We start from the raw sequence: 72,089 nt of genomic DNA, 5'->3' as shown, positions 1-72,089 counted from the left end.
AAATTTTTCCCTGAAGAATCGCTATCAGGAAAAGGATAGGAGATATCAGACTTGACGATTTCCAGTTTAGTAATATTCCCCTTAAGACTATCTACCTCGGTTTGAATTCGACTAATTCTTTGATCAACCGACTCTATTTTAGTTTCTATTGATAGGTCGGATATTACAACATTCAATCTACTTATTTCAGCCTGCTGCTGTTCAACCTTTTGTTCGATGTCACCAAATCTTTTGTTTGTACCCTCAAACCTTACATCTATTTCGTTTAGTTTCTCATTTGTTTCGTCTCTGAGCTGCTCGGTAGACTGTTGGGCCTGGTATCTAACCTGCTCCAATTCAGTAGACGTTTGCTCTTTCAATTTACTAATCGAAGAGGCAAAGTCTAAACAAATCTGGTCAAATTTATTGTTTAATACCTCGAATCGAGCGTCGGTCTCTCGTTTCGAGGTATCAAACTTCTCATTTATCTCACGCCTTAAGTTTTCACTATTCTGATCTATTTTCTGATTTATCTCACGCCTTAAGTTTTCACTATTCTAATTTATCTCACGCCTCATTTCTGTATTATTTTGTTCCATGTTAGAAAATTTTTCATGCATCATTTCCATCATCTGGCGAATTAATGCAGACGTGTCAGACCCTCCAGATGACATTCCTTCCTTCGGGTTTGCCGTCTGATCCCGAGAATCACTGTGATTTTCATTTTTTTCCTCATCGTCGAGGTCAGATATCTCCGCTGGAGATATTTGGCCTCGGTCCTTTTCACACTCCTCACAGTATTTTTCTATTTCGCCGGTTTGCACCTTTTCTGCATTTTCAGCAGTGTCATCTAAATTGGAACAAGCAAAGTGGATCCATTTTTGTCCACAACCGGTGCATCTAATTAATCTTCGCGGGGCGCGAGATCTTTTCTCTCTTTCATCTAATGTGCATTGAGTGCACGTGACTTCACACTCGCCCTGTGACACCACAACCTTTTTTGTTGCCATAGCTTTGAGACACTTTACACTTTACAAAAGACAGGATATATATCAAAATACACATATACTATAAAATACTTATTCACTATCCAGACAAGTATTATTCATGACTTAAAGGACTCCCATTCTCTTTCCTTCCTTGAAACCCTTCTAGCGTTTAATTCTAATTTTAGAAAAAATTTTGACACTCCTTCTCTTTTTCCCCCTTAGAAAAGGAAACAAAAATGACAAAGTAGCCAACGACTCTACTTATTTCATTTGACTATAAAATTTCTCTTATTAATTTCAATGTTATAATCAATTCAACATGCCTTCAACCTCACTCTTTGACATTCTTAAAAAAAATTTCAAATCTATCGGTCGCCATTTAAACTGAGATCCGTTGCCATGGAAACAAACGTTGCCATGACAAACATTCTTGTCGCGGTTCACCAATTCAAACTAATTGGCATGATAACTGGTATTATTCAATAAGCATTTTCAGATCCGTTACCACAGTAAACATGGTTACCATGGCAACAATCTTGTCACGTGTCGCCATTCTAAAACTGAAAAAAGGGGGGGCCGTTGCCATAGAAACTACCGTTTCCATAACAACGAATCCTGTCACTGCTTGTCAGTCTAAAACTGTTTGAAGAAAAGAATAAGTCGTAAGTGGGAACCCTTCACCCCTGGTGGGGAGGTTCATGAAGCTATCAGCTTATGTCTAATTACGTTCGAATATATTAGCCGTTTCTTAATTTTGAACATACTAGATTCGATCGAAACGAGAAAACTTTTTATCGGACTTCTAAAGAGAATGAAATAAAATAACTAAATACATGACCGTGTTTATTACATCTAGGATTCCCAGTCACGACCCCCTTTTCAGTTTTATTAAAAAAAAAAATAGAAGAAGAAGATGAAGAAAGGAAAAGGAAAATAGAAGAGGAAAGAGGTAAAGTAAGAAGGTAATAAAGAGGAAACTGTTACTGAATATTTTGAAAAAATATGGTAAAGAAAGTGAATAATTATCGAATTCCAATAGCTATCGGGTTAATATTTGGTATTAAGGTGATCAAGGGTAGACACATGTTAACCCATACATCCCCGATCTAGATCCATTTAACCCTAACTACCAAATTATCCCGATCTAGATCTGAGATAGACGAGAAAGTTTAAGTTTACAGTTCATTCAATATTTCCAGAAGTTCTAGACTAATATCCAATATTTGAAAAATAAAAGACGAAGTTGATGGCATGTTAGAGTCGACCACAAAAAAAAAAAAAAAAATCAGAGTATCACATATGTGTCGAAGATTTTGACTTTCACAGTTCTCTCATGATGATCATTCGTTCAGGCTACTTCAGTCCTTTTTACTTCCTTCATAGAGCCAACTTAAGTTAGTATTAACATTCAATGAGTTCAATTGATAACTACCATTAATTATAATAAATCACACATATATGTCAAAATAATGGATGCACTTAATACTAAACCTACATTTCACTCACACACACATTCATACAGGACAATGTATACTTCGGGTTGTATTTAGTTAAATTAAACTAACCTAACTACATTACTATATACATTTATTACATTTCAATAAAAGAAAAATTAGTTGGACATAACAGGGAAAAACTTAATACATGGAAAGAATGTTTCATTAACATGCATAGAAATTCGCTAATTTTATCAAGACCAAATAACACATTTCTCTTCCTATATATATATTAAAAGTTGAATTACATAAAAAAGAGAATTTGACAAAAGAAAAAAAAAATGAAAGACAAAAATAAAAAAATTCAAAGATCAATACATTTAGGATTCAATGTAATGAATATATATATATCGTTGCGGAAAAGAAAGAAAAAAAAACAAAAATATATATATAATTGGTTAATCATTCTTAAAAAAAAATACTTTAATAGCATTTTATTAGGTCTCTGTCCCAAGAGGAGACATTTCGACGATTTTATGAGTCTCTGTTCTCACATTGATAATAGCTCCTTTTTCCAACTCTCTTTTGCACTGTGGTTTGTGTCCATGAGAGTGTTTAATTGTTTTTGTTTTAGCTATAGACAAATAGTCGCTTCATATCACATATATATGTATATTTCTCATTTCGTCACTCGACGCACTCAATATAAAATTTCAAAGTTTATCAAGGTTAAAAAAATTTATTAAATCCAGTCACAGACATTGAGAACATATTTCCATATTCCGGTATTCACATTAAATTATCAACCAAATTTCACTTCATTAAATTTAAGACCAGTAATTTTCTTTATAGTATAGATCTTGTAGTCAGAAGATTCTAGTCACTGAATAGTTAAATTTCCGATCGTAGGGGAAGGATTTGTTTCAGAGTCTACTGATAGAAGATTCGTTGGTGGGGCACACTGTTTCGTAGGTTATTAATTTCACTTTGATCTTGCGAATAAATTTGGATGAGGATTAGGGTTATTTTACTTATCTTACGACCTGCTACTCGTTTTACTTACATGCGGTATTTAACATTATATTCAACTTTAATAGTTACAGACATCAATAACCACTCAACAAAATGTAATTTATTACAATATACGCGGTAACGCTATATATCACAAATAGTTGGTAAAGGTCGGGTGTCAAAAACCTATGGCAACCTAAACAAAACCAGGGTAAATACCGAGCCCATTACATACATACTCGTATATATATATATTCATATTATTCAATACAATAAATTTCACTTTAATATCCATCGTAGTATTTTGTCGACGTTTAAATTCTACATAACCGTTCATATTCGACAAATATTCATATTTTATAAATATTTATATTTTATTGGCTCAAAGACAAAACAAAAACCCTGACTATCAAAAATTCACCTTTTTTCCCTCATAAGGTTGCAACATTGTAATTTATATGTATAAACCCGATAATCAATAATCATTTTCAGTTTACTAAAGATCCGCATATATATATATAAAAAATAGTTGGTGTTATTTAGTGACATAAGAGGTGGAAATGTAACAAATTGAGCAGGCACGTAACTTTTAAAACTATGTAAGCACATATATAGATGTATATAAAAAAAAATCAATGTTATTGGAAACTAGTGGGCCCAGACTACTAATACATACACACTATATGACCAATCAATAGAAATAAAAACCAGAAATCAATAATCAATTGATATAAGTTGTATGATCAATGAATAACAAAGGTTTCTAGGAATCTGAAAGCATAGTGTACCTTCTCGTCAATTTCTCCCGTAGTGGATTAAATATCGCGAAAATGGTCCCGAGATGTGCTGCAATACCTCCACGAATTGCATCCCTCGATGTCTCAGTTAGTACATACGATCGAAATAGGTGATATGAAATATTGTACGTTTTCATGAGTGTCAGAAACCGGGGGGGAAGGTTGAAAAATTTGAAAAAAAAAAAAATCTCGAAGTAAGGAAGACAGAGAGAGATAGAGAAGAGGGAAGACGAAGAAATAGTGGCGCCAAAGACTTAAGTGGGAAATAACTAACGCTACAAAGACAGAAAATCGAATTTCGCTCTCAACAAAATCCATAGCCAAAATATTCTTAACATGCCAAAAGGGTGGTCTACTCAAATACGTAGACTCAAGGAACGCCCTGCTGCCAAGGATGCAAGTTCTGTGTCCATCAGATCCCAATCCCACAAGTATTTGGTTGTAAGATTGAAATCCGATCCCCGTATCCGGCCCAAACCAGCAGGTTCCCGGAAATCGTCCGGAAGTTTAGGGTAGGCGTTAATTTAGAATTTCAAAAAAAAAAAAAAAAAAATCATCCGACCTCTTGGAAACTAGAAGATTCCAGAATAGTAATGAAATTAGAGTAATAGCTAAGATATCCCTAATGAGAATTTGCCAAAATAAAAAAAAAATTAAATAAACTGAATTTTGGATCGGTGATTTCAATAACCAAAACATCACCGATGGCTACCCTACGCAGACACGCCACGGTCTGGGATGTCGTTAATTTCCCTCATCTAATTAAACTAAGAAAAGAAATGAAAATACTTAAAGGGACTAGGGGTCGACGTCCGGGTACGCTATAACATAAATATTAATTTAGTAGCAGTTAGTTTAATCGGATAGTCCGAACTGAGTTATATGAACACTGCACAATAAATAAATAAGGTAAGCAACAAAAAAAATCTCGGAGAGGCTATGAATGCTAAAGGTACAAATGACCGAAACCTGTACTTTTCGATGATCACAGGATATAGCAGTTGGTTTTCTTAATTATCATTTCTGTCATCCTTTAGAAGTAATTCCCACATGATGCTACTCTATCTATTGAAAGGCTTAAGATCTGGGGCTGTTGTTAGGAGGTACATAAATGCAAAGTAACACACAATTCCCAACTATAATTTACTATCCAAGTAGCAAACTCGGTTGGATGAATGCACTGGTGTGGAAGTCAAAACGCGAGAGATTTTTTTTTTTTCTTCGTAAACATATTCATATTTTCACTATATAGAATTCACTAGGCCTATCCATTTAAATATAGGGGTCGTCATCTCGTTCATATTATATATCATATTATTAACATATCATTACATTCATTCATTATCTACTAATTTTCGAGCGAAGTAATATTTTATAAACACCCTATTTCGTACATTTTACACGCAGGCCATACACATATTTACATTACGCAGTAATAAATATATATATATATAACTATCACAATCTATCACGCTCAAACCACCACACGATCACATTCATCGAACCACGTACTCTTTATTTCGAAGCACCCAAATTGTATTTACCTTGCAGGTTTAAAAAAAATCATACATGTATTTACGGAAAGTTAAATTGTCAATGATTAATCTATTTCTGATTTGTTGATAAAACTGAAGCAACAATGGAATTTTCTACAGCCACGGGAAAAGAGAATTTAATACTACATTTTTAAACGAACAGTAACAGCATATGGGCTTTACTTCTATTAAGAAAATAGGTGTTCTTTATTTCAGCGGATTATTCATTAACTACTGGACCTAGCAAGCTGAAATTTTCAGTACAGTAAGATCTCATGCTATTTTATACGAAGGTATACTCATCCGACCCGAAATCCATGTCCAATGAAAGTAATTTTTGAATAAATGACTAAAATCCAACAACCTAGATCACTAAGTTATGCGATGTCGTATTGTCAACAAACAATTGAGTACCGAAACCGGACGCTGTGGCGCTGTAGTGGAGGCATAATTTACCGTGTACTGAAATCTATACTTGTACTCATTAATCAGAAATTTAATATTTACTCTGGTTTATTTCTGTTAGGAAAATGGTACTAAATTAACACATATTTATACACTGTCCTAACCGAAAATTCACACACTCACACAAAACTACTAACTACATACACCACTGCTAATACTATACATAAAAACAACTAACTAAACCAAACATGCACCATTTAGTTACATGCATGTTGACAAAATAAATACTCCCTTCTGATATATACCGTCGGCTCTATTTAATTTAGAGGGGGCAAAATGAGAAAGATAACCACTAGGTCCAATTGACCTGACCAATTGTTTACATAATGACTACCAAAAGTTGATGCCCGGGGGGCACCTTAACGAGGTTTATGGAGGGACCCTTCCCCTGAAAGGGGAAAAGGCCCTAAAACGAACAATAACTAACCCATTCCCCCGCTAGAACCGGTTCAATTCAGAAAAGGGGATAGGAGCCCTTTTGAACTAACTTAAGCTGCCATTATGATTATTTACAGTACTATCAAACCTACTACATACATGCAATTACGAAATAAATAATAAATCACATTTACTTAATACACGATCAACATGCACTAATCAGGTCGTAATTTCCCTAATCCCTAATTGAATTTGAAAAGATAAAAAAAAAATCACTTTCCTATATTGTCTATCCTATCTGGGCAGCAAACATGGCTTCCTGCAAACCGAAATCCTGAATCAGATATTTTCCCCTGGTTTTGCAGTTCTTTCAACAAAAATATGGGTTTCCTGGCTCCTGATTGATCACACGACGTTTACGATGACATTTAGTCTAAATTTTACCTGTTTTACACTCGAAATCCACGTCTTTACCAGCCAGTATAGCGTAGTTGATTTCCACGGCTGTGCTCGTAGAGTCGTTCTTGATTATTCTGATAACATTGCGCCGAAAAAGCCAGAGGTAGGAGAATTCCTCCAATCAGAACGAAAACTTTAGCCGCGGAAATTACAAAGCAAATAGAAATTTGGCAAATCCAGATATAACCGGATCTGAAAGTGACTATGGACTAGTGAGAGGGGGTGAGGGAAAGATTAGGTACCTGGCCAAAATCTACATTGGTCTGAAATTAAGGAAATTTATATCCAATAACGGAACTATGTTTCGGTATGACGTCAGAATGGTAAACCTTGTAACTATTCAAGTTATATATCCGGAAATGGGATTTACACTTAATCAAAATATAAATAAATATATTATACAGTGGGAATATGGTTACTAACGAAACCTTTGGGTTCATTATATTTAATTCGAAGTAGAGAGAGTAAATAAATTGTGTAACTAAACCGAAATTGAATTAAAAAAAAAAAATTACTAGGTACAGGGTGCGTAAAAAAAATTGCCATTACTTTCAACTGTAATGGTATATTACAAGATGTCTTATAGTGCTGTAACTGTCAACGACTAGGGCATTCACAATCTATTTTTCATTCATAACCTAGATGCCTGAAGTGCCCGAAGGCTCATCACACCAGAGACTGTCCGAAGAAAACTCAAGATCAACCAGCTTTCTTTGTCAATTGCTCGGGGATCATCCTGCAAATTACAGTGCATGTCCAGTGTTTTTTCAAGAAAAGCGAAGACTTCAGAACATCAAGACATCTCAGACCAAACAGACCCCAGTTCTTGAACAAGAAGTTACCTCAAAACCAACAACTTTATCATCCTTCATTGCTGCTTGCTTTACGACTACAGAAAAGACATCACGATCAACCTCAGATGACACTTCATCTTCAAGCCTTGGCACTACTATTAAAGTAGTTTATACCTCTTCAAAGAAACGAATATGGACAAAATATTGGAGAAGATCAAAAGCGGACTCACAAAATGCAAACAAGCAAACCAGTTACCAAATTAACTACAGTTATAGTAGCTATAGTGGACATAAATTGATAACGGATGTGATTAAACTACCCAGAGGTCACCTCAAGATAACGCTTACTTCACTAATCATAACATGACTCTAGATCTCTCAAGTTCACGTATCCTCAACCACAACAAGGGCTTACTACATGGCACGCCACCCTGACAGAAGATAGACAACCGCCAGTCACTTTCTGCCTACGGAAAAGAAGAACCAGGAAGTACGAAATTTACATACTTAACCGAAGCTGCGACAGTTGAGTTCGCCACAGAACTCACATGTCACGGTCAGCACAGCTACTTCCCATTGAAGATACAATAGTGGCTTTATTTCAGCTGTGCACCATGTGAATATCTCTTGGAATCTCTACGTGTTTTGTGTGAGCACGTCCTAATTAACTACGCAGCTATTTATTTTTATTTTATTTATTGAACAAATTCCCAGATACAGCATAACTTTGCCATTTTACACAGGGACATGCTAACAAAAGAAAGAAAAAAACAAGACAACAATAACAACAACATAGAGAAAAAGAGTGTAAAAGTAAAACTATTCCGTCAAAGCTCGTTTAATTGCTCTTTCAAACACTGGGTAGCTCGAAAAAATGTCCACATCAGTTGTTACTTGATTATAACAGTTTGGTATTCTATAAAAAAGAGACCTCTGTATAACAGCCAACCTAGGACGGGCAAGATGGAATAGGTGGGTATTCCGGGTGATGCGGGAAGGTACACGTAAGGATAGTTCCTGAAGTAATATTTCCGATCTTAAGTTTCCATTAACTATTTTATGTAGATACTTCAGGTCAAAGGTAATTCAGCGTACTTCAGGAGTCTGAATATTAAGATGTCGCAAGAGTTCCTTCTTAGATAATAATCGCAGTGCAGGAACACGAAAACGGACTATAGCAATGAAGAAATTGAGAACAGAATCAAGTCTGGAGAGATGTGTAGGTGCTGCCATGGCCCATATGGGAGAGCAGTATTCGATCTTGGGCGCTATTAAAGTCTTATAAAAAGTTGCTAATGAAGAAACAGTGCGTAGTTCGGTGAATCGATAAAGAAGTCCCAACATGCGCATTGAATTCTTTAGTATTGAGGAGATGTGGTCAGAGAAGGTGAGTTTTGAATCAAAGATGACATCAAGATCGTTATGACTAGCAGAATGTGTGATAGGGGAATCGTTGATATGGTATGTGGAGGGAACAGGAGACTTTTTCAAAGTAATAGTAATAATGTCACATTTCTTACTGTTGAGTTTCAAGTGCCACATTTCACACCAGCCTGTAAGGTAACTTATGTCTTCCTGTAGAGCAATTGTGTCATGGAGACATGATATTTCTCTGTATAACTTACAATCGTCAGCAAAAAGCAGAAGGCCACTAGGTTGAGCTGATAAGTGCGTGTGGAGATCATCCATATACAGTACAAACAGCAAAGGCCCAAGTACACTCCCCTGAGGCACCCCTGAAATCACGGGTTGGGGGTTGGAAGTCGCCCCTGAAAGAACAACTCTCTGTTTACGCTCCTTCAAGTAGCTTGTGATTAGAGAGAGAAATTTGCCATGTACATTAAATCTATTGGAGAGCTTATGAAGAAGATGAATGTAACTGACAGAATCAAAGGCCTTCGAGAGATCAAAGTAGATAACATCTAATTGAGTATTGTTATTCATATATGTGACTGCACAGGAAAGAAGAGTACTTAAGTTTGAGAGACTTGAGCTTTTCGGTAGAAAGCCGTGCTGAGAACTATGGATGTAAGGTGAGGTGAATTCAAGTAGCCTGTCTTTGATTATTTTTTCGCAGATAATAGATATTATAGACAGAAGAGATATTGGCCTATAGGAGGATACATGATCTTTAAGTCCTGATTTATATATTGGGGTCACGTGAGCTAGTTTCCAACTGGTGGGATAATACCCGTCCTTGAAGCATCTGTTGAATAAGATAGATAGAGGAACCGCAATAACTGAAGCAGTTTTGTTGAGAAAGAGAGGACTAATTTTATCAGGTCCAAGTGATCTATGTGGAGATAACGATAGCAAGAGAGCCAGAACTTCGCCCGGGGTGGTAGAGAGAATGGATAAGGTGTCCGAACAGATGGGGTGGAGATGGGTTTTAGAGGGAAGAGAAGTAAATGTTTTGCAGAATTTTCTTAGCACCTTGGAATATGTGTGAGGAAAATAGGATTTTGAAAATCTATACTATGGTTATTATTTCTATATATACTTATATATTTGACATCAACAGCTGCTTACTAGCCTTGGAGACATGAAGTTCAAGCCTCATTCGGCGTATCTCAGTTTCTCAAGGATCAGCGCATGTAATTTCAGATCACAACTCATGATGTACGTTGTAACTTTATCTACAATTACAATATGTTTTCGTGTAATCTAAGAATGTCATCTTTTTAAAAAGCCATATACTTAGAAACAGACAACACTGTGTATTGGAACTAGTGTTGCCTATGAGACAACAGTTCAGGAATTTCTCGTCTCGAAAAGTTGCCTCTGAAAGCGTAGTCTCGTCTTGAAAAGTATATCTATTTCAACTAGTCACAAAAATTCAGTCTCGTCTCGTCTCATACACACTAATTTAAATTCACTTCTTTTTTTTCAATTCTGTACATTCCATTAGGGGTACTAAGATTTTAGAGTTTGCTACAATGTGAGACACGAGATTTAAGTAAAAGGTAGCAATAAAGTGTTTGTTTCGCTCTTCATAAATTTGGACAAATACTTGCTTCCCTCTTTCTTCATCGCGTGGAGAGTGAGATAGAGAGAGAATGGAGCATGTATATGTATCTCGTTGAGTATTGTCATAAAAAACGAAATGAAACTTTATTATTATTATTATTATTATTATTATTATTATTATTATTATTATTATTATTATTATTATTTAAAAAAAGACGTAAGCAATATAAAATCAACTAGCATGTAGCACCTCGGAGATAGGTTGATTTCTGGAGAAAAGAAGTCATAAAATAGATATGTTTCAAAAGAGACTCTTGAGTTACTTGCAACGCAAGGGTCACTCTAAGCTAAAAGTTCAAAATTCAATGATTCCGCAATATCACAAGACTTTGTAGAGCTGGTTTCAGAGTTCCATGACATTTTCTGTGTTGGTGGAAAACTGATTTTAATCTACAGGGTGGTCTGAAAATGAGTAAACACCTTAATACGTGGTAAACACTGCAAGATATAACCAAAGTAACAATGTAGGTGGGAATAGAGATGACGTAGAATGTTGGAAGACATCACAATGACGTCTGCCATCTTGAAGTCCGCATCTTCAATTTTACGCAAGGGCCTTAAGGGGTAGTCCACATATTACGTGAAGCGGCAAAGAGAGGGGAGGAGATTCGACCTTGCGTTTCGAAGTGTGACAAGGGTGAAGGAGGGGGTTCACATCTTTCCTTACGTAAAACCTTTTTGTTGTTGTTGTTGTTGTAATCTTTATTTTTATTCTTCGATTTATATGCAATCATTTAAACAAATAATTTCATTGTTTTTTCTTTTTATATAAACTAGCACAATACCTGATCTTCGCACAGAGGCACGGGAAGAATACGTTTCATTTTGTACTCAAAGGGCACCAAAACTGTCACCAATCAACTTAGGGACCCCAAAAACTATAAATTCGACACTAATATGAGTCATTTTCAATTATTTTTATATGTCAACATCCCCCTTAGGAGCACTAATGGTGGCTGAATTTAGATTTAAACGGCATCGGAAGTGTTACTGTTCATCTCAGCGACCCCGAAAACTAGGGATTCGACACTAATATCGGTCGTCTTGGATATTTTTTTATAAATCTCCCCAATTTGCGCCTTCAAAGTGAAATGACAAAAACAGTTCCAGGTCCGAACCTCATCTAAGCTGACAATTTGATCTAGATCGGTCGGGTGGTTCAAGAGTTATTAAGTTACAAACATAGTCACTTTCATTTTTTATATATAGATGAATAAATATTTTTGAATCATACAGAAGGGAATCGAAGAGGCACTAGACACCAGCATGACTAGTGACGAACCCTGCGTGTATTACAATACAATAAAACTCTGTTTTGTGGTTATAGCAGCATTGCATTTACACCACATTCTTTTCTGGACTTAGTTGTTAGTGATTGAAACCACCACTTGAAAATGCTCTTGCGTTCCTACTCCTACCGCTATTTCTGACAATGTTATTTAAAACTTTTGATTTAAACCATTACCCACTCTGTTCTTCTAAGGAGTTTCGCATGTGAAACAGAAGGAACTCTTTTCCGAGACGGAACGATCCACAATTTGCAGGGCAAAATAAGATTAAAAAAAAAAAAAAAAAAAAACCTAATTCGTCAGATATTCAGCTCGTACTGACTTTTTTTTTTTTATTACTTTAATTTTTGGATTTGAATATTCCTGAAGAAATCGAGTTTATAGGACAAGGATTTGAAAAAGGGTAAACTGAAAGTCCAAAAATGCTCGAAAACTTGTTCACAAACGAGATATCCCTGCTCCTTCACGTGTGCAGCCACTTCGAATCTGAGGTCGACGAGGAAGAAAACTTTGCATCGTCGACACAGGAAATTCAAATGTACGAAGCATTCTGGATCCATGAAAAAGGGTCGATGTCAGTTCTTTAGATTCTGCTTCACCTGCATCTTCCGGCAGTATTTCCTCCTTGGCATCATCGGTGACCTAAAAGGATGAGTGCGATCCTTGGTGATCGGGAAAACGACAATATCCAGTCTAGAAGAATTGTGGTTAATTAAACACCCTTATGGGGTTAAAATATTAATTTGGTTCTATCATTTTCTGACACTGATATGTTGGCGAAAAATAGGGTGGCCAGAAGGCAATGATTAAAAAGCCGGACACTTTGACTAAGAAAGCCGGACATTGTGAATTTGTAAACCTATCCCACACATATGATAATTCAATTCATTAATTGTGTTTAGGCATCTTTGGCTCAAGTAACCTGGGAAAGCTACATTTACATGTTAAAACTCTTACTTCGTTCATATTTCTCTACTTCTAAAGCGGGTTTCAATAGAACTTTCTTTGGCAAGAATTCTTTAAATATGTCACTGCAAGTTCTATTCTCACTTTGAAACAAAGGAAGTTCGAACTCATTGTGGAGATATTATGTCGGTTACATTCTTTTATCAAGGCAGCATTCATTAATGAAATTACCCGTTCGCAGTGAGCATTACTAATTTGTATGGAAATAATAAATGAACCGACTTTCCTCAAATTCTCAAAACCTTTTTCGCTTGGTGTTTTCGCACGTTCGAAAAGTTTTAAATACTCTTCTTTAATAGTTGTATAGCTTTTATACACATCTGAGGCTGCTACTTCTTGAAACACCTTGAATTGTTCATCTATGTCAATGGATTTAATATTCCACGCCTCAACAGAACTAACAAAATCTTCAAAAGAACCGTCGGGATTTCCAAGCGAAAGCAACCAGAGTCTCTTATGTAAACTTGTTTCACTGAAATCATCATACTTTCGTTTCTCTACCAAATTTTGGAACTCCAAACTTTTCTTACTTTACAACTTAAAAGATGTACTGGTAATAATTTGCAAATTCTGAAATGTCTGAGACTGAAGCCATCGAACAATGGAAAGTTAAACATTTATAATGAGACAGCGGAAAAGCAGTAGAGATGGGTGTCCGGCTCGACTACTAAGCCGGGCACGGGACAGAACCTTCAAAAGCCGGACTGTCCGACCAAAAGCAGGACATCTGGCCACCCTAGCGAAAATCCATTACAAATCATACATTCAGAATACAAGCAGTTTGCAATAAAAAGTTCTACCATTAAAAATGGATTTTTATTCTAATAACCCCTAAAATAAGCAAAATTGGTAAAAACCAAAAACAAAAATAAAAAAGTGTTACGTAACAAAGGGGGGAGGGGTTCGGCCTTGCGTTACGAAGTAACAGTGAAGAGGGAGGGGGTAAAAATTGGTCAACAATAGCGTTACGTAATATGTGGACGGCCCCTAAATGCAATTCATAGCATGTGATATATCATTTTAATAAATTTTTGTAGAAATTTAATAGCACTGTTATTTTTGCTCTAGCGCTAACCATTACGACCTTGTGTGTTTCTTTGTTGTGTTCTTAACAAAGAAGTTGGTCATACGACTAATACCACGCACTGTCACAGGACATGTTCAATGTGGTCTGCGTTTCGCTCGATTGTCAGATGCATTCTGAGTTCCCAGTCACACAAAACCTTGCGCACACTGTTGGCTGTAATGTTGGAAAATGCGTCCACATATCGTTCCTTGAGATGTTGAACATCAATAATTTTCATCTCATACACAACACACTTTCTATGACCCTGCAGGTATGGTCCAGTGGTGTTAGGTCAGGGCGGCGAAGGGGCTATACCACAACACCTCGCTGACCATATTACGCATTAGGAAACTGCTGATCGAGGCACTGATGAACACAGTTGCCGTAGCGGGCTGGCGCGCTATCATGCTGGAAAATCTTAGGGAATGACTCATCCTTCGACACCAGTGATGAGACTTTAATTACGTGACATGCTGGTGTGCCAGAAGTGTTGACATTTGAAACAACGTAGAGAACTGGGAATATAGGGCGGACCTTAAGTCGATAATAACCAGCCTTTACTTAGTCCGGAAGTGTAGGCCAACTGAAAGGAAGAATTAGTGTCTAAGTAACAATAAGTTCAACTGACTCCTAACTTTTGAGCTAATTCTACGACATATTGGGCAGCCAGCTCCGATTTAATCTCCTCTTCGGTGGCATTTAGGACATCCCAATATGATAATTACACCGCGAGAGACCTTCAGTAGACGATGGGGTTCTACCGACACTTTAATTGGTCCAATGATAGTCAATGTAAGTATTAGCTTCTCCGCTTCTTATCGACCGTTCCCATCAATAAAGTGCCATTCCATAATTTCTTGATATCTTTAACCAGTCCGGAGTTATAAGCAATAACTTTATTAATGAGGAAAGTGGACAAATCTTTAATATTACTCCACTACCAGCATCTTTAGCCTTAATTACCAGATATCAGATTACAGGCATCACGGTATCTGTTATTTTCATACTATCCTGAACTTGAGAATTTGTCTCGTTCTCATTTGGTTTGGACTGTTTGAGAGAGGGTAAGCCCGGATCCGAGTTTATAGTTTTTGTACCCATAAGAATTTGGTACTAAATATACATTTATAAATAGAAAACGTGTGTGAAGGCCACAACTTCACACCGGGGCGTTCGCAAGAACTTACATTACTACCCTGGGTATCCCATAAACACGCTCTCACCGTAGGATCAGCGTGGAACCGACGCGGTCAAGGGGACTGGGAGTGCACGAAAACCATTCTCGTCGACAGAAATGCACGATCCCGGAAGAAGAATTGGAACTAGAAGAAACAACCTGTCGAACCAAAAACATGGACTTCACCAGCCCACAAGAGAACAAAATGTGCGGATCTTATCTTTTTGTGTGTTCATTATTTGTTAATTTTTTAATGTTTTAATGTTGTTTTTTTTTTTTTTTTTTTTTTTTTTTGCATTTTTTATATTTTCAAAAACTTGAACACCGGATAATACAAATACTGGACGCACACAACATAAAGCCGGAATGGATGGAAGTCCATCCCAGATGGATGAAGACGTCCAAGGACCATCCACTTCCCAAGATTCTTATTAACCACCTGCGAGTCCGGTAGCGGTATTCGCGGCTGAGAGGACATACAAGAGCACAGGCAAAAGAAGGAGAACTTCACACCAGACGCTGTCGACTATGTCTTTTGCTTGCAACTGTGTCAATTGCTTTGTTGATTCTTCCTTTCAGGTGGTTTAGGCTTCAGATTATCGATTTTAACGCAGTACACAATGTCTTTGACAGTGGCGTATTTAGGATTTTTTTTCGGGATGGGCTATGTACAACACGTGCATAAGCACTCATATTTTTCCTTTTGGGTGCCGACAAATTTCAATGAAGTTGTGCATATAACAAACTTATTTCGGAAGGGCTTGAGCCCTCTAGCCACCTCCCTAAATACGCCACTGGTCTTTGATAAAACTCCCAAGGGAAAAAGCTGTGAGATCGGGGCTTCTTGGGAATCGATCTCTTTGACGTACAATTCATTGATCTCCAAAGCAAGCACCCAAATACCGTGATACAATAAAAGAAAATGGGAAGGTGACCCACCATGTTGGAAGATAATTTTTAAGTAGATATTTCCATGGTCTCGATTTGTGAGAAAACGAATAGCCCGAATGGGGCATACTGACATGCATAGAAATATACTGACATGCAGACGCACTTCAGTCCTTTATATATATATATGATATATATATATACATCACAACATAGTGGATTCTGGTAATACTGTATTTGATTTTTCACTTAATAAAGTATTTTATTTGAGTTGCAAAACAAAATGGTGTACAACTCAACCACCACTGCTAAGTGCAACCTATCACTCCTGCACAGTGTCTCCATGAAATCCCACTATTCTTTCTCAAATACCCTGTATCTTATCCCTTTGTGAATAAGTCAGCTAAAAAAGTTTTTCTGTCTTTTTATTCTTTATTATTTGTACTGGAGGGATCTCTTACAGTAAACCTAAGTTCTTTGGAAAACTATATTCTTCTGTCTGATGATTCTGTTTTGCCTTCTCTCTGTATCTCTTTTCTTTTCAGAAATGAACAGTAATTTCGACAATGCTCGCTCATACTTCCTTTTTACCGGTACTTACATTGTCACTTTTTAAAAGATCTTCTTTTCGATTTTTCCGGGTGTAACCCTAGGATTTCTAGGATTCTCTCAGTTGGCTACCCTGGTTTAATCTTTTCCGGAACACAGCAGCATGCTCTGAACCCTGTGGCTGACCCGGTCAGTAGGGGGGCGGTTTCTAGGAGCGGAAAGGTTGGCGCCAAGAGGGCAAAGGTCAAGCGGTTCTACTCATCATTCACCTTCACCAAGACCAAAGAAGCCTCCCCGTAGCCAGAGAGAAAACCCGACTGAGCCGCGATGGAAGTGTCTGGTGTGAAGTGAACGATCACAACGAAAGAAAAGCAAATGGCCCGTCACTTTGCTTAGGATTTGTTCTTGTGTTTTGCTTTTGAACCGCGCCAAGCCCTAATCATGTCGTTCACTTGTTAGTTGCAACTGTGAGTGTGATAACTGGCTTTTATTTTTTCTTCCCAGATATGGGAAGAGAGATGAAAAGACAACAAAATAGTCATGATATTTCTCGTTCGTTGCATAAGGAGATTTCTGTTGTTTATTTTGTTCATTTGAATTTTTCGTTTCTTGACTTTGTCCCTAAACGAGACCATATTTATTTGCTTGTACTTAGGACGTCTTCCTAGAGTGGCATACTTTACGAGACTATTCTGTGTTATTGTTTATTTATTTACAATGTATCAAACACAGTTGGAAGAGGTTTTCTTTCTTTCTTTCTTTCTTTTATTCTTTTTTTTAAAGGAAGTATCATCAACGAAAGGTGGGAGAAGTATCATGATGATCTTTAGATATATGAGTTGTTCGGGGCGAACAGATCGGTAAGCGCCACTTCCGGTGCAATTGAGTTATTAGATGGAATGCGTTGGGATTGAACCATGGAACAGTATGTATGCAATTTAATTACGGGTATATACCTGCAGATGGCAGAAAAACTTATTTGGTATATCATTGCATTGAATTGTGTGGGAATGTTGAATCTTCTTTTCCAGTTTATTCCAAAGTTAGAAAATACGACATAAACCATTATGTTCCCCCGAGTCGCTCATATGTATATCAACCGTATCAATTTACTGCCAAAGAAATGAAGCTATAGCTCCGGCTGCAGTCAATATCATCATCGTCATCATAGGTGCTCTGCCACTATTGGCAGTTACTCGCAGCAAACCAAGAAGCTCCATGCATCATGTTCTTCAGTTAACCTCTTTGTTTATCTCTCCATCAAGTATAGCCTATTTTGACCTTCCCTTCTGTTTTTCTGTCATCGCACTTTCTAGCACGTCACCCACAATACAGTTCCTCCTCAGTCAATGCGCTAACCAGTTTCTCTTCCTATTTTTAATTACATCTATCTTTATTCTTTCTGCCCTACTATTCCTAGTAATTCGTCACTCGTTTAGTCATTTTCTATTCCACCCACTTTTTGAAACCTTACAGTCTTTTTTTCATCACATAATGTGCATCTTTTTTAACCATTAAGTACAATACTCCATCCACAATGAACATTTTATGAGTATTTTTCTTAACTCTTCATTCAGGAACTCCAGAAAACAGATTTTTCTTTCTCCTAAATGCTACTTCCTATTCTTCTTTTTATTTCACGTTTGCACATCATATAATCATATAGCGGGAAGATGATTTTTACTTTTTTCTCTTTGTAATTCACTACTCTGTCAAGTAGCATAGGGTCTTCAACTCTACTGGAGTGACCGAGAATGTTCCCGAAGAAATACATTATATCCCAAACGTGGTTTTAAAAATGCTCGAAATGACAAAACATTGTATCATTATAAATAACATTATATAACCCTTTGTGCACTCAGTAATTTATGAGACATTTCAATATAACAATACAATTATATTTCAGTGAAACTAAAAGGGTGACATTAGAACTACTTATGACCTAACTTCAAATTTCTTTTGTTTAGCGCCAGAAACACGACGCAAAGACGCCAAACGTTTCACAAAAAATACCAGCAATTTACAATGGTCGTAAAATAAAAAGTGTACAATCTAACAATTATGATACGTCATAAAATGATCAAAGTGATAAACAACAAAGTAATAAGTATATGATAGGGCTATAGAACGTGGAAAATAATAGTCACAACTGAAAGAGAAAACATCGAAATCGGGAAAGAAGTTCGTACAGTGCAAGAGGAGTAAATGCCCAGTGGATAGGTGTAAACATTGGGAAAAAGGAGTCAAATGTATACTATACACCAGTGTAGTGGAAAAGGCGTAAATGTGGAAAATGTTGATATGTGTAAACATGAAATCTTTGAGTTTACGTCCCACGCTTATGCCGGTGAGGCTTAAGAAGGCGGTGATAATGAGAAATGAGTGAAATGGTGGAATGAAGAAAGTGGGAGGAAACGGGAAAACGCCGATAAAACCCACAAGCTAGAGTTGTCAACTGGCCAGTTTTTCACCGGCCTGGCCGGATATGTTGCTGTTATTTTGCTTGAAGCCGGTAATCGGTACAAACTTCTTACCAGCCCCTTTATGGCCGGGTTTTTCAAATTTGTATCTAGTTCGAAGTATAGATTTAAAAAGTAACTTTCATTCTGTAAATCTAAAACTGTCATCTTTCACCATCTATCAACGCTTAATATATTTTGTTCATCTGTTCAGATAGTTATAAAAAGATGGACTGTATCAGGAAAAAAATTGAAATCTATTTGTAAGGAATTTTATACATTTAATAAGAGTGAAAAAGGACTCCTTTAAGCAATTTCCTGTAGTTGAAGCATAAGTTTAAAGAATAAATTTCATCTTCCACATCTAAAATTGTCACGTAAAGATAAATATACTTTTGTTCATCTGTTTAGATAATTTTAAAGAAGTGACACTTGTTGGTAAATACTATAAAATGATCAATACCGATTTCCGTTTAATAGATATCACAATGCATCTATTATGTTTATTAGTGAAAGTACTAAGGACATGCAGAATGCAAGTGGTAATGCACTTTTGTTCACGATAGTACATTTCCTTCCCATGCATGGGTCCGAACAGAGATACTTCACACTTAGACCTATATCATTCAAAATTTTGAGGGGGTACCGGTTTTTTATTTTCCAGAGTTGGCAACCTTACCACGAGCACGGTGTTTATCCACCACAAAGTCCACACGGCGTGAGCTAGGATCGAAACATAACCCCAAACACCGGAGGTGAACGCTGTACCACTGAGCTACCGCGTCCCCCTTCATATGTGTAAGTAAGCGAATAAAGTGTGTGTGTGTGTACTGTAAATATATGGAAAGAGTTCCACTTCATAACCTTTCTCATCCACTCAGGACTAGGCAGAAGCTCTTCACATGAAGGCTGCCACTGACGAACACCTCCATTTGAACTCGTTCAGCATACATGCTCTTATGACGCTCTGTGGATGTCCCATGTTCCCTTTGTCTTTACGCAAGTTCACGGTGTGTCTGAATTCCCACAACCAGGTAGTATGTTGGATATACCCACACCAACAACTGACGTTCGCCTTATCTCCACTCGCATTCAACTCTCGGTTTGAGGTCCAATTGAACACAGACCTCCACGAAAAGGGACAGAACTTTCTTGGTTAATTATGCACAAAAGTATAGCGTTTGGTCCCGGGTAGTAGTTCTTGATTAAGCATAATAAAAACTATCTTGAATATAATTTATGGACAATAATAATAATAATAATAATAATAATAATAATAATAATAATAATAATAATAATAATAATAATAATAATAATAATAAGCTAAAATAGTTTTTTTTTTTAAGTTTTCCAGAAGGAAACCAAAATTTTCCTTTCTTTCAGGCCTCAAAAACACTAGCAGCAACATTTTTTTTGGCTTTATACATTGTAGCTGCCCCCACCCCCCTCAAAAACGACGCCCCCCTACACAGACCTGCTGGCTACACCCCTGAGTAATGGCTCATGAAAGAATATAATTATAAAGAAATATCCGAAGAAATATATATAGCCGTCTCCTGTAGCCTAGCCGGCATAATCGTGAGGCGTAAAACTTAAACATTTAATTTCATTTCATTTCCGAAGAGACATATTTAAATTTTAGTTTCATGTAACATTTAGCCTCGATCCTCAAGCAGGGTGTTAAATTTCCTCATATCTAAATCCTGCAACAACATACGCTAATACTAATTCTGTCATTCATTTCAACTATTTACTTTGACAATTTAGATTTGAATTCTCTTGACAGTTGTTTCTACATAACTAGGGTTGCCAGACGTCCCGGTTTTCAATGGAATAATAGACTGTCCCGAAAAAGTCGGAACGCCTGTTTGTCCCGGTTTTCGTTCTTCAGATTGAAAAAAAAATAACCTGAAATAACTAGTAGCCTATGTCTCACCTGAACACGGAAGGTTTTTGTAAGATTTGAAAAAATGAAATGAAATGAAATCTTTGAGTTTTACATCCCACAGTTATGCCGGCTAGGCTAAAGGAGACGGTGATGAGATATGAATGAAATGGTGGAATGAAGAAAGTGGGAGGAAACGGGAGAACCCCGAGGAAACCCACGCACAGTTTGTCGGAAGGTTTGAGTAGCTACTTAATTTTACTAAACAAACAACAAGGAGTTTGAAAACTACATTCATGCTTTCGTCCTACGTGTTGTTTAGCTTTCAGAGGTGAAAAAAAGGATTTAAAAAAATACTCAAGTGGGGTCGTAGGTATGTTATGCCAATAATTTCTTGAATATCGCTTTCAATGGAAAAGAACGTATTTTTCTTTCCTGGTGACATGTTTTAACTACTAATTATTTTATACTTCAATCGGCAGGGCAGAACTGCTTCAATGGTGTTACTGATCTCAATCGCTGCATGTTAACCGCATTTAAACTGTCTATTTCGTCCTGTCTGCCGTTTTCTGACGAAGAATTTAACAATCAGGCATTTTATACAGTCCAGCAGGGGCGGATCCAGGACGGACTTCTTCGGAGCGGTGGGTTGTAATTCTGCTACTTAGAGCTACTTTTAAGAGCTCCAAACTCTGTATATAAAAAAATAAAGTTTTCTCTTCTGGGGGGCTGTCGTCCCGATCACCCCCCTGGATCCGCCCCTGAAGTCCAGTGGGTGTAGAGTGAAGCCTTCTTTGTTGGTGTATAGGGAAGTTAAAATTTCAATAATTTTCAGATTAAAATTTCATTCCAACTAAGTCTTTCATACCACAAGAAGTAGCAGTTAAACACACAAAGATATTTGTTGTTTAATTTTGATACTGGATTTTTCCTGCCAAACGTTTAGAGAGCCTGCATAAGTCCTTAAAGAGATTAGTTTCTGTTTATTGATCTGAATTTAGCGTAAATGTATTTTTCTTGCTAAATGCTAAATTTGTATTTCTTTTAGAATAGTGCTTCTGACTCAGGTTATCGCGCAACAAAGAAAAAGTATCTCTTCAATCATAAATGGGGGAGTGTGCCGTAAATCGCGCAATATTTAGAACCTGTTAAACAGAACGAGTTGGAGTTCGTAATTAGGGACGCCAGGTACTCTTATGTTACCTTTTCATACTCTTTGCACGTCCCTTGTGGATCTTCATTTGTGTTAACTATGTGTAGAATAAACTGGAAAATTGTGATTGATAACGTGGGAAAGAAAGGTAATTAATTGATTCTGACGAAATGAGTAGGAACCCTGACCTAACATATAGGCTGAGATTAGTGTCCCGGTTTTTCGTTTACTAAATCTGACAACCCTATACATAACACTTTTTTATTTGATTATGACCGAAATGAGAGTTTTACAACATTGAAATTGTTAAAGTGTGTAATTTTCTGAAGTTACTTCGCGCCAAGTTTATCATCCCTCAATAAACAGCGATGTCTTAGAGTAGTGGGATAAGCGTTGGGTTGAAATGTCGGTGATGCTGAGTTCGATTCCTGCTTGGTAATTAAAGGAATTTTTTTTATAATTTGCAATATTGGTACTTCGAATGTAAGTTATAATGGAAAATATTCCATTTCTGTCGGTCTTAGTCTTGAAGCTACATCTTCAGTGCACCCGCAATAGAAAAGTGACAAGATGACGTCGACCGTATCAACCTTGATTCGTACTGTCTGAGAACGTAACGCGCATAGCTAAAAATTGATGAATACGTATGGCATATCGTTAGTAAGGGTAAAAAAATACCATTGTTCAAAAACAAATGTTGTTTTTCTCAACAATTGTTTATGTTTCTACTACTTCTTCTTCTACTACTACTGCTAGAAATATTAATGTTTTAAGCAATTCACCATTTCAGATACGCTCTATATCAATAACAAAATCAGAAATTGAGTAATCAAAAATTTCATATAATATAAAATATGTAGCCAAGTCTCAACTTTCCATTATTGTTATTGTTATTATTATTATTATTATTATAGTAAAGAAATAATAGACTTACTATACTAATTAACTAAACTATACCTTCCAATAAAGAAAAATAATTGCCACGATGGGATTCGCACCCTGGTCTCTGCCATACGAGTTTCATGCTTTGCCAATCTTTTTTCTCTAAATTCGCCCCAACCATGGTATTGTTCGTCAGTGCCACGACAGTGACACACACGCACACGGAAATATCGAGGACAGTTATAATTCCGACTTTGCTCTTCAGAGTGATTCGAACCCCCAATGGGCTTTACCTCTCAATTGTAAGTAATCTGCCACAAATTCTTCATACATAGATAAGAAAATAAACTAGTAGATGCGAAAGATACAAATAGAACTTTCTATTTCTGCACGTCTTGATACAGTTCCAAAAATGAGGAAATAATGTCTACCGTCTTTTCTCTTTTGCAAATTACAACTTAAAATGAGCAAGAATAGTAATGTAAAAATCTGGACCATCGTTAAAACTATGAGGTAGCCTCAACTTGAAGAACGTTTTCTGATATTTTCCTCATTGACGAAGGTTTACATAACTTGTTTCTGAGTTAAAGAAGGAAATCTCGAGAAAGTCATTGTGATGCACACATAAGGAACGTCTTCTTATACGATCATTAGTATCTTGTGTATATCTTACATGTAACTATTTTAACTAGCTAAAAGTTAGAGGGAAAGCTGAAGTTGAGCGGTATTTAACTGGTTAGCGCATTGAACTTCTATTCGGCGGACCCGGGTTCAAATCTCGACCAGATTGAAACTTTTACAAATGTTTCAATTTCAATTTCAATGCATACTCAGTGTGACAACCAAGATCTTCTCGTCTCCAGAAAGATAAAGATGTTGGAATGAGAAAAATTGGAGAAGGTCTGCCAATGGAAATAATGATTTACATTGCTAGCAGTTGATCTAGATTTGATATTTTCATCTACTTTCAAGCATTTTCTGATTCATGCGTGGTCGTGTTTTTTTTTTTTTTTTTTTGGAATACAGTAAATAATGAAATAATACCTTCTTACATACAGTACATGGCAATAATGAGATTAATATATGGTGTTCATTGGAAAACGCGCTCTGCAACCATAGAAATTCACCTCAGAATGGAGAAATGTTTCCCTCGTCATTTACCTACAATTTTACTTGCATAAAAACCTAACTTAGTGCTACCAACTGCTGTCAGTGCGGAGTAAAGTTACGAGTAAGTTTGGTTGCATCTGCCCAGGTGGTTTACGAACTGCAAATTATCTGGGCCCCAAGTAATTGAATTAGAGCATTTAGGGGGAGATATGTTTGCTGGTGGCTATAATTCCAAGATAATTTGTTTCCAGTGGTTTCCAAACAAATGCTACGTACGGATCTTAGTGCAAATTATGTTTTGCAATGATCTATAAACATAAGCAAGAAGTGGAGAGCAATTAGGGGGAGATATGTTTGCTGGTGGCTATAATTCCAAGATAATTTGTTTCCAGTGGTTTCCAAACAAATGCTACGTACGGATCTTAGTGCAAATTATGTTTTGCAATGATCTATAAACATAAGCAAGAAGTGGATACATATTGTACGAAAATACTGTAAATGTGGATTATATACCAACCTATGCTTTGTTAACAGTCAATATGTATGGAATCAAAAATTTAATTTTTGAAACTTTACACTTTCGTTTTCAACGGAACAGACGAAATTATTTGATTTTCTTCTATGACGAATTGAGAATGAACAATGTCTTATTGTCAGAGCACTTCCACGTGGTAGATAATATCGCTTTCTCATGTTCTGTTTTCAGCTCACCACATACTCAGCTCACCTACTCTTCCATAATTATATACTTTTGTGTTGCAACGTCACTGAAGCATATTTATTTTCACTGGTTCCTTGTACACGGATTTTTGGCACAACGTGTCATGAACAATAAACTCTTTTAGTAGAGCAGCTATTTGCCACTCACTGTATGAACATAAATGAAATATGCTTGTTTTCATGAAATGAGAAAGAGACGGCAGAATATTGGGTGCCTTGGATGACAGCAATGTCGAAATACGACTCTGCTTATAAGTAAGAAGAGATAATGACAAATAAATTGCGGCAATGAAGCTAATAATTAAATAATACCAAACACCCAATTACTATTGTCCAGTTCAGAGTAATAGGGGGTGACTCGAAAACGTGAAGCCTCCTCGCTTGCTTACTTGTAAAATTTGAAAAATGAAAAGAGAAAGATCCCGGTGGTGATCGCTTGTAGCGCCAGGTTTTGTAGTGATAAAAATAAAAAAATAGACAGCGGGTTTTGGGTTCACATTCCGTCTGTCCCTATTTATTCCCTTGCACCACCGTTAAAGTCTTCGTTCCCCGAACTAAAATGGTTTGTGACTCGATAAGGATTGATCTCACGGTTAGGAAATCCTATCTCCCCGCGGTGTCCCAGGGCTTTAGGGAAATAAGATCCCTCTAAAACCGTGTAAGCAAATGAAACTTGATATTACTCGCATACGTATCCTGAATTCACATGCTGCAACGCTGAAAGAGAATTTTGCTCTAATGTTTGGTTTGTGTGAACGAACTAGACTGACTCTCACTTTCCAAGTGGACTGAATAATAATAGTAGTAAGAAGAATAAAACCAGAAAATAAACGAATATCTAGAATTTAGAATTTAGTTGAAAATTCTGAAAATCAGTCTAATCCCCACTATAGTCGTGAAATGCTAATATTGCCTAATTTGCCTAACAGATCCTTTGGAAACCAATGATATGCTTGAGGTTTGGGATACAACTTGTTTATGAAAGAAAAAGCTTACGAATTTGATTAACAATGTAATAAAAGTTTTAATGAGCAAATGAAAACAATAACAAAAAAATGTTTTCTAAAAAAAAATTAAGCAAGCTGAAGGTTAATATTGAATTTTGGGTTTTCTGACAACAAATGTTCAGAATAAGGCATAAGGCTTTAACACAAAAAAAATCAATTTAAGTAAATTACATTGAACTATGTAGTGAATGAATTGTTATCATTAACCTGATAATAATAAACAATCTGTGGAATTGATGTTTATAACCAGTGCTAGATGCAATCTTACATTGTTTACATTTTATATATATGGCTTTCCTGATTTACATAGATATCATACCAAACTGGTTAAATTACAATTTTGCATTTGAAAAATACCTAATTATTTGACATCGCATGCTAAGTATATAGTTTACGTTGATTAGCTGATTTGTTTTGACTATAACCTTTTTAATATTTACGAGATTAAGATATTACATAGCTAGACGGAATTTTGAATATAATAACCTATATTTTATTCGGGTGAAAACTAAGTATTGAAATGATTTAAAATGAGTTAAACTAGTTGAAGTAAGTGGAAATGAGTTGAAGTAACTTGAACTAAAATAAAATAAATTGAGAAACAAGTCATGACTTTGATTTGAGATTTGTGGGAAGTATGAAAGAAACATAGAATGATCCAAAGGAGTTAAATAAACCTACTGCCTGACTGCTAACAATTTCTAATTATTTAAATTAATAACTGAGAATGAGAATAAGTGCACTAAATATGCACTTTGACATTTACCTAACAAGCATACACTATCAAATACATAAAATCAATGAGCGTAGCATTACCATTTCGTTATGCATAAAGGCTACATATATATACTCATATTAACACAAGTAGAAAATTAATAGACACAAACATATATCGATATATATATATATATGTAAAATCATAAGTAAATACATGCATACATACATAAAAAATCAAATAACACATGAATATAAATAATAAATGTCAAGACGTCTCTCGAGATTTCTTTAATCTGAATATATTGAGTTTTTCGTGATTTTCTCTTTATCATTAATAGGATTGGTATACGGCCGGACATTTTCATGTATTCCTCTAGTTTGTTCGTCTAGTTTATGCGCATAAACGTCTGATCGCTCGATTGTTAGAGGATCAGACTGACGTAATAATTGCGGCTTTACTTAGCCTACTTCGTATTTTTCATCTGTATTCTACCTGACTGTACTAATGTCGGTTCCGCTTTATTTATGGATTACGTATCTCCAACCAAGAAAATGATTAATTGCGAGACTAGTCGCATATACATCATAGTTACTAATTAATCCTTTAGCTCTCTTACGTAACATACATTTGATGACTCATTACAATATTATTTATTAGAGTTTTACTAGTATATAGATCGAAATAGACTCATTTAGTACGTTCACTTCTATGCAAAATTACTTTACAAACACTATAATCTTTGGACAATTGAAGCAATGTCTTGAATATATTTTCTAGGAATATCTATTATGTCTTGTTCAAAATTATCTTAAAGTTCTCATATTACATGTACATAGCGCAGATGATGCATTTTTACTTCATACAAATTTCCATATGTTAAAGTAAATACTTCTTTCATCGTTAAAGGTCTACAACCCGTCATTCGATCTACTTTTAAATTAACTTTCTTTATATGTTATCAAAAAAAATCTAAGCGACAAATAGAGAAATGACCTAAACTACTATCTCCTTAATAAAAACAACGACATATTCACTAAAGTCACAGAATATCTATATATAGAAGTATCATTTTAAAAAGTATCTCTATTTTTAATAAGCCTTGCTCAAAAAGAAAGAAAAAAAAGAGTTCTAATTGTTTAGCAATTACAGTTCGAGTTGGAAAATCTTTTCTCCACGCGGTGTAAATACATTAACAGTTTTCAAATAGTTCCGACTTTATATCGCGAACGTCTTGCATTTTATTCAATGACGAAAATTTCCCTTTTGGAATCAACAAAAAATAATTTGGATGGGTCCTACCTTTCGTCGTACACACTGCTCTCACCACCAAGCTCACAACACACATACAGATGTCCCTGCGGTTACTGGCTTCCTTCTTTCGTGAGAAGTGTCCTGGATTCGGAGTTCCTCTCTTCGATTCCCGCTGCGTCCTCCTCTCAAACTGGAAGGGGCGTCGCTCTTGGGCGTCTCCTGATCCATCAAGGTGGGGCTTCTGTTGGTCCATTTCTGATAGGATGCACTCTCACTAAAAGCACTTTCAGACGTCTCACTGCACCAACATCACTCTCGGTGTTAAAAGTGTAGTGTTACACGGATAAACAGTGTTTATTGTTTTTAAGCATTGTGTATAATACTTCAAAACTGATTATGTATGATTAAAACTAGTTCAAGTGCTTTCGGTGCGTATGTAGGTTATTCTAATTGTCTGTAATAGCTCGTGATTACGTTTATAAGTACGAAACTCTGTCACTCAAAAAAAAACAATGTTTGTAGGCGTTTCGCGATCTATATATATATATATATATTAGCCGCGTTACAAAGTTTATATATATATGTTTATATATATAAATATATTTTGAAGATCAATGTGTAGGTTACTATGCTAAGGAAAGATTGTAATTTCGTACACTCGGCTTCGGTGAGTTTAGCCGCACATTGTTATTGTGAACTTAACTTTTGATTATGACTGTAGTGTGTGTGTAAGTTCCGGGTATGTTTTTGTGTTGCGGTGGTACGCTGTTTCCCGGTGAAGAATTATTTTACGACTGACTTGGAGTTTTGAATTTTTAACCTGCCGAACTTTTTGGATACGCCTCTAACGGTGTCTTCGATTTCGTCTCTGCTCTCTTATTCGTTAACTTATTTTGGTGTCCTAAATTTTGATTCTCTTGGTCTCCGCCTATTTACGGTTTTCGGGCGTCGTTTCTCTAACGTACGTGCTTCCTTCAAATTTCACATGTTATATCGAAAATTTTTATGAGAGTTGATTTGGCTCCTAGTCGTCTCGTGCATGGTTTTGGACCATTTCACAGTTCTATGTTAAAATTTTATCTTGGTTCTGAGTGGCGACATATGGTCTATGCTGTGATTTTTGACAAATTCGCAGAGATTATATTTCTACTTGGATTCTATTCAACGTGTTAGGACTTTATTATTTTTCTCAATTTCACAAAAAGATGCTAAAAGCTGTTTTGTTCTTCTTTCTTGCGTTCACGCCGGGAACTCTGCTGTGTGTGGTCTACGTATGTGGCTTAGGCAGCGGTATTGAGAGACAATGGAAGGGTCTTTCAACTGTCCTCGCCGCACGGACAGGTATACAGAAAAAAATAAAACATCTTACTTCTCGGATAGTAAGGGAAAATAAAGAGAATGTTCTTTGGCTCTTTAAACAAACAAAAATGAAAATGAAAATTATATTCACTAATGTCCATAATTATACGCAAAATTGAATTTAAAAGATTTATTTAAAAATTAAATAAAAATGGTAATGATGCAACTGTCACATACTGACTGGTGCATGTTTCTGCTGTACAAGGTCCTGAGTTCGATTCCCAAGGGGATAACATTGCACATAGTGGAATCTGAGTGGTTTAGATGCCACTTTCAACTGTAGGCCCCGTCCTATAAAGTCTCACAAAGGACATAAATGCAATCAATCGAATTCAACTTAACTCCGTTTACAACCTGTTCATTACAGTATTATTTTAAATAATAATGGCCGAACCTGCGCTGCCAACACAGCGCATCATTGTAATATGATTAGGAATTTCCTTTATTGATGCTGAGGCGAGTCTATAACTAACTTGGATAAGTGATAGATGATGTCAAAGGAAATGGTTTTCTCATTCTTATAAATTCATCCGAGTACTCCTGATTACAGTTCCACAGGCCCTTGAAATTGCCAGCGTGAAATAAGATCTGCCGTTCAGATTGAAGCAAAGTGCCTGCAATGTCCGTGAACCTGTTGCACATAGCCCTTCTCCTGGTTGCCTAACACAAGGATATCAGACTGAGCAATGCCCTAAAGACAATGTGAATCTGACGGACTCAAAACGACCCTTAAAACGTTGAATACAAAAATAATGACAGGTTTTCTGAAAATTTCAACTATAATTGAGTCGTCCATTTCCAAAACGACTCTTGTCCATTTACAGCAAATCCCAGAAAATTTTGGGAAAATGTAGAATCTGCATGTTTTGTAGAACGGAATACTTCACTGTGTTCATGTGACAAACTTACACATGCTCAAATGTTTCCAGTTCTACAAAACGCATCAATCCTACGGTTTTCTGGGATTTTCTGTAAATGGACAAGAGCCATTTTGGAAATGGACGACTCAATTATAGTTGCAATTTTCAGAAAACCTGTCATTATTTTTGTATTCAACGTTTTAAGAGTCGTTTTAAGGGTCATTTTGAAACTGAACTACTCAATTGGCAATCTACACACAATTTGAAATCAACCAGAGAGAACGGCACGTTTATAGAGGTTATGGTTTCCGAGATCTTATTGTCAAAAGGAATTGGCGACAAACATATAAACACAACATTTTATTTCATTCTATAGATTAAGCAGTTAGATTGTGCCAATTCTATAGATTAAACTTTTCTCTGGATATTGATGTAAGATACCAAACTTTCTGTCGCAAAAGTCCACGAAAGACTCTGGCCGGCCATATGGCGCACATTTCAGTCAATTACGTATGGTCAGTGCATTGGTTTCGCAATGTAGTATATTTTTGATCTTCTCAGGCCAGTATATATAATGCTGCATGATACCACATAATGTTTGATATAGATACGTATGTGTATGCTTAGTCGACATGGAAAAGCTTCCTTATTTTTTTCTGACTGCCATTCAGGGGCGTCATCTAGTGCTCAGAGGGGACAATTTCCTCGAGTTTGAGATATATAGATACGTTTTAATCGATGAAAATCATAAAATTGTACTTATATTGGAGAATCTTCCCCCTCTACTCCCTCGACAAGTAAAACCTGAAATGACGTTACTGATGTCAAAGCATAGACATGCATTCTAATGTGTTCATAGTGCACAGAAAAGAGACTAATAAGAAATTCCAATCGAAGTCCCTCTGTTAGTATATTATTAAGCCATACGTTGCTTTAAATAATAATTTGCAATTAACTTAATATTAGATATGGATGCCAATTGCACTTTCGCATGTCTACAATTCTGTGAAGCATATGATTTAGTAATTAATGATTGTGAATATAGTTACTGAAAAATCTCATTTTGTAATACTCATTGTGAGAAATACAATAACTTTATGTTCCAAATAGCCTCTACGATTTTGGAATTACTTTAGGAGGCCACATTGAAGCATGCACTTGCAGACTGAAAGTATATTCAACTTACGGCTAAAGCAACAGATCTTCATACACATAAAACATTCGGTAAATACAGTAACAAAGGAATGGTTACAGAAAACGGAGTGGGTTTGGGTAAAGCCTAAGAACACAAAGAAAACTCTCCTACATGAATTTATGTTTCCACCTCCATCAAATTATCGACATTCTATGCAGTAGAAGCACACGGGCAGGAAAAACCTGAACGTATTAGCAAGTAAAGTACTAAATGTAGGAAATATATTAAGAGTAGCCTTCTTATTAATTCAGAAAGTTCAAAGTATAGGGTCAATGTGGTTAGTTCTTCAGCAGAGGTCATTTGGCCCAATTAGTGTGGTTATCCCTTCATGCATACGTTCCCTCCCATACGGATACATGTATGATGTATCGTGTATGTGATTGTATGCATATATATGTGTGTGTGTGTCTGATGTCTTCAAGTGTGATGAAAGATTATGAGATTCGGAAAACAAGGATCCCCGAGTTACGCCACCCACGACACACGATTTGAGAAGCCAACAAGAAGAAAGGAACCTGTCTCGGCAAGACCACCTGCCAGGATCCCTGGCGCCAGTTGTGAGTCCTACACATAGCAGAGCTCAAGAAGTCACAATGAACTAAAGATTTTCTCCCCTTTACTTTTGCTTTCGAGTGGATGGAGGACTACGCGACAAGTTCCTTGCCCTCTCGATCCTTTTCTAAAAAAAAAATGCTTCAAAAAATTTATTGTGATGTGTGTAAACCAACCACCCCTATAGGCATGTTAGTTTATTCGTAAATGTCTGTATATTTTCCTACATATATAAGCGGAAGTTAGGCTTTGCATCCTCAATTATTATTCAATCAGGATTCAGGATACAAAACACCAACAAGAAATAAATAAAAGATTTTTTCAATTTTCATATTCACTCCTAGTTTAAATTCAACACCTCAAATTTCTTTTAACTTTTATTAAATATAAAATACCTTAAGTTCCAACGAGCGGTTCGCAATCTTTTGATTCTTGCAGATCAACAAAACGAAGGATACATACAGTAATTGCTGAACGATACAACAGGAAAACAAAACGGCTTTGTGGCGTGTTCCTCCAGTCCTGCTCTTCTGAAAGCGTGTAAATGTGATATACGCTCATTCTGTGTACTTGCAAATTACATCAGGTTCAAATGGCAGCGTAATAATTTACTAACACTTACGTAAATACCTTATCAGCGTCTTCCATAATCTCGCAGTTAAATCTTAACGGAAAACCAACTAATGAATTCATTTTTAGTGTTTATTTTTCTGTTTACTTAAAATTATCTTAAAATAGTGTGTTGCTTGTAAATAAACAAAGGTGGACTGAACCAACTAAACCAATGACTATCTTGTCGCGGACTGCCGAATGGAAAAAAGATTTATCTACCCAGTTCCAGCCGATAACCTTTATTGTAAAAGTACTGTACTTGTTTGTAATCATGAGGACGCTCTGTACAACCACCAAAGCTTGCTCGATTATTACATCTTCGTGAAAATCTTGACAATGTTTAATCTAGGGTGACCTGAAACATATCTTGACCAAAAAGAGTATATTGACGTAAATCAACAGGTAAATAAAAACAAAGGTATATTCATAGCTAGAGAGCATGCTAAAACAGAGAGAGAAACTTTCGGATTTCTTTCTCCTTCGGCTGATAGCTATGGCTGAGTTCACTGATATAGGGGGGGGGGGGGGCACGAGAGCTTACCTTTGGTGCGTGGGGTCCCTTATTCGATCTCCGTCTAAGTAAGTTTGTAGCGAACAACATCGTGTCCGTGAGATTTATTAGGGTACTCTCGTTTCCTCCTACATTCTCATTCCAACAAGATTTCATTTCATTTCATTTACGAATGAAATCTTAAGGTAACGATTCTGTTACGAAGATTCATTTATTGGTATCACTGAAAGAAAGCAATAATAATTGGAGTTTTGGTTGCTTTTATGTCAAATCATGTTGATGTAACACAGAAAAAGCTGTGAAGAAATAAAGTTGGCAAGAAAAAAATAGTATAGATCAGTGGTTCTCAAACTTGTTATTACCGCGACCCACATTAAATAATAAAAAGTATGTTGTGGCCCACCTACTTTTATTCAAATACATGTTGACGTATTCTACGTAATGGTGATATATTTCAAAGCAATTAAATTTTGTAAACGATATCTCTAATTCCAGTTCCTTCAATTTATTTGGGGATATTGCGAACACCCCGAGTGACCACGAGTGTTACAAAGTAGATCTCGATGCTTAAACTTTAATAAATCAAAATTTAGTTAGTTTCTTTAATGCCTATCGTAAATATCTCAATTTCAAACTAAATTGTGATGTAAATTTATGAATACAGTGGCCTCGTCGGTAAAAGAATATCAGAAGGTGACGATCGAGTAAGTGTAAAGTAAATTTCTTTCTCAATAATAGTATCACTTAAAATTGAACGCTTGCGCAAAGAGAGTTAGTTTTTGCATAGAAAGGCAACACAGAGCTAACACTACTCCTGACGCAATACTCTACCCCGTGATAGATTTTCACTGACCCACTATCTTCCTATCCTAACCTAGCATCTCTACTAACTGTACAACAGGGCAGGGCTCTGAGTAATAAATTACTCTTCTGCTCGTTAACAATCGCTTGCAATTTTAATTTTCTCAATATTACTTCACAACCAGGGCCGAATTTAGGGGAGGTGCACCGGTGCACGTGCATCCCCTTCGTTGCAAATATGCACTATCTAAAATGAGAATCTAGTAGTGAAAATATATAACAACACTTTCCGAAACTTTCTGCCATCATGTTTCCGTTTGGGGCTTAAAAGAAAGAGGAGTTTTGCAAAAGCAATAATTTAAGTCGATTTTCTGAAGATTCAAGGGAAAGGATTCAGCGAGCAAAGCAATATAACATTTGTCAAGTAGGGAAGAAAACAGAAACCAGGAGGAGGAAAGAACAATTTTTCCTGCACATCACTTGCGACTCTCTTTAAAATATTCTCCCCCCCCTCCGTTCTATGCATCAGCGTTGTCAGCTGTAAAGAATTATGTCACATGCCACTTTGAAGAGTTTAAATGATACTGGTTATTTTGGTAGTTATGGTGCACAACCCTCAGAAAATCCGGGATCCGTCCTTGTTCACAACATATGTTTCTTCATCAAAATAAAATTTTCATAATTGAAAGGAAAAACTTATCGCGACCCACCAAAACACGGCCCACGACCCGCCAATGCATCGCGACCCACACTTTGAGAAACACTGGTATAGATTTTTGAACTTCCAAAGGAGTACTGTACATGTGGTCACCATATGTAATGTTTTACTCAATTTGGTGTGGATAATGCAGTAACTCGTTTGGTAATTATTGCTATATTAGTTATGGAATAAAATATTAAGCGAAAACTCCCCCCCCTTTTTTTTTATTCTTTCGTTAGTGAAGATATGCTACGCATACTGGTTTCAAAGACGGCCATTATTAAATCTTCATTTTCAAACAATATTTGCTTTGTCTTCATCTTTCAAAATTTTGTGAATGTGCTTATATCTTTCGTTACAGTTTGATTCTTAAAGAACTCACTTGATTTTTCTGAAGTTCTATTTTAATGGTATTCTACTGTTTAGTCGGTTAGTTCTTGGAGTTTAGGATCCCTTTTTAGCACGGAAGCTAGGCCTATATGAGACATGAATCTACAGTTTAAGGCGGAATCTGAACCAGTGTGATGCGTTAAAATTTCATTCTCTTCCGTCGGGAATGGAAGTCGGGGCCTCGTGCACCAAAGACGTTCTATCGTTTGGTTGTAAACAACTGAGCCGAGCTGAGAGAAGACTAATGTCTTTTACAGTGGAAGTTGGTAAAAGTATTTGCTTCAACTACAGCCTAAACGGCATGATGCTTTTATTCCAACTAGAACCTAGAACCATACCAATAAATACGATGTATAGGTAAGATATATCGTTAGATACTAAATAGTCTAAAGAATTACACTGCATATGCAGCATGTTTCGGGAATAAACCGACAAACTTCGCGTTTACGACCACAATACAACAAAACAATGTGTGCAACTTTGACTGCAAACGACTAATTATCGGGATTAGGCTAACTTAAGGTAAATTAGTCGAATTGATCGTATGATGGAATGATGGCGTTGTCGACCATAGTCGCAGATAAAGTTTTCTCTCGTATTGACAGGCTGAACATTTATGCGAAATGTATCGGTTTATTCCCGGAACACCCTGTATATGACGTCACATAACACCCAAAACGGAGAACGTTAAAAGTCATGTTGTGGAAATTTATATTAAATGTGAGTGAAATTCTTTATTGTGTTGGGTCTGAATTGAAAGAAGTTGACAAAAAAGATTAGAAAAACTCGTACATCCTTCACGAAGTTAAGATATCAAATGACAATGTCGAAAATAGGATAAAGAAAGAGAAAAATCATAGCATACTGAAGATGGGAGGATTGAACACATTATGAGATTGGGAAGAATCACGCTATTGGCTATGGAAAGAATGATGGAAGGAAAAATACCCAGAGGAAGATCGCGTTTGTAATATACCGACCAAATAATAAAAGATGCAGAGAAGAAAAATGAGAAAGTAATGAAAAATCTGGTTTAGGATAGGGAAGAATGGAAAGCTGCGGAATGGAATCAATTGAGAGATTTCTGATCCGAGAAGAGAAAGAAGAAACTATTCCTTGAAAGCAGGAGGGAAGTTACTTCAATAAAGGGAGAAACGGACTTCGGTCAAGTAGTCAGCTACTCTGAAGAAGAAGTAATAGCAAGATTAAGTTGTTTTATTTTTTAGTTTTAACGAGTTTACATAATTCAATGTGTTCATTGTTCAGGGCAACAAAATGATTCGCTTATTACCATAAATGAGTGTTTCTGAAACTGTAATTCGCGGACAGCAAGTGATCCCTAAGGTCTGCCCTTGTGGTGCTCTTCGATTGAACATTAATCCAAAAAAGATTTAAAAAAAAAAAATGCCAGTAAATTGCGTATAACAGATGTAGATTACGCAAACAGTACATTATATAATTTAATAAGATAGATTTTTCATATATGGGTTCTAATAGGTTGTATTATTATAATATTTTTATGATCTTTTAATTATTAAGAGAAAAATCTGTTATGTTCTATTTGCATACATGGCCTGAAACATTACAATGACATTCATTATTTTGAATTATAGTTATTATTGTAAATTAATTTGGAGTATTTGCGGGAGGTATAATTTAAAACACATAGCTTAAACTTGAGAAATATTTAATAAAATTTGAGACTGAATGAATTTAATTATGTTTTTGAATGTTTTACACACTGAGCGATACGCTAAGTATAATCTTTTTTTTAATCTTTACATACCAAACGAAACCACTTAGCATAACAGCCCATTTGAGGGCATGAGCCGCTCAAACGCCATCTGTCAGCGACTGGCTGAACTACGCACAGCCTAGCAACAAGTACGTGGCCAAAGTGCTGTGTCACCCTGTCACTAACTAGTAGCCGTCACGTCTTTCATTCAACGTGATTCCCCTGTTTACCTCACGACGCTGAGTGGATGTCGAAAATTGGGAAACGAACCCGAGACCACTTGAATCCAACACTCTTACCATTAGACTACGGTGTCTCCTTTTTATCTTTACATATCTGATATATTTACGACGTGATGACTTTATGACCTAGGCCTTTGGGCGCAACTTCAACTCGAATCCTAATGGGTGACAGGCGATGGTTTCAGAGACTAATAGCACGTTGTCACTTTACATGAATCTTGTAGCTGTCATTGAAAGAAATCTTGAAACCCTACCATATTTCACCATGTAAGTTATAGTCTTGAAAGGGACATACAACATTTTTTTTTTTTTTCATCTTGCAAGGAGCTAAACCATATGCAACTTTCTGGGTCGTCTTGCTTGCTACCTGCTATCGCACTCCTGCTATGAAGAAGAAACCAGTTTCGCCACTTCCGAAACAACGGATTCATTTGGACAGAAAGGGAAAGCGCGCCAAAATACATGTTTTTAATGAGGAGGTTCACTATTTGTCCTCTAGAGTGCAGTGCTGCATGAATGGAAGTAGGTTTCTTGCTTTCAGAATGTTGTAATGTGTAAACAGTAAATTGGAAGATCGGGTTGCAAGATGTTTTAATGACAGCTACAAGATTCATGTAAAGTGACAACGTATCTTAAGTTAAAGATAGCTAGTAATTTATCATCAGATTATTTTTAAAACCTTATTGAGTGCAGATCATTCTTCCTATCTGTGGCAACAAACTTAACATGAGCTACACTCTAGTCCAACAAAGACTTTTATTGACTTTAAGATTACATTAGTTTTTGTCTTAATGAGATAATGTTTGTGTTTTATCCCTATCTCATGTTGAGTGACATAAGTTGTGTTTTGTTCATTAAATATATTTAATGAATTGCCATCTTTATTTCTTTTTTAAAGTTTTGCTAAGGTTGTTAGCCTGAATGCCGGTGGACATGACGTAAAGCTTTGGGCAGAAAGATGACTATTCCGAATTTGGGTTTCAAAACAAATTTTGGAATTTAGGAAATAAAAAAAATGATATGTTTATGTCAGCTTCCCATAATAATAATAATAATAATAATAATAATAATAATAATAATAATAATAATAATAATAATAATAATAATAATAATAATAATAATGGCCGGATTCAGAATTTTCTGATGGGGGGTGAACCAATAACTACCAGTACATTTAAATTATATTTGAATTATTTTAATGTTTTCAACCATCTATGGTGTGAATGAGGAATACTGCTTTGCTTGGTGAATCCTTTTCCTTCAACCTTCACAAAATCGACTTAAAACTATTGCTTTTACAAAACTCCGCTTCTTTTAAGCCCTAAATGGGAACATCACTGTAGAAAGTTTGGGAAACTGTGGCAATTTTCACTGCTAGCTTCTTATTTTAGATAGTGTATATTTACAACGAAGGGGGTGCACGTGCACCCCGTAAATTCAGCAATGGTAATAATAATAATAATAATAATAATAATAATAATAATAATAATAATAATAATAATAATAATAATAATAATAATAATAATAATAATAATAATGGTAATAATAAAAAGCTATGCTCAGCACTAGAGCAAATTCACAAACAAGATTATAAAATAATTCTTCACATTGTGTTACAACTTGCATTTGTACAATTATTTACAAATATAAACATTTTCGTGTATCTTTACAGTTTTGTAAAAAAAAGTATCATTAAAATGAAAATAAAATCTATCTTAAACTAAAACTTAAGATTAGGGTTCTACAATTAATTGAATGATACTAAAACATGAGAGATGTACAGTAGCTGAAGCAAATTCGTTTACTACTTACACTAATAGGTATATTATAAGCCAAATGAACCATTCCGATAAATTTCAATATGAAGTGTCGTTCATAGAAGGACTTCCAAAATGGTAAAACGTTTCTTTTTCTTTTCTCTTTAATAGTGTGAATGAGCCGGGATTGGGATGTGGCACAAGGGATTGAGAAAGTTACTTAACGCACAAGAAGCCGTCTTCATTTCATTCCAAAATTAGTCGCACAATTTCTTTTTTTTTTTTTTATAGAAATAGTTTTTTTTTTTAATTTTGTTCCCGTTAGGGAAACATCTCACTGGAGCCTAAAAAGCTGTGCGACGCTGTAGTTTATTTATTTAGAAACTCCGTTAAAAGAATGAAATCTTTTAAGTTTTACGTCCCAAGGTTTGCCAGCTACGCTAAAGGAGAGGGTAATGAGAAATGAAGGAATGACGAAAGTGGGAGGAAAAAGGAGAACCCCGAGAAAACCCACGCAGACGGTGTTTGTCCACCATAAGCCTAACTTCACAAGACCTGGGATCAAACCAAGGATTCCATGCACCAGAGGTGAACGCTCTACTACTGAATCACCGCGGCCCCAAATTCGTTAAAGGGAATGCATTTCTGAAAACACAGTTACCAAAAGCGTGTATTTAATCAAACTTAAACTTGTTACCTTTCATATTTCCCCTCTTAGCGTACTCTCAATGGTGTGAAATAATAATAATAATAATAATAATAATAATAATAATAATAATAATAATAATAATAATAATAATAATAATAATAATAATAATAATAATAATAATAATAATAATAATCTCAGTGTACAAGGGAATATTGAGTTCGTGAGTCGTTCTCCTCCCATGAGTTAACAAAGGCCCTAATCTGCAATCAACTAAGCACGTAAGCGGTAGTAGCTATTCTTCTCACCCTTTCTTTTAAATAAAATCTCTTCCTTCCTCTTTTCTTTTTGTTTTCTTTTTCCTCTCTGACAGAATGCAGCATCAGAGGAACCGTCCGCTCCGAATGTTGGCTTGATTGGATGTGGAGTGGTGGAGGCAACATCTCACTGTGTTGCTCCGGCGGCTCCCGACCTAATGGGATACGACGGGATGTGACAACCCTGTTGGTGGAGTATGACGTCAGCAAAGCTGGTCCAGGTGGTGCCAGCTGGTCGGATCCCACACTGCGGCCTGGCGAGAAACCAGCATCCCCTCCCCCATCTCGTTGTCGCCATCACACTCTCTGGCTTCTTTTTTTCTGGTCGCCCCCTTCCATCGAGGATCTCATCCATTCCAACTACTACTACTTGACTGGGAATCTTGGCGCCACGGAGGGTGGGGCCCTTCACATAGAAGGAGAAGGCTTGACACACACATACACATACACACACTCACACACACACACACACACACACTCAGTTGCTCCCTTGACGTCCAAGGGGAAGGGGAGAAGAACCAAAGAATCCCTCCCAAGGCACCATTCCAACCAGAAGAACCTTCTCCCCTTTTGCGGCTTATCTAAACACCTGGCACAAAGGAATTTTTCGGAAGAAGGGACCCGTGCTTGTAACACCATTCTCTTCCCTTACCACGATTTTTTATATATATCTGTTTGGAAAACCTGCTGCTCTTATTGCTGATACCATATCGTCCTCAATAGATGAAAGAATGCCACGCATAAATGCATATCCACTAATACGAAAACATCTGTTTAAAGCTTTTTCTGATATCTAAACCAAACGAACAAACTAGCACCTGTTGTTTTCTCGTCAATGCCCTGATTAACTTCTTATCCAATTTCCAAGAACAGTAGCTTCTTCTCTCAACTTTTAAGTTTATCAGTGACCCTATATGTCTACAAGGAAGAAAAAATCCCTTTCTTTCCTTCTCTTTTTTTATGTATGATATTTAGCTAGAAGCCGACCCAAATAAATCTCACAATAACTTTGTAATTACTGTAATAGTGAATAGTGGGAAGAAGACATGTCAAACGAAATTTTGTTTATTCTCTGTGTGAAGGTGTGCTTGGTCACGTAACGTGTATCAGTTGATTGAGCCCTTCGATTTCATAATAAATCTGCCCAACTGACAATCCGGCGATGTTAAATTGGAGAATGTCTGGACAACACATTGTTCTTGTTTTCTTGACTGCAGTCATCTTTAATTGTCTTAGCTCCTCAATCGTCTTTACAACGCTAATACATAGCATTGTCAATCACTGCTGATTGAAAGCCTCGGGTGTAGGACAAAAGCCCAACAGAGCTTTCGTGTAAGATGACCAAATATACAAATAAAAGACCATTGATTGGGATAGCCATTAGAAACTATGCATGCAAATATAGACGTAAAAGAAATACCAATCATCATCATAAAATAATATATTACCAAAAATATGAAACATATTCCCTTAATTTTCCTACTGTATTATGTGAAGTCACCGGGGGCCACATAGTTTTTCTAGCCCCAGGCCTCCAGATGGGTTAATCTAGCCCTGACTTCACTCCTTGACTTTCTTGCGAAGTTATTGTTTTCGTCCTTATTACCATATTCATTTCCAAGCCTATTTCTTCATCAAATTAAGCTTTGAGGTTTAAGAACAGAATTATGTTATTAGGGAAACGAAAATGAGTCTTTCTACAACCAAATAGTTGCATGGTTGCACTGAATTCTTTATACACATTATCTATTACTTTCATATGATCTTCGACATCACTTGATTTAAGAGTACTATAGCCACTGAGATCTTCTCCAAATGGAAAGGCTTTCCATACTCAATGAACACAGTACATAAGGATAATTCATACTTTTATCACTTGAATATGATCTGCTCTGCTTTTAACCACTTCTACATCAGTCTTTCTTTCAGTTTGGGCGAGATTTTTCTTTAATTGGAGAGCCAATAGATTCCTAAATAACTTGTAAATTGCAGAGAGAAGACTTACGTAGATCTTTTTTGTGCCCTTTCCTATGCAACTGTTCGATTATACTGTGGCACTTTTCCACATCTCAGAAACTCGACCAATTTCTAGATACTTAGTATATAGCTGTGCTATGATTTTTCTTCTTCCTCCTTAGCATATCTTACGTAATTTCATCTTGTTTTTGTGCCTTTCCTGCTTTCACGTTCCTTATAGCATATTCAACCCTCCTCATTCTGGAAACAGTTCTATAAAATTCTCTGCCTGGTTTGTCGCATAATGACTGGCATCGCCTATAAATAAATAATAAAAGAAAAGTCGTTTCTTTTATCAAATTCCTTTTTGGGCTGCTCACTTATTTCAGAAGGAGAGTTACCACATTAGATAATAAGAAACAATCTTTATACTTAAGAGAACTGTTCAAAAGATTAGGAGAAACAGTATTAATATAATTAAAAAGAAAACTCCGTTATCGTAGGAATCAACAAAAAGAAATCCTTCATTTTTACACCTAACTACAAGTGATTTAATTCAGAAAATTAAAAAAAAAAAAAAAGAAAGAAAAAAAGAAATGTTAGAATGTATCTCAAAGCCAGCTACTCATTCTATAAGTTCGAGTGAGAAGTAAAAATTTTATCCTCGCATATCTTCATTATAGAAGGTGCAGAGAATGAAAGTAGTTTGAGAGATATTTAAAGGACAGTGGTCAAGAAAAGAGTGATTTTACACAAACAAGGACTAATGTATACGATCGGCCTTCCAACTAATCAAGCCACCACACACTCCAGAAAATTAATATATTATACTACTTAAGACTAAAGAAAAGACCTTTGGCTACATTTTCACGACTAAAGGGAAATGCAACTAAAGCACAAAATACTATACACGAAAAATATGCAAAAGCAATTTTATACTATACACGAGAAATTAAAATTTCAGAACATTTAACAAGAAACATGAACTAATATTACTTATGAAAATAATCAATAAAAAAAAGAAAAACGACTGTGTGACTTTTTAATCAACATAATGTATATACAACGTAGGTAGGGTGACCAGATTTTTTTAAATCCAAAAGAGTATATCAAAAAAAATTGACTAAGTATGAAGACAAGGTGAATTACAGTGTTTTATCCAATGCGCATGCAAATGAGTCAAATACTTAAAACAGTTTTACTCGCCATCATTCATACTTCTGCGACGATCTTGCTTTCTTGAGTAAGTTACTGTCATACTTTATTGCCAGTCTGAACTCTTCACAGGTCATACTTACATTGAACTTCACTTTCATCACTTGTTCCAGTGTCGACACTGTGAATTGACTTTTCTCCTCGCTCCAGTAAGTGTTAATAACACTGAAGAGCTTCTCACAATCAACATTAGTGCCCGGTAAAGTAAACAAGAATTGCACGAGTGGCACAATCACTTTTAAATTTGACCCAGCCCGCACTAAATCTTTGTACACTATTTTCCATTTGCCCATCATTGTCTCTCTTTTCTCTCCCCATTGTTCAAGATGTTCTTTAACACATCTGGATATTGCACAGTAACTGTCAAAAATATCACCATTGAATTCCAACGAACTGTCTACATGTTTTGCCTGCTCATAGAAATATGCAAACGACTCCTGAAATTCTTCATAGGTAACTGATGTGTCAAGTAGTAAATGTTTCATCTTGTTTACTTCTCCGAAGAAACGTTGTGACCACGTCTCTAAGTATGTTATCACTTCAAACTTAAACCTTCTTGACACTGAGTAGGCATATTCCTCTTTTATATTCCCTTCTTTTACAAGTTTCGTAAGTAAATTTCTAGCAGAAAACGGATAAAAGTTTTGTTCAATTCTATCTTTGTATTTCCTCAGAAGTTCAAAATATTCATCAGGAACTTCAGTCGCTGTTATATCCTCCCTCTCAATTTTTGTAATAGTTTCAGTGAACAAGATCAGCTGAGTATGCAGGAAATACAACCACAACTTACTTGTTTCGTCTCGAAAGAAATTGACTATTGGAACATTTTAATCACTCAAAAAGTACCCTGTAAGTGGTTCATACTGACGTATATTTTTTTCTGCACACGGCAGCAGAGACAAGAATCTCGTCTTTGAGCGATACAAAAGAACCTCATAATGACAGCCAATGACTCACAAAAGTTTTTCAAATTTTTGTCCTTACAGTAAAAATACTGAAATGGTACTATATTTTAAAAACCAAATTCTCAATATCGATCGGTATTAGTCTCGAACACGTCACAGAAATTCCATTGTGAAGAATGTGAGCCCCACATCCGATAGGCAAAACATTTTTCTTCAACCTGCACTCTAGTTCGCTATGCACATTTCCTGTTGTTTTATTTTTTATGCTTCCAAAATTTACTGGTGCATTATCAGCTAGAAGACCGATGACCTTATTTTCCAAACAAAACTGACGTAATGTACCCATTAATACGTTCGACACAGTTTCCGAGATTTCATTTGATATGCTATGAATTTTTAGAAGACATGCTTTTACATTCAAGTGTTGTCAACGTCCAAGTTTTTACAGGAAACCAAATGCGATTTTCAATGGGAAAATGCATTAAACGTTAAATGAAATTGAAAATACCACAAAAGAGTATAATTCGATATTTTTGGGAAGAAAAAAGAGTATAGAGTATATGAACCTCGAAAAGAGTATAATACTCTTAAAAAGAGTATGTCTGGTCACCCTAACGTAGGTCACTTGGTATTAGTTCAGGTGAAAATACATACCAAGGTATACTCGACATACGAACCTTGGAATGGTGTAAGTTTGAAGCAAGCTTTGGAGTGGTGTAAGTTTGAAGCGGGGAAGGGAACGGCCGCAATTTCCAGAAAATATTGGTTTGGTTTAACTTGAAGGAAGACCCATTAGGAAGCCCAAGTGTGATAATCTTATGATAATGTTGAGCTGCATTCTGTCGATGTGCCATGAATATTATAGATCTCTATTATTTTTCCATTTAGTCCCTCAAATATTTTGTGGATAATATATACTTATACGACTATCGTCACCTGATTTCTGGAAAGGAACAGGCACCAGAGATGCTATTGGGCTGATGAGAATTATATCAGAACCAGTTCTTGACGTAAAGGAAGAGTTGTGTTTGTGCTTCATAGACTGGCAAAAAACTTTCGACCGGGTCAATTGGACGAAACTTCTGAAAGAAATCGAGGGACAACTGGAGACACTGACGACTCATTCGCACAGGACGAGTGACGTTGCGCTTGAATGAAGGAGAAACTAAAAGTGTGGAGATTGGAAGAGGAGTCAGACAAGGATGTAGTATGTCGCCACAAGTATTCAACATTTACAGTGAATGTTTAATGAAGGAAGGATTAAATGGGAATTGGAGATTTCAAGATTGGGGTCAGACCATGAACAAGATCACGTATGCAGATGATACGGTTATCACAGCTAGAACCGAAGAAAAACTTACAGGAGATGATTGACACTGGAAAACTGTATGGAATGGAAATTAACATGGAGAAATCGAAAGTCATGAGAATATCCCATGGAAACCTGCCCTCACGGGTCAATCTGGGAAGTATTTTGACGAAAGACGCTGCTTACTGCACCAAAGAGATGAGGTCAAGAATTTGCATAACCAAAGAAGCATTTAACAAGAAAAGATCACTTTTAACTAGCAGGCTTAACGTTGGACTAATGTAGAAGTTGGACAAGTGCTATATATGGAGTATTGAATTGTATAGTTCAGAGACTTGGACATTACGAGAATTAGAGAAGAAATATTTAGAAAGCTTCGAGATGTGGTATTGGCGAAAGATGAAGACAAAATGGACAGAGGAAGTAAAAAACGAAGATGTTTTAAAACGGATAGAAGAGAAGAGGACGCTTTTAGCAGGCATCCTTTGTAGGAAGGCCAACTGGATTGGACACATCTTGCGAATAAATTGTCTTCTTCATACCGCCATAGAAGGAAAGTGAGGAATAGGAAGAAGAAGAATACAAGTGATCGATGATTTGGAAAATACTGTAGAAGAAAATATTGAGAGTCAAAAGAGGAAGTTGAAAATCGAGAAACGTGGAAGAAATAATTGTAGGTCCAAACCTAAAGAAACAGAAAAAAACATACACACATACAAAAAAAAAAAAAAAGTCCCAGGGCCTGTCAAAAGATAGAATACTTAATAATAATAATAATCATTAGTTTTGATTATTCTTTTACATCTGGGTTTTCACCAGTAGTTCACAACAAATAGGTTTCCTTGGGGTTCCTCGATTTTCTTCCATTTTCTTCATCCAATAATTTCGTTCCTTATTATCAGTCTCTTCGTTGCCTCAGCATATAATCAAGAAACATTGAATTTTAAAAAGAAAGAAAAAAAAATAGTGAAATTTTTGATCGACGTACATTAGGAAAGAACATTAAAATTAAATAATTAAATTATCACAAGCAATATGTATAATAAGAAAATAAAAGTCTCTGATTCTAAGTAAAAAAATGTACTGTATTTTTAAAATCAAATTTGTTATATTGGTTTTATACGTTTTCTATCCTAACATATTTATTCTTCACTGTCGCAACTGCGAAATGCGCATTCAAGGCAAGGTGGGCCCATTTTGCCGCCAGTGTTTGGTGCAGCCGTATATATATATATATTTCGTTTACAGGTGTTTTTTACTCTCTTACTTTTTACCTTAAGGAGTATGGGGGTTAGTGTGGATCGAGGTCGAGATAAAAATGCACACTTCGCTGTGAGAAGCCCTCCCTCGAGCAGGAGGTAGAATAAAAATCGTGTTGATGGCTGCATTTCAAAGCACCTGCTTCCCCATCTAAGAAACCACCTGTTCATTCCCAGGTTGCCACATTTTCAACCTCCAATATACTTATGTCAATACAAATTAGGCATTCAAAACATATTTTATTTTCTTTATGTTCTCGTAATACAAGGCCTTCCCGACAAAGGCAATAATCGCTAAAGAGTTTTAATTATGAGTGAAAGAAAAACTTCCGCTTCGAATTTCCGGAAACATTCAGTGTTCGGAACAATGTTGCCCGTAAGACGGGACAAGACGACAAGTAGATTTTCATCCTCTTGTCTCTCAAATTAATATCGAATCACTGTCTCGTCTCGTCTCTCAAATTATTGTCGAATTATTGTTTCATCTCGATTTTCGAATAATTCTTTCTCGTTTTGTCTCGATTCTCGAAGAGTCTTTATCGTCTGGCCTCGAAACGTTTCTCACCTCGTTTCGTATATTTACGTGCAAAATTTATACCCTAATTTCTTTGTTAATTTAGACCTAATCTAAAAGCTATCAGAACCCTTCTGTGTCACGAGAGGTTCAAGAAGGGTATAATACAACAACATTTAAACTATATTTATTATTAGAGTATGTTGTGTAATGATTTGTATATGTTTGAACGTTACTAAATATTCTTCATTGTATTTGCGCCATTTACTTTATCAAAGATTTACAATGTATGTATAATCTATGAAAGGCTTGTTTGAAAGATACAACCTCCATGTAACTACATGCATCACGACTCTGGAACTCACTAAAGGAATAATCAACACTTCTGACCAGAGTATACCGGTATACACTTATTTATTAAAACTAAAATACAGTGTAACGGTTTCGACAACTTAACGTTGTCTTCATCAGACACTAACCGTTGGGATGAAGATAACGTTAAGTTGTCGAAACCGTACACTGTATCCTAGTTTTAATAGGTAGGTATAGTATATATATATACTCTGGTTAGAAGTGTTAATTGTTCCCATACAGCCTCCTGTTCAAGGCCTGTAGAAGTCCCTGATACAATTTAAAACTTAATGATACCTTCCTTCGGAATTTGGAGTGGGCCCTTACCTAATGAACTTCTTGCCAGTGGGATTTTGTCCACGTTCTTGCACCATAGGAAATGAAATGAAATATTTGAGTTTTACGTCCTACGGTTATGCCGGTTAGGCTAAAGGAGACGGTGATGGTAAGAATGAATGAAATGGTGGAATGAAGAAAGTGGGAGGAAACGGGAGAACCCCGAGAAAACCCACGCATACGGTGTTTGTCCACCACAAAATTCACTTAGCGGGAGCAGGGTTTGAACCCGAGACCCCTAGCACCAGAGGTGAACGCTCTATCACTGAGCCAGCGCGGCCCTCTTGCACCATAGGGTCCGAAATACGTTGAATTTAGTCTCATAAGATGACTTGTTTTAAAATACGATTATTTAAAAAAAAATCTAATTATATTTCATGAACTGCCTGATTTCTTTCTTAATATACAACAAATGTTTATTTCTTTCTAAATATTGGTATTATGAAATTTTAATGAATGATTATTTTCTGTTCTGCGTTTACCAAAAACGAAAGAAAAATGTATCAAGAAATTAAGATGAAAAGTTTCTATAACTAGAAGTTACCTTTTGGAAATCCTTCCATTTTAGGACTGATTCATGTCGACCGTTCCCTATGTAGCCACGCATATAGTGGCTGGATAGATACAATTCATTAATTTAATTTGAAGCTAACAGTGGCGTACACAATTTCATTTAGAGAGGGGGGCAAGGATTCAAGCACCCAACCTCATATCTAGTGCTCTCAAAGGGTCGGGTTGAAGACCGACCCGACCCGACCCGTGACCCGACCCGACCCGACTGACCCGAACCGTGATCCGAAATGATTGACCTGACCCGACAACCCGACCCGAGTAGCCTGATCCGACAACCCGACCCGAGTTGACCCGATCCGTTTGAGAGCACTATAGTCAAGACACTGGGTGAACGCCAAAATGCACTCCCATTGGGAATTAAACCTGGATCACGTGTACCGAAGTCTTACACGTTAACCACTAGCTAGATCAAGCGGTGGATTTGTATTTGGTCTAGGAATTAATTCGTGCGGGTAGACAAGAGATGGCGCAACAAACGGAGCGTCCCACAGTTCCGTGTATCCACACATGTGTTGCAAACCCCTGTCATCGCGTATCGTTCGTAGTATAGGGCAGTGGATTAAAGCGTCAACAACACCAGTTTGGAGTTAAGTGAACATGGCGCAATTTGTGTCTGATAAAGTGTTTTTGCGGGGTGTCCTGCTGCATTACTTTAACATGCAGAAAAGTGCGACTGAAAGTCATCGTATTTTGGTGGAAGTGTATGGTGACCATGCTCTAGCTGAGCGAACGTGTCAGAAGTGGTTTGCACGGTTTAGAAGTGGTGATTTCGGCTTGGCAGACCAAGAGCGAGCTGGACAGCCAAAAAAATTTCAAGACAAAGAATTGACAGCATTGCTCGAGCAGGATTCGTGTCAAACGCAGGAACAACTTGCAGCAGCATTAGGCGTTGATCAAACAACAGTCTCCAAACGCTTGAAAGCCATGGGAATGATTCAAAAGATGTCACATTGGGTTCCACATGAATTGAAAGACAGAGACGTTGAAAGACGAAAAACCATTTGCGAATTGCTGCTTCAACGACAGAGCAGAAAGGGGTTTCTGCATCGAATTATTACGGGTGATGAGAAGTGGATCCATTACGAGAACCCTAAACGAAAAAAGGCCTGGGTGAAACCAGGTGAACCAGGTCCATCACAACCAAAACGAGATATTCACTGTGCAAAGGTTATGCTGTGCATATGGTGGGATATGAAAGGTGTGGTGTACTATGAGCTGCTGCAACCGGGTGAAACTATGAATGGAGAACGTTATCGACGACAATTAATGCGTTTGAAGCAAGCTCTGGCCAGAACACGACCAGAATGGGAGAACAGACATGATAAACTTATTGTTCAACATGATAACGCTCGCCCACATGTCGCAAAACCGGTCAAAACCTATTTAGAAAATGTCGGATGGGAAGTTTTACCCCACCCGCCGTATTCACCAGACGTTGCTCCTTCGGACTACTACTTGTTCGATTGCATGAACAACGATTTGATTGGACAGCGGTTTACTTCTTCAGAAGATATCGAAACATGGGTCTCTGACTGGATCGCTTCCAAGGATGAGGACTTCTTTCGCCACGGAATCCGTACATTGCCTGACAGATGGGCGAAAGTGGTGGCTAGCGATGGACAATATTTTTCTTAAGGTATTTATGTATTTTGTGTTTGTACTACAGCTTCAATGTGTGCGTACCAACCGCACGAATTAATTCCTAGACCAAATATATGCATCTTAACGAATATTTGGCACTTTGGAGATTTGGTTATTTCTTTTTATAACTGATACCAATGTCCGACGTGGGAGAATTTTTTTCTTGCTTTAGTTCTATGTGACGAAATTTTTATTCAAGGTCAGCGTTCTCACCTGCTTGGACGGCAGAGGGTCTTCTCGGAAGGCAGTAGCAAGAGTCTCTTGCCGGAGACAAAAGGAAATCGTTTAACTACAATGATAAGGGTTGAGGAAACAGGATAACACCTGTGATTTTTTCCAACCCTTCAACTTTCATTCCAAAATAGATTCTTATGATTCCGCGACCCGTGCCACTTTGATTTTTCTTTCTCGGTAATTAAAACGTATTTTACAGTATATATAGTTGCACGTAAGAAGATACATAATATGAATTTTGTAATTTAAAATTTAAAAATATAGTATGATATTTAATTATAAAGTACTAATTTTATTTCATCACTTTCAGCCCAACAAATGAAATTCAAACAATTCGCTCCCTGGGTCTTGGTCATCAATACTGCGTCTTATTCTTTGTCTTGCAGTCAAGTCTTGGTCCTGCATTTTGTAGTCGTGGTGGTCTTTCATGCTATACAAGAGCCAAGAATGCTCGCCTCATCGGTACAAATGAAAACCAAGTGTGATTTTGATTATGGTCTTTCATACTATACGGAAAGCAAGAAAATATGCTCATCGCTACTTGGTGATCACCAAAACAAGGCCAAGAGCAAGATTACTATGCAATTCGTCTTGCATATCCAATCTTTATCTTGTTCTTGTATCGATGTCCTTGGGCTTGGTGAAATAAAATGAAATATTCAATTTAAGGTCCCTCGATTCTGCACCGAGGCTAAGGGATACGGTGACCATGAGAAATGAATGAAATGGTAGAATGAAGAAAGTGAGAGGAAACAGGAGAACCCCGAGAAAACCCACTACACGGCATTTCTCTACCACAAAGCCCACTTAGCACAAGCTGGGATCGAACCATGGACACCATGCACCAGAGATGAATTGTCTACCACTGAGCCACCGCAGCCCTGCTTGGGCTTGGTCGTCCATATCCAATCTTTCTTTTGGCCTTGCTTAAACAACTTCTAGTTTTGTTCTAAATCCAGACTCCATATTGGCGTAGATATTAATGTCGATTGGTAAAATCAATCTTCCACATTTACAAATTAAAGTACACACAAGTACAAAAATAAGCATTTACCATAAAAACACTAGCTGCAAGTGTTCAAAATAGATTTATGGCTTCTATAAAATCAATTGAAAATTGCTATTTTTAATTAGGCAGCTAGTGAAAAATAGTAGCTTTCGACTCCAGCCGAGTTTAAGCTCAACCTAAACTCAGTTGACCAAAGTGAACTGGCCCGACTGACCCGACCCGATAACCCGACCCGAATAACCCGATTGACCCGACCCGAATAACCCCACCCGACAACCCGACCCGAGCTGATCCGACTGACCCGACCCGAGTAGCCTGACCCGACAACCCGACCCGAGCTGACCCGACTGACCCGACCCGAGTTGACCTGACCCGACCCGTTTGAGAGCAATCGTTTGAGAACACTCGTGATTTTTATATTCACATCTCATTTTGATAAATGTTTAATTTTCCGTAATATCTTGTTAAAAGTTTTGGCTAAACCCTGTAAATCTGCCTTTGCCCACTTTAGGAATTATTATACTTCCAAACTACGCTGTGCAAAACTGTCGGAAGTGTTATAGAATGGCTTTGTCCGCCCGTCTTTCCGTCGAGAGGTATTAGTCTGGAAACGATGTGAGATATCGAGATGCGGTTTTTAACCGATTCAACCTGCCAAGAATATGTCATATCTCTTCTGTTAACTCTCTATTCAAACTTGAAGTGATTCAAATTACCCATTTCCGGTTTCAATGTTCATCGCCATAGAACGAAAATAGTAACAAATAGCGAGATTTTTGCAAACGATTCAATGTCATTTAGAATGAATACATTTCTAAAATTAACTAAAATATAGTATTTTACCGTGCATATTATACTGCAGGGGCGGATCCAGGACGGACTTTTGGGGGTCGGTGGGTTGTAATACTGCTACTTAGAGCTATTTTTAAAAGCTCCAAACTCTGTGATGGGTTTTATTTATGTATAAAATAAGAAAGTTTCTTCTTTTGGAGAGTGATCACCTCCCCTGGATCCGCCACCTCTTATACTGTAAAAAGTACATGCTGTCTTCTTGCAAAATTAGTCTAACTTAGTACACAAATGAAGGATGAAATATTTTATGCGGTTCATAATAATTTAATAGTACAATATATGAACGAAAATAATACGCAAGATAGTGTTGTTATTTTATTATTTCGGTGTATCGTGGACGCGTATCGGCTAGTAAAGACCAGAGAAAACTGCTTTTATCAGCATAGGTTCCATTGACGAAATATAACCACATCAGACCCCCCCCCCCCAAAAAAAGAGTAATATGGCTAGATTGACTTAAATAGAGCATAACAGATGATTTTATCCAGCGCAAGCTTTATAATTTCGGAGAGTAAGGTATGCTCACTCTCTATCCTCTTTAGTAACAATTTGATTTTTTAAATGCATTAATGTACTCTACATTAGTCGTGATCGCAGGTCACAAAATTGCTTTACAACAAGGGGGAGCAACTAATAGATTTTTAAGTATAATGGTAAAAAAATCCTTCACGAGTGAATTGATAATTCAATCTCGTAGGTAAAAATGTTATATAGGCCCATCAATCTTAAAAACTTCTAATTCCACTTAGGAAGACATTTAGTTACAAATGGTATACATACAGTAGATAATAATTTTACAAAATAAAATTCACCTTTAAATGGCTAATTGCTGGCGCACTTACTCTATTGAAAAAAAAAAATCAGTATACAGTATTGCCAGTTGGTGTCTGTACTTGAAAAACAATAACAGAAATAGGACAAAAGTTTTAATGTATTGCTTCACCTGCTTACTGTATGTTGGTGATTCGACATTGTATAGTTTTATCATAGTTTGTTTGATTGTATATCAAGTGGAGGAGGGAGTTGTTCTTTTTATTAATATGTAAATAAATACACAATAAAAGTAAAGATAAAATAAAAAAATCCAGCAAATGTCTCTAAGCTCATTGAGGAAACACCAACTATAGCAGCAGGTGTGAGGAACAATGTAAAATAATAAGCGAGTGTCTCTTTCCTTTGGTTATTCTGAGCATAACACCTGGTCAAATGAACTTCCATATGGCGTACGCTGCTAAATAAATGCTTTGAGGGAGAGGGATCTTCCTTTAGAAAATCCTTTTCTCTTCATATATAAACATCTTTTTTTAAATAGAGTTACACAAAACAAAATACTTCTTCCGGTCGTATTTGCTTCTTATCTAACCATTTACACACTAAATGTCTTCCTTCCGCATTCAATTGTTTTTATACATGGAAAGAAAAAAAAAAAGAACACACACAAAGATGGTATCTACCGGCACGCGACACATCTGACTTTAAACTTGTAGATGGAATCTGTAGGCAAAAATGGCATTTTAAAAAACACAAGGACAAAATGAAAGTACGTGGTATGACAAAGCTCACCTTGCAATAACAAAGCTAGAAGAGTATACCCACTAAATTTTAGAATATTTTTGTTTTGTTGTACCTCTTTCTCTCCGTCTTTTCTCATATACAGTGGCTCGAAAAAGCATTCGTGCTGTTACTATTTGTTAAGAATGAACGCTTGTTTACGATTTTTAACGAATAAATTAAGTTGAGATTATGTATGGCATATATATGAACCCTATGCATTTACGTTCACATCTTGCACCAATAGTTCACCAGTTGCGCTCAATATTTTGTGCAGTTTGCTGGTTTCAGGTCTTACTCCCGTCGAAAAAGTATTCGTACACCGTAGGTTTGTTCGTAGTAAAGACACATGCCAAGCAAGGTCCGTAGACCCTACTGTTCCGCGCTTTTACAGGTCCCTTCATAACTCGCTGTTTCTACGTAGACACTTTCTCCAGCTGTTGTGTGACGTCACCGCGGTGAAGCAGGGACAAATATCGTGCGGTAAGTCAATGTTCCACCGTAGTGATTTGCAAGGAAAACAAATTTTAAAAATGAATAATAATAATAATAAAAAAGACTACATACAGATACAATATGTACTTACTTTACCATTGTGCAGCCTTGAAGAATAGTTTAGCATCCACTGTGTTAAGAACATCCTTCCTCCGAAGTTCCCGTGTTTTTCTATTTAAAAACGGAATTTTGAAGAATATCCTGGTTTTGTCAAATAGTTTCAACAAGGAAGTGTCTTGTAGGAAAGGAACAGTAGGGTCGACGGACCTTGCATCCCAATGACTGTTAGTGTGATTAGACCCTTGTATTGGTGCTTGAGAAGGTTGCTGACAGTAGTATCACAACGTATTTCTCGGTCTCCGTTCACCGCAAACATCTGGAAAAAGGTAAGATGGAGAAAATAAACAACCGACGATGAAAGCAAAATTATTTTCAGGGTTCACAATTAGACTAAATCCTTGTCTGAAGTATTTAAAAATCATCTAACGACTCCCCTCAATGGTGCAGTTGATATTGGATAGATTCAGCGTTATGAAGTTAATTAAAAACAAATGTAGGAGTGGTCACTCAAAAGAACTATCAAATAGATACAAGAACATACGTAATAGTGCATAGACCCCGTACTCTCAAAATTAAACCAAAGATAAGGGTTCCTCAGATTGCAAATTAACTGCAGAGACAACGAGTAAAGGTATAATTGGCTACAGTGAGAACTGCGTTGAAAACAGCATTAATTGCCGTATTTCAAGAAACAAAACTTGGGGACTTAACAGTAAACGCAAGAAGCGCTTAGAATTCGCTCTGAAGGACGTAAATAAGCCCTTCGACATTTGAAACAAAGTTATTTTCATCGATGAGAGTTAAGTGCAACTTGTTTGGGTCAAATGGGAGAAAAATTATGCGAAGAATGAAGAGAACGGTGATTGACCCCAAAAATCATACTCCCATAGTGAAACATGCTGCAGGATTTATGTTTCTTTGGCCGTCAGGCTGCTGGTGTCGGGAATTTGTATTTTGTAGAAGAAACGATGAAACAAAGATACTATATTAATATTTTAAACAGGAATCTTCGGCAAAGAACTGCAAAAATGAACTATAGTTTGTTGTTATTGTTATTATATCACTGTAGTTTTCTTTCTTGATCTTACAAAATATATCTACAACCTTGATCGTTTCTCACCCTCTCATTCCTCACTTTGTCTAACTGTAAGAATTATTCGAAAATTACAAAAAATAAAAGTCTTTCATTTTTTTTTAAAGTATAAAATATTAGTGTTAAGCTACAAGAGACAAATAATCTAGTCAAAATAAGAAATAACCTAGAAGAAAAATTGTTATAGAAATTATTTTTTACCTGTGTGTTGAGGGGTATAAAGAAAGCAATTTGGCAAAATTACAATGATTTCCAAGCTGGGGAAAATCTGTAGTGACGTCATCAATATGGCCGCCAAATAATTTCGACTTACTAAATTTAAAAATTTATAACTTCATAACCGTTCAAGATGTAAACCTCGCTCTTCTTTTATTTCTCAGAGAATACATTGGAGCTTTATTATAATTATAAACATTTGCCCCATATTGCCGCCATTTTTAAATATGTCCTCTCAAATTGGAAAAATTATTATTTTTAAAACTTTTTTATCTTTCATAGCAAATAACTTTAAAATTCTTTGACTTAGAGAAACACCATTAAACAATCGTCAGAGGGTATTCAATAGCTTTCGAATGCCACCACAATTATTGATGTATATCAACACATAACGGAGATAATCAATTTTATATTGGGTCAAATATGCTGTTTTCATCAATAATGTTCAAAATATTAAAAGGTTCTACGTAGCACCTTAATAGCCTATAGTGGCGTATTTGGGGTCTTGTTTCGGAAGGGACGTGAGAATCAGTAAAAAGCATTTGCGTTGTACGTATAATGCCAAAAAATTAATAATGAAATTATGTCGGGGGTACTTGAGACCGATAGCCACCCCCCTAAATACGCCACTGTTAGCCTATATGTAGAACTGCCGCTGTACTACAAAGGTACCTTGCTTTAATATACATTTTCTTATAAAGGACGTTTTATATATACAATATGATAGGATTCCAAAATTAAAACCGCATTGAAACCCTTTCCTGTGACACTTATTTCTATAGATATGGCTGTGCGTAGTTTATAAATTGAAGAAAAGGCGCTGTAGTGTTACGTGAAGTAGCACACACAGTGCAAAGCAAGGAGATAATTATCTTATATTCATACACAGATAAGAATAACAATGGAACGATTTTTACGACCTACGATTATTATTTACAGCCTGCCAGATGTTAACAATTCCATCCACACGTTACTTCAGCTGCTGAAGTTTATAGTTCTATGGATTTCCGGCAGATGCCTCTTTTAGCAACATTAGATTATAAAAAGTAAAGAGACGGAAGGAAGATATTCTGTTGTTTTCCGGGCATGGTGCCTGGTGTGTTCCCAAATTGTATTAAAGAGTTTGGGGGAAAGAAGGAATTGTCACGTGCCTGTTACAAGCAGATGAGACCGACCCGTTCGTCAATTGTTTAGATGGAAGGGGGAGGAAGACGACTTGTGTTATATCGCGTAAAAGACACCACAGACAAAAACAGACAACTGCGTGTGTGTGTGTGTGTGTGTGTTAACAAGCACCTGGCCACATAAGTATAATTGGGTGTGCAAAGAGAAGGACAGGACCTCTTTAAAATTGCTAATGAAGAAAACTAGCTTATCACTATTGTGAGTATTTTCTAGTGTAGCCTGTTTCCCAAAGGAGACACCAAAAAGATATGACATGGGTTGAAAATAGCATTTTCCTACATGAATTGTTCTGTGGTATGTAGGCAGTTGCTAACGTTATATAATACAAAAATAAAATATAAAAGAAAAAGAAAGAAAAGGAAGACAGTTGCAACGTTATATTAATAGAGCCCTCTGCACTAATGTAGTGGTTAAAGCGAGCGCCTTTGGTGCACAGCGTCTCGAGTTCAGTTCCCGGTGAGAAAACATTGATATTTAAAACACATTACGGTGGTTCAGATTCCACTGTAAGTCCATGTTTCATACAGTCTCAATGCTGAAAGGGACGTTCAACTTCAACCTTCAACAACATAAAGTAATATATTGAAACGTGATGCAAACGCATACTACAACCAAAGGAATTAATTTTCCTGATATGAAATTCTAGTCTTTACATAGATTGCTGTACTTTACTCTATATGGAGCTCCTTCGTGGCTAAGCGGTTAGCGTACGCGCCTTTGGCGTAGGAGACCCGGGTTCGATTCCCGGCGGGAGTTCATGCGGTTCGGATTCCATGTTAATCAGTAGGTCCACATCTCATACAGCCTCGTTGCTGAACGGGACGTTGAAATCAAAATCAACTCAACTCTATATGCTCAATACATGGACATTGCTGAAAATTTATGAAATAACTAAACTGCTTCAAAACAAGCAACATTGGGTGTTGTAATTAAATGAAGACCATCCGCAGAAAATAAGGTATCAGAAAACTTTCGATTCCTCCCCTGTTATCACAGATCAACGTTTTTCAATATTTTTCAGTTTTGGCACACTAATTGTGTAATTTAAAATCCTATAAAAAATTTTTTTTCGGTTTACATGTCTAATATCAAGTTACAATGCATAAGAAATGCAACTCACAATTAGTGTGCTCACATAAGTGTGCACACTCATATGTGTGCATTACTCACATAAGAAATGCATATAAGAAAAACAATCAGATTATCATATTCCGTAATAGGAATTTTCTTTAATTTTTATGTTCTGATTTTCTTCTATAACACCAACACTGTCGATGCTAGAAGAGACAAGGTTCGGGCGCCCCTAGAGGAATCGTTTTCTCCCGACTACCCTCCCCAGACCTGTTGTATTCTAAATATAACACTATTATTTTCAGTGAGAGAAAAAGAAGTTCCCTTAAATGTTTCTGTTCCTCCATTTGCTCCTCCCTCCCCCCAAAGAAATTAAAGCTGCATTGCTTACCATTAGTTCTGTCATGGGACATAAATATGCCTGGTCACACTGTTTGACAATGGCTGCCATCCATATAGATGGAAGTGTGGAACGGATGCATATAGGAATACTCCTCCCCAGCCCCCAAGAAAATTTACAAAATCAGTTTAACACGACTATATTTTTCTTCGTGTAAAATCTTTATGACTTTTTATGAAGATAGGCTGTATTAATAGATGTTTTGGTCGTATTGACTTTAGTTTACTACACGTTTTTTTCATTCCTGTCAAATTAATTAGCTGACATTTCGATTTCGAAAAACTAACTGTTTTCAAAACATGAGCAGAGTGAGTTTCTAATATGGGCAGAACTCAATATAATAATAAGTGGTTTGCCCTTCCTGGACCATTGGTTAATGCGCGCGCGTTTGGTACAAGTAGTGATGTGTCCAATTCCCGGTGGAGACCACTAAAATTTGAACAATTTGATATTCAGATTACATCCTAGCCTCAGTCTTGGAAAGGAACGCTAAACTTGAATAAATAAATAAATAAATAAATAAGGAAATAATATAATAATAATAAAAAAGAATTTTGAGAAATTCCCAGCACAAGGTGAGAAAAGCATATGATGTAAAATATACCCAGAAACAATACAGCATGTCACAAGTGCATGCATAATGATAACAGAAATTCAATGCATTGAAAGACATGACAAAGTTGCAGGAATCATGCATTAAACAATAGTATGTTCCCACTTTTTGATGAGGCCAAAGTGTAACACATTTATCGAACATGTGCAGATGGCCGATTTTTCATGTAGGGAACAATTTATTAAGAATAATAAAAAGAAATAGAAATTTAAACCAAAAGTACAGAAAACTCGTAACGTCAACTTGTTGGCGGGTAGTAGAACAGAAGTTTTGAACTATTGAACCCGTCAAAAAATAACATCATCGACAGTGTCGCGATACCACAGTGATACGTATTTTAAAAAAAATGAATTCACGTACTGCAAACCTCTACTAGCCCGTTCTTGCTAGTTCTAGCTATTGAGTATGTGTCGTGTGGAAAAATTGTAACATCAAGTCATGACATGCTGCAATATTTAATTATGTGCAAATATTGCACCACTAGGCCCTATCTGTGAGAAAAGTGTTAACAATCCTACTCTCAGCCTGCAGAATCATTTTTTGAAAGATATATTTCTCGAGAATTTCTGAAGCTGAAAGCATGCCTTTTATTCCGATTACAATATCTAAGACAGTAGTAGTAACAATGAAGGCATATTCGTGTGGTTCTGGAAAAGGAAGGATCGGGCCGCCGACACAAATATCATGAAAATGTAAAGCACGGGACAAAAATAAACGACTGAAAACACTATTAAAACTAATGGTGATTTTGGTCGTTTATTTTTGACCCGTAGGCCTACTTTATCCAATCTATTGGTAGCACATTCCACCAAGGTTTATTCGATCCTCTGATATTCAACTTTACGACTTTTGTTTGGCTTAATTCCATTTTGAGACCAGTGTGTGCCATTCGCTGAACTGCATTAAAATCAAATCATTTTGGGAAACGTCATCAAAGAAACTTGGTTTCATATCATATCGTATTATTTAAAACAAGAAAATCCCAAAATTTGGAGGTATTTACCTCCTAACTTAATCCGACTCATCCTCGTATCTTAATCCTAATTAACTCCTAATTTGATCTTAAATGTGTTAATTTTGTATGTCGACAAAAAATTGCTTGACCACACCCATCTCATGTGCAGTAATGAATATGCAGTAATTTACCATACAAAAATGTTTAAATCACACAATATGTAACATCATAAGAGGTTACTTCTGGGAACAACTACATTAGAATTTTGCAGATTAGGCGTTCTGTAGCAACAAAACACTAGATACGAACTAACTAGAATGCTGAATTGACAATGGAAATACAATTGATTAAATTACTTCTACACTGACATGAATTTATTTCCTAGCATAAATTTGACACTTGAGACTGGAACAACTTATTTGGTCTTCGAAAATTTTATTTAGTATCCTGGAGAAACTTTAGTACAACGTTATAGTATTTAAAGCACACTGTGCTGTATTTAGTCTATTAGCAAATGTTAACGAAGCATCTACCATTCAAATCAATCGGCATTTGTGTCTGTCTGTCTGTCAACTGTCCGTCCGTTAAGTGCTAACTCAAAAAAATTTCTCCGATTTTAATGTAACTTGCAGTGTGTCTTCCTTCAACTTGCAGAAATACTCCTATTACTTGGGGTTGCAATCCTTCAAGTTCAAAAAGGTAAAAAGGTTAAAGCTACCTCATGCCATACGCTACCAGATATTCATACAATATGTCTTCAATATAATAAAGAAATAAATTATTTGATTTTGATAAATGTAACGTTTTTCTTCATTTCAATAAGATTCTGATAATCTCTATTAGTTCTGGTTGAAATTCGTAGAGAATTAACTGGTGAAAGGAGGCGAATACCTCCATAACTACTTTGGGATTTCCTTATTTTAAATAATACGATATGAAACTAAGTTTCTTTGATAATGTTTCCCATAATGGTTCGATTTTAAAGCAGTACAGCCAGCTGTGCACACTGGTCTGAAAATGGAATTTAGGAGGATGAAAGTTGTAAAATTGAAAATTAGAGAACTGAAAAAACCTTGGTGTTTGTGCTTCCGATAGACTGGATATACCATTTTCATGATATTTCTGTCGGTGACCCGATTCTTCCTTTTCCAGAACCACGCGAATATGCCTTCATTGTTACTATTGCTGTCTTAAATATTGTAATCCGAAAGGGAGGCATGTTAAATTTAGCTTCAGAAATTCTAGACAAATGTATCTTTCAAAAAGTGATTCTGGACGCTGAATGTAGGATGTGTTTATACTTTTCTCTGATGCTCTTGCAGTTGTAGTGGTGCAACATTTGCACGTAATTAAATCCAGTATGCCATGACTTGACGTTACAGTTTTTCTAGACGACACATTCATATCCAGAACTAGCAAGAACGGGCTAGTAGAGGTCTGCGGCATGTGAATTCATTTCAATAGTACATATCACTGTGGTTCGCCGTACTTTCTTGTCTCTGTGGTTCCGAGTAAACGCGACACGAGTATTTTTGTCCAAATAAATTTAATTTTTAGATGTGGGTAGAGAATCTTCTGGGGAATTATTAGACGAAAATATTGAATATCGTACGAGTGTGGTGCTTTACAAATGGATTTGTGAGCTGTGTTTAAACTGTTCGGTCTTAAATTGCATATCGTATTTTTGTGTGTACTTACAGGAAAAGCAACTAATAATCATGGTGACAAACGGAATATTGCTTGAGGCACTACACCAATGGAACTCCAGATCATTGATACTTACGACAGCTGATTCTATAGCTCACTTGGGAACATTCGTTCTTTTATAGTCTCTCAAATAAACGAGTGAAGATAATGAACTCCTGTTACGTAATCAACTCAAAGGTAACTATTGAATTCTGCAGAGCAAGTAGGTAAAAGCTTATTAACTAACTCTATGGCCTATGGAACCCGGAGGTTCAATGCCGCGTTCCAAAAGCTCTCCACTGCCTTCTATCCTTAGCTAACTGCATCCAGTTTCTACTTTGTATTCCAATCTCTGCGAGATCCATCTTAATATTGTCCTCCCATCTGCGCCTAGGTCTTCCTAATGGTCCAAAAATGAAATATTTCGCAAAATCTTAGTTCGACAAGAGCCACCTAATGAACCATCATTCAGCGGTAACAGGCCAAAAGGACGACTAGCGAAAGGCTTTTCGTCGGCGACAGAGATCTAAAGCGCCAATAAACAGAGCAACTACTGTCCGAAACACAAACCGAAGAGCTCATATTTGTCACAAAGTCGGTTCTCCATTCAGAAGAGAAGCAGATCTACTATCGCAATCCACAAAATGTTCGCTTACATATTCAGTGGAAGTCCACCGACTTTGAGAGAATCCAGAGCACAATCACGTCAAATTACTTCATTCTCCGATGATAAAGAGTTGGCTTTCCTAATAAGTACTAGAATGTCGAAGTTCCAATGCTTATAAAGGAGACAGGAGACTAAACGTCGAAATCATCATAGGTATTCTGCCATTATTGGCAGGTCACTATACTCCAGGGTCTTCCGCTAACCTCTTCGTCTTCACGTACGATTTCTCTGCTTTGATATCGTCCATTAATTGTAGTCTCCTTCGCCCCCTCCCTCTCTTTCCTGCCACCATACCTTCATGATACAGTTCCTTCTTATCCAATGTCCTAACCAGTTTCTCTTTCTCTTCTTAACAATATATGTAATTGTTCTTTCCTCCCTTACCATTTGTAACACTCTCTCATCCGTTTTCCGCTCGACCCAGCTAATTTTCTCCACTCTTCTTCACACTCACATTTCAAAAGCTTCCAGTCGTTTCTCATAATTTTTGTGTAATGTCCATGTTTCTGACTCAAACAGTTCAATACCTGCATGCACATATTCTTCATACGACAGTATAGCAAGTGCAAAGATGAAGATACTACGCTATAGGGATAGTCATTTTAGAAGACAGGGCATCTAAACAACTGCAGTATCTTGTCGATCACACCATGAAGCGACTATGTGACAATTCCTTCTCTGAAGACATCTATCTCTTTTATGCATCTGGAACTCGGGGCTGTGATGATAGCAACAATTAGAATAAATTCATACTGAACCTTCCAGTTCTTCAGCCATCCCATGCTCATGATGAAGGAATGTTTTTTTTGTGTTTTAACAATAAAATTATATCACAAATTTGTTCAAATGGGAAATAAACTACATTCAAGATTGTGTAACAAAAAATAAATAAATAAATAAATAAATAAATAATCAAAATAAAATAATAAAATAAAACAAATCCCAAGTTACAGGTTAATCTGGATGAATATTCTCTCATTTGTCTTTCTTCACTGGAAAACAATAATATTGAAAATCAGAACGCTGTAAAATGTAATATACTATTCATAACCGGAACATCCTGAAGAAATGAGCTCGTGTGGCTACTTCTTTTATTGCAATTTGGAATGCTTATTTACCTTAATCGCTTTGCTCAGAAAAATATAGCTGGTAATCACCTGTATTTTATTGTTTTTAAAAATGTTTTTCTTCTTCCTTTTCGTTTTAATTTTATGTCTTAGGCGCCAGCTGGTCCTACAACTAACTCTCCTGCTGCCATCTGGTTACGAATGATGGGAAATAGTAAACAGGTGGCGCCTCTGGCGAGAAACTATTGGCTATCATGAGAATTAGCAAGAACAACAAAAAGTTTAAAGAAACAAGGAAAGAAAAAAGAATTAAAAAGTGTGGGAAGAATGTTGCGCACGTTCGCGTGCATGTATCTTGATCGGTGCGAACTGCCGAAAGTCCAGCCCGGGGCTCGAACTTCGACCGTCCTCCCACATACCGAGAGCAGAGAGGCGTGTCGGTTCCCACCACGCACCCAACACGACAATGGCCTTTGGCTTGCTTTCAATAAATGCTTGAAAATCTTTCGAATCCCGGAGGCTTTCGGCAGAGCAGGTGGATTGAATACACATTGCTACATGCGTACATGCCTTTGCTATAATCTCCTTTGGCATGTTTAGAGGTATGTTTATGGAAGGTATTCACAAATAATCGATGTTTTACTTCTTCTCCTATTTTTCTTCTCTCTTTTCTCTTCTTCCTTTTTTCTATATTTACATACAGTTAGGAGAAAGAACAACAGAACCACTTAAGCCAATTTAGGGTAAATTTTCGTTTTAAATTACATCGACTTAAAGAAAAATCAGATAACACAGAACAAATAACATAGGAAATAAAACCGAGTATTTACCATAAAGAAGAGAAATAATTTTGTTCACTGCAAACTGTAGTTAGTTATACTCTGACTATGGACGTAGTATTTATTTATTTATTGATTATATTTTCATAATTTACATTTAACAACTGTGAGTGAGATTTTAAGAGGTACATATAATTTAAATATTTAACATACGAAGTCTTAAAATACATCTACCGACGTGTGCACATTTAAGTAATTCAAGGCAATGTTTCAATCAAGTAAATATTTTTTTTTTCTAGGTGGCAAAGATTTATACTATAAACGTAATAGATAAACAGATAGTAATAGTTAATCACTAGCGTAACGTGAAAATCTATGCATTTTGATCACAGCTTCTATACGATAACATAATAACAATAGAAAAATATATCTTACAATATTCTTTACAATATCAAGCAATTAGATTCTGATTACGTTCTTCTACAAAGACAATTCTTCTCAGAGTATAAACACCTCATCCAGTTCCTTGCCAGGTGGTAAAGTGCCAAGGACCGACGAGACGTTACCACGTTGGATAGAAACGGATATGCGCTGTATTAGATAGGATGTGGAGCGAACTTCGCCGGAAACACAAGAAATGCGTCTTCCTACCTCTCTAATGAATTCTAGACTTCTTGCACCCCAAGCACCACTTGTTTCAATAGCGATTGGAGTGAAAACAAACTTTTCGAGAAGGTTGTTGTATTTTCTTTGCTTTTCAGCTTCTCTGCGGTTAGCAACAGCTCCAGCGTTCATTACTGACAGAGGGAGACTTGAATGAGCGTATGTATCAGCGCATGTGAAGTCCCACAATAAACATTTACCTCTCATCCACGGAATCAGTGTCATCCCATCCGGTCGCTTTCCATCCGAACGACAGCAACCAGAAGGTTCCCGTATTGAAGGAAATCCAGCTGTGTTGAGGGCTCGTAGTATTATATCATTTACCGAGGAATGTCGGGCGAATCTGCCAGCGCTCTTCATGCATGAAAGGCCATGCAGGCCACGTTGGTTAACCTCATCCCCACAAGCTGGACAGCGATGAGGCTCACAAACTGCTAAGCCTAAACGTAAGGCTGCAGCAATTCGAAAGCTTTCATTTGACAAATGAAGGCCTAAAGGCGGAGAAGGTATCGCCATCAACCATGCACCCGCTTCGGGAGACGAGGCAGCAAGAAGCCTGGCTTTATCTTCTGGAACAACAACAGATTGTAACAAATGATTATGTAATTGACATGCAATTGGTGTATACCAAGATGACTGATAACACTTTTTGTTAATCTCCGGGAGGCTTGTATCTGCTAAGTTTGCCCACTTATTAGAGCCTTCTTGAACTGAACCATCTGGGTCCAAACAATAACCCTGTGGAAGGAGAGCTTCGATTAAACGCAGAGATCCGTGGTATGACGCTAAGAATGTAGGAATCGCCATATCCACAGCTCGTCGAATACCAAGACCGCCCAAACCAACAGGTAAACATGCTTGTGTCCAAGAGTCGTCATTTAAGGAGCAGTTCAGAATTGATTCAAGGCCAGTTTTCAGGACAGTATCATATTTTTCCAGCAAAGAACTCTCATGCCAAGATGGAAAGCATCGTAAAAAATAGGTTAAGCGAGGGATTGATAAAGATGCTCGTAAAAGGAAAAAGGCTGAATGGGCTGAAATTGAGGGAAGTCGAGACAAGAACAATTCTAAAGTAGATATTTTATTCAATAGCACGTTAGTGAGTGCTTCCGACGTGAGAGCAGCACCTAGAAGACAAGCATTCTGGATTGTGAGAGGGCGTATGCCTGGTGCAGCCTCATTAAATCTTCTAAAGATTTCGTCGAATGCGGTTTCATCTGTTCCAAGACAACCCACCTCGCATTTAGAAAAGTTAAGACGCAAGCCAAGAAATTTATTTATTTATTTATTAATTTTGTACTTAAATTTCATATAAGTATTGTTAACGAAGATATAATGAATAAATAAAACGTAACGCTAAACTCATTATGAACCATGTACAATTATATTTACACAGAATATAACGTCTAATGAACATTTATTAGACGTCCACTGTAAGTCCATAATAAAGTATGCACGTTCCAGACATGTATTGAATGTCCATGCTTGCCTAATGAGAAATATCCAAGTTATATTCACCCGCAGACGCTTATTGAATGACCATATTTATCCCCATAAGGATATCCATATTACATCTAAATGTGGAACGACCATCGATTGTCCATATTTTGAGTTTGAGTTGAGTTTTTGCGTTTTATATCCTTATGGAAATCCGATATTATGAACAACAGGACCTATTATTAACGTGGGCTTTGAACCACGTCCAGGACTTGAATCGTTGCAGTTGGGGTACGCCGACCATAATGCAAGACAATCCTTTCAAGTATAGGTCGTTCTTCACCACACACACTCTTCTCCAAGACAGCTAAATTATAGGACCACGAAACCGACCCCGGTAATGTCCACATTTAGTCCAATGAAGGTTATTTATATTGCATCCATGTGGACGTCTATTGTATGTGCATATCTTGTCCACATATGGATATTACGGGCATTGATGACAAATCTAAATCAGTGACAAATCCACAAAGGAAGATAGTGAGGCGCCAGCCCCTCTCCAAAAACTATGGTATACCCTACCCTAAGAAGCTCAGTTGATTTTGTGATACATAGAATGGACCCACTTTTACTCTCACACAGAGCTCGAAGAGTCGTCGGTACCAGGTCGCCGTGGCGATTGAAAATACAAGATTGGCACCTAAATAATGAAGCCAAAATATATTGGTTGGGATACGGACAAAATCTCGCGGCCGAAAGATCGCCGCCCAAAATCTCGCGGGCCAAAACTGTAAGAGTCCACACATCTTCAATTGATTCTTAGTGTCTCCCTCCTGTCAGATATCAGACACTTTTTCAGACTCTAACAACATACAGTTCAGAAGAGGGTCTCCAAGAAAGTAAAGACTAAGAAATTCAGAGAGTGTAATAGCAGAAAAAAAAAAATGTAAATATTACAATGGGAGACATCAATGCCAGAACAGGACAAAAAGGGACAAACGAGAAGTCAAAAAGAAATTTTGAAAATGGCCAAAAAGACAGTCGTAGAAACCTCCTAGCAGAATTCGCCGAAGCTGAGAAGATTTATGTTGTGATTTTCCTCTATGAAACGTTTCACCTTACAAACAAAAGGTCATGGCAACATCCAAGTGGAAGAACAGCCAAAACGGACTACATAATGTCAAACAGAGGATACATGATTAAAGACTGAAATATTCTCAACAAGTTCAACACATGAAGCAAAAATCGAATAATTTGGTGTAAACTTCACCTCTGAAAATCAGAAAGCTTTTATGGCGACAGGAGCGTGTGTAGAGAAAAAGAATCTTCAAGAGAATGTTACGTGTTGCACCTGGGACTGGAAAACCGTTTAGCAGCACTCTAAGAGAACATAAACATTTCAGAAGCTAACCGGGAGATCACAAACATTCTGATGATAAGAATGAGATGATAATCTCCAAAGAAACATGATATGTAATGAAGAAAAGAAGGATAATAATAACAATGCAACATCTACAATAGAATATGTGGAACTTTGCGAAGCAATATGGAAATACATTAGAGAAGGTATAAGAAAGTTTAAAAGCAACCTCATACGAAAAATAATTTGAATACAACATGCGACTTAAGCAGTCAAAGCAGAGCCTAAGCAATGAACTGAAGTAAATGGAAGCGATGAAAAGAGAAGATGGCAGAACCACTGAAAACCGTTAAGAAATACTAAAGAAGATTCTGATTCAACAACAAATTATATTCAAGTCAAAATACCGGAAATGAAAGAAAGTGAAGATAAAAGAACAGGGATACCTCAGCGCTTCAAGAGGAAGTTGAATTTGATATTAGAATTATGAAACAAGGACATATATCAGATGAAATTATTAGACATAGTAAAGTAAACTAACAAAGAACCGGAAAAATCCAAGGAAAACTTTATGCCAAATGATTAGCAATGATTGAGTTTTGTAGAAGTGGAGAAGTGTCATGATCATATGCTGCATAAAAATGACGCAAATTACCTACGGACCTAGAGTCCAATATTTTTTCTGGAATTTACAACTTTTACTCGAAACTACTGTCGCTCTATGAGATAAATTTAAACTTCACCCAACCAAGAAACACAGTGCATTTGAAGGAGTTACAATACAATTTATCACTTTCAAGTAGAAACTGATGAATGATGGGGAAACTGATAGAATGGTCAAACGACCATGAATTACCCTTGTCCTGGGCGTTCACTGACTATCTTAAAGCTTTCGATTCCGTGTAAATCTCATCGGTTATTCACACTGTTAAAGCAAATAGTGTCGAAGAAGCTCATATAAAAGTTGTAGATATTTTCTATGAACAAGCAACAGCAATTATTCAATTGTTAGGCTGTAGAAAGGTAAGAATAGAGAGTAAATGAGAGTCAGGATTATACTATTTCTTCCAAGCTTTTTTTTATAAACAAACCTAAATACGTGTTTCGATTCCTGAAGTGAAAGAACGAAGGGATAAATATAAAGGGAAACATGTGACCCACATTCATTTCACTGATGGCATCCTTTCGTTTGCAAACAATAACAGACATCTACAAGATATGATAGTTTGAAGAGCAAGGAAGTCGGATTAAAAATGAATATAGAAAAGACAGAAATGATATTCAACAAAATAACTTAGGAAGCAAATTAAGCATTGAAGCTGAAAATACGGAATTGGAATAAAGACAAGGAATGTTCCTGTAGGGAAACATTAAAGAAGAAATTAACAGACGTAGGCTGGAACGCATTAGAGAAGACTAGCTTAATATTGAAATTGAAACACCAGTGAGTTTAAAGCGTAAAATTCTCAATGAATGTACGCTACCTGTTTTGACATGGGTTACAGACTGGGACAGTAACAAAATTAGATATTCACCATCTTCAGACTACAAAACGAAGACTGGAAAGACGTATGGTAGGAATCACCCACAAAAATAGGAAGAGAACCATATGGATCAACGGTGATAGGAGTGACGGATATGGTGATGAAAATAAAGGCATTGAGGTGGTAAAGGGCCAAATACATTCCTAGAAAAAAATATGAACAACGGAGGAAGGTGGTTCTTGAAGAAGTGTACGTGGTTAAACAACACCACACTCTGTATAATTTTGTTATATTTGGTTATATTATAGAATATGAATTGTCAAACTTACTATTAATACTACCAGAAATACTATACTGTTACAAGCGATATCGCCATTCTTCATCCAGGATCAGTCGTCAACAGCAGCAGCAGAAGCAGATCAACACTCAACTTCCACAGTGTGAAACACCAGAATACACACCATGAATCAACAGAGACGAGACAGAATTTTCATGACGAAATTTGAGACGAGACAGAGCTCTTCGAATAGAAAAGTATACATTTTTTAAAGACATCACTTTGACGGTACGTTTTCGAGAAGAGGCAGCCTCAACTGCTGCCTTGTGCGCACCTCAAACAGAGACCACTCCAGCCAGCAATCAACACCCGATAGCAACTACAAGGACCAGCGACAATTGCAGTCTTAAATCACACACGATGGTATTACAAAGGTCAATATATCAATACCAAATGGAAGGTATTGGCTTTCACCCGATACTTGTTACAATAAAACCCGTCATAATGTGCTCAATGTTTCTTCTTTGTACCATACATCTATCATGGTTTGCAGAATGTGTTTTATTGTGTAGCAATGACCTCGTGAACTTCCATACTTTCTAAGTGATCTTCAATAGTTTGTTGTTAGCTCCCTAACGTACTTAAACAGCTTGATACTCACTATTCTATTCTACTATAATCAAGTTTATAAATTCTTTTCTATATTCACATTTTATTTTTTACCTTGATATTTTGTATACATTAAATGACATTAATAAACAATGTCGTGTGAATTATTGAAAATATAATGCGCAAGAGTAATTTCAATTAAATCCACACAACGTAACTATTACTCTGCATTATTATTTTAATCGTTGTGAAACGAAATAGTGATAGCTATTCTGTCATTATTGGCAGGTCACTTGACTGCAATTAAGAAGCTTCCATGCTCCACGGTCTTCCTCTTCTGTTTTGAAATCATCCATTAATTGTAGTTTCCCTCGCTTCCTCCCTCTCTTTCCTGTTACAATACCATCTAGCACGTTTCTTATGATACAATTCTTTCTTATCCAATATCCCAATCAGTTTCTCTTCCTCTTTTTAACAATATATGTAATTGTTCTTTTCCCCTCAGCATTTCTAACATTCTCTCATTCGTTTTCAACTCGACCCAGCTAATTCTTTCCATTCTTCTCCACACCCACATCTCGAAAGCTTCCAGTCGTTTTTCATGATTTTCGCGTAATGTCCATGTTTCTGCCCAATACAGTATAGTACTCCACATAAATCATTTTCTATGAGTGTTATTCTCAATGCTTTATTCAAGGTTCCAGAAAAATAGTATTTTCTTCCTCCTAAAGGTTTCTCTCGCCAATTCACCCTTGTTTTTCTTTCACGTTCACACTCCACACCATCACTAATACTAGCTATCTGCTTTTCCTCTTCTACTTGTATATTTGACATAGACTGCTTTGTTCCAATCACTATGTTTCTTGTCTTTCTTACACTTATCTCATCCCATATTCTTTATATCCCTCAAGTTTTCTACAATCTTATTGATTTTCTTTTCAAATTTCGCAACAACTGCCGTATCATCTGAAAACCATATACACCTAATTATTCTGCCTCCTAGTGACATATAAATCCAACTTAAAATAGAGGAAATACGTATTTTTATAAGTATATGATGGGTTTTCGTATCACTGCGAGTCGCGCGCGCGCGCGCGCGCGCGTGTGTGTGTGTATTAGGTATATAAAACAATGTATATTTTTCATAAGCAGTACTAACTAACTAACTCTATGGCCTATGAAACCCGGAGGTTCAACACCATGTTTACAAAAGCTGTCCATTGACTTCTATCCATAACCAACTGGATTCATTACTTTATATTCCAGTTTCTGTAAGATCCATCTTAATATTGTCCTCCCATCTGCGCCTTGGTCTTCCTAATGTTTTCCGATTGGACTTTTTGTTAAAACTTTGAGTTTTCCTACTTTATTTCATTCTAGCTACATGACCTGCCCACTTAAACCTCCTAGATTTGATGACCTTAACAATGTTTGGTGAACGATATACATTATGTGAAACAGTACATCAATAAATAAATGAATAAATAAATATTCTAGCAGAACAAAATGTACGAGGCACGTCCAAAAAATAAGTGTACTAGAACTTTTGTACACTTCAAAAAATTTATTTGAAACAAAACTTTTACATGGGTACGTACATCAGTCCATGTGAACTATTTTTCCACGTACTCGCCATCCCTCTCGATGCACTTAGTGAGACGATGGATCAATTTTTTTATGCCTTGGCCAAAGAAACCTACCGCCACATCTTTTGCCCAATTCTTCGCCTCCACCTTCATTCACTTCCTCGTCAATTAACATTTTTTTCTCATCCACGTGCATCTTCAGTGAAATGAACAGATAAAAATGTGAAGGCGCGAGGTCAAGGGAATGCGTGAGGTACTTCAAAACATTCCATCAGGATGACTCCAAAAGTGCTTTCTTGCATTGACCGTATGCGTTCTGGCATTATCGTGCAGAAAGCAGAGTCTCTTCGTCAGAAGTCGCCTCCTCTTGTTCTGAATTGTCCTTCTCAATTTTTTTTGATTTTGTTAAAAACTGCAGACAAAGATTTTCCCTTCACAACGAGATAACGGATAACGCTGCAAATCTCGCATTTGGCGGCAAATTTTACCGATATCTTTCACGGGAGACATTACTGTGGCCACAGTTTTGGTCACACTGACGCGTGATTGGGCTCACTGGAAAGGGTAGGAGCCAAGCTACGGCAGTGTGACCAACGTAGCAATCCCTCTTCCCGCGAGGGCCCTAGTACACTTATTTTGTGTACGTGCCTCGTATGAGCTGCATCAGACTGGCAATGAAAATATTTTTTTTTCGATTTTCTTGAAAACTACTCATCGGAATTTCCTTGAAACATATCATTTTGTTCATGTCGATTCGATCAATCGATTGAAATATATAGTATCTGGGGTAAATATTATCTTTAAACAAAAATTAAATTTTAAGAGTTAATCACCATATTTAACTATATTTCATTAATAATCCCACTGGTGTTACAATAAATAAGCTTTATTAGTGCATATTTCAGCACTACTTTTATCTTGATAGGTGAAGTGGTTATCATACAACATTATTTTTTAAATTTACAAACAATTCATTTTTTCTCGAAAACTACGCATAAGAATTTGCCCGTCAAA

This window comes from Thermobia domestica, chromosome 5, assembly GCF_964235325.1.
Source record: "Thermobia domestica chromosome 5, izTheDome1.hap1.1, whole genome shotgun sequence".
In the NCBI taxonomy this organism is placed as follows: domain Eukaryota; kingdom Metazoa; phylum Arthropoda; class Insecta; order Zygentoma; family Lepismatidae; genus Thermobia; species Thermobia domestica.
This window is presented reverse-complemented; position numbering follows the sequence as displayed.